Source organism: Miniopterus natalensis, chromosome 12, assembly GCF_054644295.1.
Source record: "Miniopterus natalensis isolate mMinNat1 chromosome 12, mMinNat1.hap1, whole genome shotgun sequence".
NCBI lineage: Eukaryota > Metazoa > Chordata > Mammalia > Chiroptera > Miniopteridae > Miniopterus > Miniopterus natalensis.
The window spans coordinates 29379862-29451950 of record NC_142092.1 but is presented as its reverse complement, the minus strand read 5'-3'; the positions used below and the strand labels follow the sequence as shown (position 1 = coordinate 29451950).

Here is a 72089-nt window from a genome sequence, read left to right as displayed (position 1 = left end):
CTCTATTCTATTCCATTGTTCTATAGGTCTGTCTTTATGCCAGTACAATATTATTTTGACTACTGTGCTTTGTAGTAAGTTTTGAAATTAGGAAGTGTGCATCCTTCAATTTTGTTCTTTTTAAAGATTATTTTGGCTATTCTGAGTCCTTTGCAATTATGCATAAGTTTTAGAATCAGTTTGTCAATTTCTACAAAGAAGCTAGCTGGAATTCTGAGAGGGACTGTGTTGAATCTGTAGATCAATTTGAGGAGTATTGCTATCTTTAACAATATTAAACCCTTTAATTCATGAACATTGAATGTCTTTCCATTCATTTAGGTCTTTAATTTCTTTCAGCATTTTGTAGTTTTCAGTGTACAATTCTTACATCTCATTTAATCAAATTTATTCCTAAGTATTTTATTCTTTATAACATTATTGTAAATACAATTGTTCTCTCTTTTGTATGTACAATTCATTTTCATAATATATTTCTTTAACCCAACATATTCAAATATTATATTTCAACATGTAATCAATACAAAACTTATTGATGATGTAATTTGCATCCTTTTTTGTGCTAAGTTTTAAAAATCTGATGCATATTTTACACTTACAGCACATTTCAATTTGAACTAGCCACACTTCAAGTGCTCAATAGCTGCCATATTGGACAGTGCATGTATAGGTTTGTTTAAGAAATGTGTTCTTTTACATAGCCACTACCTAGTAGAAATAAGATATATGCTTTCAATTTTTTTATTACAGTTTACATTCAATATAACTTTATATTAGTTTTAGGTGTACAGCATAATGGTTAGACAATCATGCACTTTACAAGGTATTCCCCCTGAAGGGCAATATTTTGCGTTTAAATACTGAATGTTAAAACTAAATGGAACAGGCAATGTTAATATGGTTTCTGACTTTCCTCCATATATATTATTTTGATATATACAAATCAAGTGGGATATAATTTTTAAACTTAGTTTAGGTTTCTACTGATGGGTACTAGACAACTAGAAAGATAACTTTTTGACCTTAAAATAACTAATCAGGGTGGTTTCCTGAGGATAAATATTTCTTATTGTTTGCTGGTTAGACAGGATGTCCTCTTTAAGTTTTTATTTTATCTTTATTGTTGAAAGTATTACAGATGTCCCCTCCACCCCCTCACTAACCCCCTCTGCTTGGCTCCCACCCCATCCCCAGGCCTTCCTCCCACTATTATCTGTCCATGGGCTATGCATATATGCATATAAGTTCATTGGTTAATCTATTCCCACCCCACCTCTTCCCTCTGAAATACATCAGTCTGTTGCATGCTTCCATGTCTCTGGATCATTTTTTTGTCAGTTTATTTTGTTCATTAGATTCCACATATAAGTGAGATGATGTGATACTTGTCTTTCTCTGATTGGCTTATTTTACTTAGCACAATAATTTCCAGGTCCCTCAATGCTGTATCAAAGGGTAAGAGATCCTTCTTTTTCACAGCCGCATAGTATTCCACGGTGTAAATGTACAACAGTTTTTTAATCCATTCATGTAGTGATTGGCACTTGGGCTATTTCCAGATCTCAGCTATTATAAACTGCACTGCTATGAATACAGAGGTGCATATATTCTTTCTGATTGGTGTTTCAGGCTTCTTAGGATATATTCCTAGAAGTGGGATCACTAGGTCAAATGGTAGTTCCATTTTGAATTTTTTGAGGAAACTCTATATTGTTTTCCATAGTGGTTGTATCAGTCTGCATTCCCACCAGCAGTGTACTAGGGTTCCCTTTCCTCTACATCCTCACCAGCACTTGTTTGTTGATTTATTAATGATAGCCATTCTGGCAGGTGTGAGGTGATACCACATTGTCATTTTAATTTGCATCTCTCTGATAATTAGTGAAATTAAGCATGTTTTCATATGTCTCTTGGCCACTTGCATGTCCTCTTTAGCAAAGTGTCTATTTAGGTCCTCTGCCCATTTTTTAATTGGGTCATTTGTCTTCTTTTTGTTGAGTTGTATGAGAACTTTATATATTTTGGAAATTAATCTCTTATCAAATGTATCACTGGCAAATATGTTCTCCCATACAGTGAGTTCCCTTTTCATTTTGATGCTGATTTCTTTTGCTGTGCAGAAGCTTTTTATTTTGATGTCCCATTTGTTTATTTTTTCCTTTGTTTCTCTTGCCCTAGGTTATATCAGTGAAAATTCTGCTATATGAGATGTCTGATATTTTGCTGCCTACATTTTCTCCCAGGATTTTTATGGTTTCATGTCTTACATTTAAGTCTTTTATCTATTTTTAGTTTATTCTTGTGTATGGCGTAAGTTGGTGGTCTAGTTTCACTTTTTTGCATGTACCTATCCAATTTTCCCAGCACCATTTATTGAAGAGACTGTCTTTACTCCATTGTATGCTCTTGCCTCCTTTGTCAGATATTAATTGAGCATAATGTTTTGGGTCAATTTCAGGGTTTTCTGTTCTGTTCCACTGATCTATATGTCTGTTATTGTGCTAGAACCAGGCTGTTTTGATTACAGTGCTTTGTAGTATAACTTGATATCTGGTATTATGATCCCTCCAACTTTGTTCTTCCTTCTCAAGATTGCTGTAGCTATTCAGGGTCTTTTTTGGTTCCATGTAAGTTTTTAGAATATTTGTTCTAGATCTGTGAAATATGCTATTGCTATTTTGATAGGGATTGCATTGAATCTATATATTGCTTTGGGTATTATGGATATTTTAATGATATTAATTCTACCAATCCATGAACACAGTATATTCTTCCACTTGTTTATATCTTCCTCTATCTCTTTTTTCAATGTTCTGTAGTTTTCCAAGTACAGGTCTTTTACCTCCTTGGCTAAGTTTACTCCTAAGTATCTTAATTTTTTTGTTACAGTGGTAAATGGTATTTTTTTTTTAGTTTCTCTTTCTGAGAGTTCATTATTGGTGTAAAAAATGCCATCAATTTCTGGGTGTTAATTTTGTATCCTGCTACACTGCTGAATTCATTTATTAAGTCTAGTAGTCTTTTGGTGGAATCTTTAGGGTTTTGTATGTACAATATCATGTTATCTGCAAGTAATGACAGTATTACTTCCTCCTTTCCAATTTGGATGCCTTTTCTTTTTTCTTTTTATCTGATCCCTGTGGCTAGGGCTTCCAGTGAAAGCAGACAACCCTGTCTTGTTCCTGTTCTTAAGGCAAACACTTGTTTTCTTATTCTCTATTTTATTGGTCTCAGCTCTTATTTTCATTATTTCCTTTCTTTTACTAGCTTTGAGTTAGCTCTTCTTTTTCTAGTTTAAGGTTTAAATTATTGGTTTGGGGTCTTCTTTTTTTCCATAGGAATTCACAGCTATAAACTTTCCTCTGAGCACTGCTTTCACTGTATCCCATAATTTCTGGTATGTTGCATTTTCATTTTCATTCATTTCCAATTATTTTCTAATTTCACTTGTAATTTCTTTTTTGACTCATTAGTTGTGTAAGATGTGTTCATTTCCTCATATTTGTGAATTTTTCAGTTTTCCTTCTGTTAATTGATTCCTAGTTTTATTCCACTGTGCTTAGAGAAAAAACTTTGGGTGGTTTTAATCTTTTTAAATTCATTAAGACTTGTTTCGTGGACTACTATGTGTCTCTCCTGGAGAATGTTCCATGTACACTTGAGAAAAAAGTGTATTCTGCTGTTGTTGCAGTGTTCTACAGATGTCTGTTAACTCTAGTTGCTCTATAGTGTTGTTCAAGCCCTGTATTTCCTTCTCCACCTGACTTTTTGTTGTACTCATTATTGAAAATGGGGTGTTGAAGTCTCCAACTATTGCTGTTGAATTGTCTGTTTTTCCCTTTAATTCTGTCAGTTTTTGCTTCACATACTTTTAGGCTCGGTTGTTTGGTATGTATATGTTTGTAATTGTTAATTTTCTTGATGAATTGACCCTTTAATTAATATATAATATCCTTAGTCTCTGTTACAAGTTTTGTTTTTAGATTTTTTTTCCAGGTGTGCATTTATTGAAATCTGTGTAAAGGATTCCCAAGTGATACAGCATCCTTCCCCACCCCTACATTCGCTCTCACTTTAACTTTCAGTGACAAAAAAGGCAAGAAGTGATACATGTCAATGGTTATAAAAATTTACGTTCTGTAATAATTAAGAAAACCTTCTTCTCGATGTGTCAGTGGTTTCTGAAGGACTCCAGTGCCCAGCAGTCTACTAGCATGCCCATGGGAACTGACACAGTCACAGTTAACTTTGGAGCACTGAGAGTCTGCAGATTCACCTGCCCCCCCAGCTTCCACCCAGAGAGACAAAGGCATGGCGTGGAGAAAATAATCAAAGATGAGCCACTCAGCCCTCCAAAGCCAGAGCCGCACCAGAATACCCATTGGTTCATCTCCAGCAGTTCAATACCTTCAAAATCCAGACCCCAAATGTCCCATAATTTCTTTCATTGTGTGTTTTTTAAGGATTAGGAAATCGGAATTTTCTTGCAAGAATACATAAACAGTTTCTTGTTACAATTTCTGTCTTAAAGTCTACTTTGTCTGATATTAGCACAGCCACACCAGCTCTCTTTTGATTACTATTTGCATGGAATGCTTTTTACCATCCTTTTGCTTTCAACTTATTTTAAAGCAAGTTGCTTTTAGACAGTATATAGTTGAACTGTGTTTTTAATCCATTCTGCCAATTTCTGCCTTTACATTAGAAAATTTAATACATTTACATAAAGGAACTACTCATAAGGACTTACTTCTGCCATTTTACTATTTTTTTCTATATGTCTTATATATATTTTGTTCCTCACTTCCTCCAATACTGCCTCCTTTTTTGATTATTTTTTTTCTTTTACCATGTTGATTCCCCTTATATCTTTTTTGCATATTTTTGTTTTTTTCTTACTGGTTACCCTAGGATTACAATACATCTTCACTTTATAATAATTTAAATTAATACCAACTTATTTTCAATAGTATATAAAAACTTCTTTATAATTTCATTTTCCTCCTTTCTAATGTTTTTGGCACAAATTACATGTTTTTAAATTGTGTGGCCATCAACATAGATGTATAATTATTCTTTCATGCATTTTCTTGTTTTTGTAAGGGCTTTTTTCTTTTTTTTCGATTTTAGAGAGAGAAAGGAAGTGAGGAGAGGAAGAGAGAGAAACATCCATCAGCTGCCTCCTTCATGCTCCCTACTGAGGATTGAGCCCACAACCCAAGCATGTGCCCTGACCGGGAATTGAACCAGTGACCTCTCGGTGCACAGGACGATGCTCAACCAACTAAGCCATACTGGCCAGGGCCAATTTGGCTACCTTTTCATATGGTTTTAACTTACTGTCTAGTGTCCTTTCATTTCAGAATAAAAGACTCATTCTTGCAGAGTTATTCTACTAGTAATGAATTTCTTGTTTTTGTACATCTGAGAATGTCTTAATTTCTTCTTCATTTTTGCCACATATGAAAATTTTGATTGACAGTGTTTTTCTTTCATCACTTTAGATATGTCATCCCATTGCTTTCTGGACTCCATGGTTTCTGAAGAAAAACTGTTGCTGTTATTAAGAATAGCTGATACATGATGAGAAATTTTTTTCTTGCTGCTTTCAAGATTTTCTCTTTGTCTTTCCTTATCTTTTGACAGTTTGGCTATAATGTGTCTAGTGTGAATCTTTGAGTTTATCCTGCTTGGATTTCATTGAGTACCTTGAACATATAGATGCTTATCTTTCACCAAACTTACAATGTTTTTAACCATTATTTTTTCAAATATTCTTTCTCTTTCTCTCTCGTCTATCCTTCTGGGGCTCCTTATTATACATATGTTAATATCCTTGATGGTGTAACACAGATCTCTTAATCTCTGATCATTATTCTTTATTCTTTTCTCTTTCTGTTCCTGTGACTGGATAATCTCAATTGACCTATCACTGATTCTTCTCACTGTTCAAATTTGCTATTAAACTTCTCTAATGAATGACTTTTTCATTTCAGTTATTTTACATTTCAACTCCAGAATTTCTACTTGGTTCCTTTTAATAATTTTTTTCTCTTTATTGATAATCTCTATTTGGTGAGACATCATTGACCTGGTTTCCTATAGCTATTTAAACATATTTAAGATTTAAAGTCTTTGTCTAGTAAGCCCTACACCTGATTTTCCTCAAGGATGGTTTCTGTCAACTTCTTTTAATCCTATGAATGGATCATACTTTATTTTTTTTTGCATGCTTTATAATTTTATGTTTAAAACACATGGGCATGTTGAATATTATACATGGTAGCACTGGAAATTAAATTCTCCCCATTCCTAGGGTTTGCTGCTCCTATTTGTTGTGGGTTATTATTGTCTCTTTAGTGACTCTAAAGTATTTTCCTGCTGTCAGTATTCTTGGTTGTGTGTAGTCAGCTAGTGCTATGACAATGAGTTCCTTAAACAACTATAGCCAAGAAAAGAAAACTAACTATAGCTTGGAAAAGAAAAAACAAAATTACTGTCCTACCCTGGTTGGTGTGGCTCGGTTGGTTAGAGCATTGTCCCATACATGGAAAGCTCGTGGGTTCGGCTCCCAGTCAGGGCCCATACCCAGGTTTGGGGTTTGATCCCCAGTTGGGGCACCTGTGGGAGACACACAAACAATGTTTTACTCTCACATCTATGTTCCTCCCCCCCCCTCTCTCTCTCAAATCAATAAAGGAATGCCCTTGGGTGAGGATTTTTTAAAAAAATTACTGTCCCAATTTTTGCAGATTGGCTCTGCGTTGAGCATGCTTACAATGCTTAGCTAGGTCTTTTACAACTATACAATAGTCTTGACTCCATGTTAGGTTGGAGCCTAAAGGTCAGTCAGAAGTGAAAGTGCAGAGTCCTCAAAGGTCAGTCAGAAGTGAAAGTGCAGAGTCGTCTTAGGCATGCTCTGAACATGTGTCCAGCCTTGGGTGTGAGCATTACCCAGTATAAATGAAATTTTTATGTCTTTACTCTCCCATGTATCTCCTTTCTCAACCTCTTCCTTCCTAGGATTAAACAAACAAACAAAAAAGTGTCTGTTGCTTATTCTGATTGTTTTTATCCCTTGCCCAGACTGCTGCAACAAATACTTTTGTTTCTAAATGCTTTTGCAAAATGCTGCCTTAGAAGCCACTCCAGTGCTGGAGACACTTCAAATCAGATAAAACAAAGGCAAGCTTTTCCACTAGTCCTTTCGGGTGCCCCTAGACAGCTTAAAAAAACTCAACTACAGTTCACTGAATATAAGGTTCATCTTGCTCTCTCTGGCACCAGCACCTGCATCAGGTATGTAGGCTGCCATCTTCATGGCTGCCATTAACTTGGGAGATAAGGAGTGGCAAGTGGAGAATTTAAAAATATTACAGCACTCTCCCACTGAAATGCATCAGTTTCTTTCTTTATTAAGCTTTCCATGGTTGTTGTAAGTTTTCACTAGATTGCAGGGTTATGAGAAATTTATTCCAAAAATGTTTACCAGTTTATTAGTTGCTTTTGTGGAGGGATGGAATCCTGGAATTCCCTACTCTGGTATATTCAGTGATATAAATTGAAATAGTTCTGCAACTTACTTTATGAACAAGAATATGTTTAATTTTGTGAATGTTCTATGTGCACTTCAAAAGAGTATGTAATCTCCACTCTTAGATGAAGTACAATTTATATATCCATATGACCCAGTTAAAAATTAATGTTTTTTCTGCTTAACAATAATTGCTAAAATATATGGTTTTTGTTTCTCACTAGAATGATAGATATATGTATTTCCCCCCTCTAATTCTGTTCATTTTTGTTTTATACACTTTAGACTGTGTTAATAGGTGTCTGTTGGTTTAGATATATTTCTTCCCAGTGAACTGACTGTTTTGTCATTATTCAGTAACCGCCTTTATCTTTAGGTGTACTTTTAATCTTACAGTATAACATGAATGAAGCAATATCAGCTTTCTATTGATTAGGATTTGCCAGTATATATTTTTCTATCTTTTAATTTTAATTTATAGATTTGTATATGTCTCTTAAAAACAGCATATAAATGAGTCTTTTCTTTTCCAGTCTAATATAAGTTCTTTGATTGGAGCATTTAATTCATGTAATGTAACTGTTGATATATTTGGGTTAAATCTATTATATTTTATATTTTCTTTTTGTTTTGCACTTCCTTTGTTTTATTCTCTCTCTTGATTTCTATTTTATAGATTTTTTTCTCATTCTATTTTTCTCTTCCAATAGTCTGGAAATTAGTTATGTGCTCAATACTTATTATTTTGAAAATTCTCCTGGAAAATGTAATAGGCAAGCTTAATGTATCAGAGCCTAAAATTCAGTAATATTTTTATTCTCTTCCTGACCAACACACGATCTTTGGGAACTCTCATTCCTATCATCACGTTTCCAGACTTATGGGCTACTTTTGTCATGTAGTTAGTTTAAGCTTATTTTTCTTAATATTACAAGATATTATTAGCATTATTTGCAGTTAATATTTGTTTAGCATTACCTTTATATTTATCATACTCTGCTCTTCAATTCCACTTGCATCTCAGACTTACCATTTGGGGTCAAATTCCTCTGCTTGAAATACATCCTTTACAATTTCATGTTTTAAAGTTTGTTGGGAGCAAACCCTGAGTTTTAGCTTTCTTTCTTTCTTTTTTTTTTTTTAGGAACAAAATAGCATCACCAGGTGTATATGTGGGTTAGCAAACTTTCAAATTTCACCTGTATACCTTTGATCTACACTAAAAGGAGGCAGTTGGCAGGGCAGATTTGGTATTTGAGAATGAACCAGTAGAAGAGAAAGAACTATATAAAAGTCATAACCTAACTGAAGTGACCATATCTCCGTGTTCACCCATTTTTTTTGGACCTTATTATTATTAACATTCTTCATTCTCAAAAGTTTTATAGTTTGGATAATAAATTCTGTGGTCACTTGAATTAAACCCAAATGATTTCTAGTCCTCTTGGCTTTTGGAGCCATGCTTTCATTTGTATTTAATTCAAATAGCTAGGGACTTTCATTTCTGATGAAATGGAAAAATTGGGGCAGTCTAGTGTTTTCACTTGAGAATAAGCAGAATAAGCACATAAAATACAAAAAACTGAAATAGAAAAAACATTAAAGGTTTACCACAAGGCTAAAACCATGTGCGAAGATTCCAAGGAAAGATGAGCTGGCAGTTACAACTGCTTTTCCAGAGGTATTTGCTAATTCTGTGTGTGTAGCCAGAAGCAGGAATCTAAATTTTGTCTAGGAAGAAGGCTGCTGCTAGGTAACCAAAATAAGCAAAACCTGTTTGTCTTGTGGGGCTAAAAAGACAAAATGGAGGCTTGAAGGACCAAGAATTCAGTAAAAAGAGAGGGCTGGAGAGCTGAGCCTGACATACAAAGAGTTTTCTCCTTAAAACATTTGCGAAATTATGCAGCTGCATGAGGCAAAGGCAAAAATAAATAAATGAAATGAAATAAAATCATAAAGCCTCTCAGTGTTCCTCATTTCTTCGATTGTTTTTTGCCAAAGGAATTCTAATGACTTTCTCAACTCTCAAAAGCAGGGTTGAAGTTTGAACAGTTTGTGGTTTTGTTTTGTTTTGTTTTCCAGTCTTACTCTACTGAGGAGACAGTAGTTATAGTGCTTGATTGCTAGGGGAAAATGTCATAATTTTCAAAACTGGTTAACCCAGAAGATGCAAGAAAAGGAAGAAAACAAGGCATAAACCAGGGTGGGGAATAGAAGGAGAAAAACAGCAAGAAAGTAGAAATAAATCCAAATATCTCAATAATTACAATAAATATAAATAGACTATTCCAGTTCAAAGATGAATGGTAGTCAAACTGGTTTTTAAGAAACCAACCAACCATACACTGATTATAAGAGACAGTTCTTAAATAAATAATGAGGGATATTTTATAATAATGAAGAGTTCAGCAGACATGATAAAGCCACACTATCTATGCCCTGTAACCTCAGAACTGTAAGAATTCACAGAGGAGAGTATGCTGACATTCCCTTGGCTGTTGCTTATAACCTTTCCCGCCCATTTACCTCACACAGTTCAGTTTCCTCTCAGCACTGGTCATCTTGGCTTCCTGCCCGCTTGCCTTCTGTCTTCACTGCTTTATCCCAAGAGTGGACACATCCCTCTTCCTTCATTCCTGACAAACACAACACTACGGCTTGTAGCAGAAGGTTTGGATCACAAAAGGACTTTATTACACAGAACAGAAAATGCTTTAAAATTAATAATGACTTCAGTGTTCCTCATTTCTTCGATTGTTTTTTGCCAAAGGAATTCTAATGAGTTTCTCAACTCCTGTTGCTGTCTCATCTCTACTTTCCCTTGGATTCCAGAACTTTAGGAACTTTACTCTGCCAAGAGTAAAACTAAAATATTCCTGTTATTTAATGTTACAGAAAAATTTTCTGCCCCTTTGTTTCAAATTCATCCTTCTAAACTTGTGGATTGGATGGTTGTGTGGGCTTGCTAAGCCTGTGTGTATTTAACAGACAGCTCCATCACAGTATCTTTCTAAGCACAACAGCAGTCTGTCTTCTGATGTGTGATCTTAGAATGCAGAAACAGCTCAAGTTTTTAAAAAGCATTTCTTCACCCCTTTGTTTCCTGCTATGGCTATATTACAGATGCCAAAAGAGAGGGAGAAGGGGCATGTAGAAGAAAAATTTCTCATGAGGTAAGAAGAGCTGGAATCTACAATTCAGTATTTGCTTTTGCAACAAAAAGCAGTATCTTCTGTGAGATTTTTGGGATGAATGGAAATGGGGAGCAGAGAGGCAGGTCAGATATGTTAAGATGCATGGAGTATCTGAGAACTTTTATTTGCAGATGAGCTGCATATTACTAATATGCATTTGAAGGTGACTCTATCCATAAAGGAGTTTGGAAGAATAAACTGACCTCTTAGTGCAGGTTGCAAATGAAGAAGCCAATTGCCAAAGTGAAAATATAAATGGCAAAGAGTTTCAAAATAAACAGCACTGAAGATGAAGTTGTAAAGTTTAACTCTGACGGGAGACAAGTTGAAATTTGTGCGGGCAGAGGAAGATTGTGAGTTGGATATGGGGTGAGGGTTGCATATGAGATTATTCTGATGTGAGTTGAAAGTTAAAAACAACCAAACAAAAACACAGAACACAGAAAAGCAAGTATCACACGATCTCACTCATATGTGGAATCTAATGAACAAAACAGATCCAGAGATATAGAAGCATGGAACAGACTGATGAAACTCAGGGGGAAGGCAGGGGTGGGGGGTGGGTGGGGAGAGGTTAATCAAAAAGCTTACATGCATATATGCATAACCCATAGACACAGACAATAGTGTGGAGAGGCCTGTGGGGGGGGGGGTTAGATGTCGGGTGGAGGGGATCAATGGGAGGGTGAAGGGGAAACCTGTAATACTTTCAACAATAAAGATAAATTAAAAAACAAAAACACAGAACATAAAATCCGTAAGTGCTGGATTAATTTTAAGATGAAGATGGTGCGAAAGCAGTGAATCTTAGATGTTGACAGGGTTGATCACTCTATTGGCTCTTTAAATGTAATTCAAAACCTTAACTCACACCCACTCAGATTTCCTCTCTGCAGCAGTTTGGTCTCTGCCAAACGCTGGGTAATAAATAGAGTCTGCAAGCTCTCTGAACACAGAGCTGCAGCTTTTCATAGGAGAAATCAAAACAAGATCACGAGGTAAGAATGAAACCACTATTTTGAAAGATTTTTGTCAGGTTTTGCAAAATAAGGTCTTGGGAACCATGAAGAACTGTTTTATATTTATATAAAATAAATGAGGCTGATTTGCTATTATTATTGTAAATAGCAGTATAAGTTGATGATAGTTGCTGCCAACTTATAATTTCATTTTAATTTCCTTTGGGTGATTTGGAAAATTAACTAATTGCTAAAATAAGATTGTAATAATCTTTATAGTATATGTTCCCCTCCCCCGCCACAAAACTTCACAAAGAATGTTAATAATTCTATTTCATACTGCTAATGCTTATCCAAGACAAACTTACAATTGTTTAGGTGCCATCTCCTCAAAATCATCTGCTAAAAAATAAACCATTTGTGAAAAAAATAAGAAATTAATATCCTAACAAGGTAAATACAAAAGCTCATTAGTTTTGCTACTTTTCTTCATTTAAATTTTCCTTTAAAGTTTGTTTTGTTCTCTTTATTTCTTGCTGTCTGTCTCATGGCATTTTTTTCCTCCTTTCCTTTTCTCTGCCTTACCTTTCCATGCATGAATATATGCCTCCAGACTATTTTAATAATGAGGCAAAGCAAGGCAGAAGCAGTCACTACGAGTAACTGTTACTAATCACTGAACATGTACTAAATGTGAGACATTTCCCACATTATCCCATTTGATGCTTTTGGCACCTCTGTGACATAAATATTGTCTTTTCTATTTATAAAATTAAACAAGCGAGATTTGGAAAGATTGTACTAACCCAGAATGACATAATCAGTAAATTTTAGACCAGAGATTAAAACCCAGATGTAAGACCCGTGAAGGAGAAAGAACCATGAAGGAAGCTGTATTCCAAGCAACTTCATTTAGTGCATCTCTAATCCTCTTTGAGTAGCCATCATCTATTCAGTTTTCATCATTCTCAAGCTTAAAAATATTAGTGAGATGACATTAAAACCCAACACCTATTTTCTTTAGGGCTACATTCATTGCCATCTGAATGAAATGTCAGCCACCATGCTCATATGTAAGTGTCATTTGCCATTTCCATTGGTATTGCTGGAACCCAGAGGAGTCCACCTACAAAATTGGCTGGGTGCTTCACTTTTAATCAGCACACTAATCTACATCTAATTCCCCTTCACCTTATAAATTGGATGATCGTCACAATTTTCTCTAGTGCATCTGAGCTCTTTTGCAATTGTATGAATATTTTGCTCATTATGTCTCTTGGATTTCCTAGCAAAGATTTAATATTTTCTTTCTTTCTTTTTTTAATCCTCACCAAGAACATGCTTAGATTTGGGGGAGGGGGGGGCGGACGTCACTGTGAGAACATTGATTGGTTGCCCTCTGTAAGCGCCCCGACTGAGATTGAACCTAGAACCTTTTGGTGCACAGAACGACACTCAACCAGCTGAGCCACTCCAACCAGGCTCAATATTGTCTTCAAGAGTTTGACAGAACTTTATAGTTTTTCATGTCTGCTGTGTTCAAATCTAAACCACTCTAACTTCTTAGCCTGCTGGCTCTGTCAATAGGCAGTTGTTTAAGAAATGCTATAAAGAGGAGATTATATGCCTTTTCCCATCTACATAAGAATGCCCAAACCTGTAAATAATTTTTTATTGATTTGAGAGAGAGAGAAGAAAGAAACACCAATTTGTTGTTCCACTTATTTGTGCATTCATTGGTTGATTCTTGTTATTTGCCCTGACCCCAGTAAAGAATTTTTAGAAGAATTTATTTGAGCATGAAAACAATGCTGGGAAGCAAGATCTCAAATGCTCTTAAGAATGAGTTTTGCAATTTCCTTTATGCTTTTGGAATTAAGGAGGGAACATAAGGAAGATTACAGGAAGGTGGAAGAAAGCAAGTGGGGATTGAATTACAGGATAGTTAACAAGATTATGTGCTCTCCAGTAGTTAAGCTTCGAGAGGGGTATTACTTCTGGCATTTCAAAGGTGTGTTAACCTAGATGCACAAGAACTATGGACAAGGCTAGTTTAAAACCTTTCACTAAAGTTACAGGCCTTCCCAGCAGGGCATGGCTCAGCGGTTGAGCATCGACCTAGGATTCAGGAAATCAAGGTTCGATTCCCGGTCAGGGCACATGCCCGGGTTGTGGGCTCAGTCCTCAGTCGTGGGCGTGCAGGAGGCAGCTGAGCAATGACTCATCATTGATGTTCCTATCTTTCTCTCTCTCCCTCTCCCTTCCTCTCTCTGAAATCAATAAAGATATATTTATTTAAAAAAAATAAAAGAAGAAGAAGAAGAAGTTATAGAACTGGGTTGAGACTACCCACTATGACCTGCCCAGTTTGGAATTTATAATCACATCGCCCCATGAGGTTACTTTCGGTTACATTTATTATAGCTCCTTTTTTTTTGTCCACATCCCTGTGTTCTTTCATTTGGGGGCTTATTACACCCAAACATGAATTTTTTCTCTAACCTGAACTTATCAGTTCTAGTTTTCCCTCCTGAGTTTTTACTTTTTTCTATTATCTTTTATACATATATTGTATGTATTATTTGTCCACATTCTTTGGCAATCCTGTTTAAACAATACTTTATCAGTAGTCAACATGATTACTTCATAGCAGTAAATTGGTAGTAGTAGTATTGTTAGTTTCCTTGAGTGATATTTTTTTCTAATCTTTTTTAAAAAGCTTCAGTCACAGACATATGTGCCAACATTCATTCCAATGTAATCTGGTGGCTATCTTCAGCTTCCTCTTTTAAAAAATTTACTATGACTTGTATAAGATCCATAGTACCTGAATGTGTATGTAGCATTACTTTATCAAAAAGGGTGAGTATTTTTCTTCACTCTTCTCAAGTGCCATATGATTTGTGAAACCATAATTGCAATTGTCATTATGTGGTGGTTGTTTAATAGAATAAAGTAGATGTCATTAACTCAAAGGAGCATAAGTTGTTTTACTAAGAAATTTTGGAGGGTTCTATGCCTAGGATATGATGTGTAATGCTTACATCTGGCTGCCCAATTATTATTACCATTTATTTTGTCAAGTGGAAGGATTTCTCCTGAGTGCTATGAAGTCCATGAGATCAGGCTCAGTATTTAGAAGCATTAAAGTCATTTGCATTGAGATGTGCCAGTGGGGAGAAAATATTGTTCATAAATCCTTATATCTCTTAATTCATTATAGTATAAAAATTAGATAGAATTCCATTTCTTAGTAGCACACACACACACCCCTTTTTTTCTGGTTATTTGTGGCAAATGCTCCTAAAAGAGCACCTGTGTTTAGACTCATTTGTTCTCCCTACTATCTATCTAGGCAGGCACAACCTTGCAGTTACTACTATAACCTCTAGGGTTGCAGTTCATTGTTATTTCCAGATAACTTTTATACCTGTACTATGCAAGGCCTCTTAGCAAATGAAGGGACATGAGTTACATTCTTTTGCTCTGCATTGTTGGGTGTACTCACAAAGAGTAGAAAGCTTCCAAACTTAAATGTCTTCCATTTTTAAATGTCTTCTAAAAGTCAAATTCAATATTACCTAGTGCACGATGCAGTGTATTACTGGGTGGTGATCACATTTTTGGCTGTGAAAAAAAAATCTCATGGTCCATCCAGGGTTGTTCAAAATGTTTAATAGCTGGTATGGCATGAACATAGATAAATGAAAAAGGACCCAGTCGCATGGAACATGTGTCTATTTCCTGTCTGACCATTTTCTAGTCAATTTGAATCCAGTCACCTCAATTAATTCTTTTTTAAAAATATTTTAAAATTTTTTCAATTACAGTTGGTGTGCAATATTATATGTTTCAGGTGTACATCCCAGTAATTAGACATTTATATAACTTACGAAGTGATGACCCTGATAAATCTAGTACCCATCTGACACCATACGCAGTTATTACAATATTATTGACTATATTTCTTATGCTATACTTTATATCCCCATGATTAATCCATAACTGCCAATTTGTACTTCTTAATCTCTTTACCTTTTTCATCCATCCCCCAAGCCTCCTCCCATCTGAAAATGGCCAAGTTGCTCTCTGTATCTGTGAGTCTGTTTTTGTTCTGCTGGTTCGAATATTTAGTTTTTCAGAATCCACAAATAAGTGAAATCATATGGCATCTGTCTTTCCCTGTATGACTTATTTCACTCAGCACAATACCCTCTAGGTCCATGCATGTTGTTGGAGATGGCAAGATTTCATTCTTTTCTTCTTTTTTTTTATGGCTAAGCCATATTTATTGTATATATGCACCACTTCTTCATCCATTCACATATTGGTGAACACTTAGCTTCTTAGCTTGCTTCCATATCTTGGCTATTGTAAAGAATGCTGCAATGAATGTATATATGGATGCATATGTCCTTCCAATTTAGTGTTTTGGGTTTCCTCAGATAAATATCCTGAACTGGAATTGCTGGGTCCTTATTTGTCTCTTGTTATAGCCTTTGTTTTAAATTCTATTTGTCTGGTCTAAATATTGCCACCCCAGCTATTTTTGTTGTTGTTTTCATTTTCATTAAATATATTTTCCATTTCTTTACTTTCAATTTATGTGTGTCTTTCGATATGAAGTGAGTCTCTTGGTAGACTGCGTATGTTATGAATCTTATTTTCTTATACGTTCATCCACCTTTTTGATTGGAGCATTTAATCCATTTGCATTTAAAGTAATTATTGATATGTATTTATTGTCATTTTATTATTCATAGTTTATATTTTATTTTTCTTCTTCTTAAAGAAAATCCTTTAATATTTCTTATAATACTGGTTTGGTGGTGATTAACTCCTTTAGCTTTTTCTTGTCTGGGAAGCCCTTTATCTGTCCTTAGATTCTAAATGATAGCTTTCCTGGGTAGAGTAATCTTGGTTGTAGGATCTTGCTTTTCATCACTTTGAATATTTTGTGCTAATCCCTTTTGGCCTGGAAAGTTTCTGTTGAGAAGTCAACTGACAGTCTTCTGGGAGCTTCCTTGTAGGTAATTAACTGCCTTTCTCTTGCTGCTCTTAAGATTCTTCTTTGTCTTTAACATTTAGCATTTTATTTATGATGTGTCTTGGTGTGGGCCTCTTTAGGTTCACCTTGTTTGGGACTCTCTGTTTCCTGCACTTGTGCATCTATTTCCTTCACCAAGTTAGGGATGTTTTCTGTCATTATTTTTTCAAATAGGTTTTCAATTCCTTGCTCTTTCTCTTCTTCTTCCGTGACCCACATGAAGCAAATGTTAGTATGCTTGATGTTGTCCCAGAGGTCCCTTAAACTATTCTCATTTTTTCGATTTTTTTTTTCTTTTCTGATTGGGTTGCTACCTTATCTTCCAAATTGCTGATTCAATCTGTTACTTCATCTAAACTACTGTTGATTCCTTCGAATGTATTTTTCAGTTATTATATTCTTCATTTCTGACTGGTTCTTTTTTATATTTTCTATCTCCACTTTTATGTTTCCTATCTCTTTGTCAAAGTTCTCACTGAGTTCATTTACTCTTCCCCTAAGTTCATTGAGTATCCTTATAACCAGTATTTTGAATTCTGCATCTGGTAGATTGCTTATCACCATTTCATTTAGCTCTTTTTCTGGGGTATTGTCCTATTCTTTTATTTGGGACATGTTTCTTTGTCTGCTCATTTTGGCTGCCTCCTTGTGTTAGTATTAGGTAGAGCTGCTACATTGCCTAGTCCTGGTAGAGTGGTCTTATGTAGTAGGTGTCCTGTAGGGCCCAGCGGTGCAGCTTTCCCAGTCACCTGAGCTGGGCACTGCAGGTACAATCCCATTCTCCCTCTCCCACATGTGGGCTGTGTCCAGGCTCCTGTCATAGTTGAGCCTTGATTGCTGTTGGCATGTCAATGGGAGGGATTGACCCCCTTGGTTGATCAGCTGTGAAGACCAGCCGAGACTACAGCAGAGGACCTGCCATGCAGGGACCACCTTTGTGGAGCAGGACTCACTTCAGCGGGGCTCTGGTGCCCAATGAGTCTGCCCCTTGAGTGTATAACTCACGGAGGTGGTTGGGTGGTGTTCCAGTGTGTTCTGAAGTTGACTACCTAGTGTGCTGGTTTTGGGTCCTCCCAAGAGGTGGAAGCCAAGATTAGACACCACCTATGCTCTGCTTGGGGCCACCTGGGATGAGCTACAAAATGATCTGCAGATAGCTGCTACTTATCCTGGGTTTGAAGGTGCCCAGGAGAGGCTAAGCTGTGAACTAAGGCCGGCTGCTGCTAAAGCCAGGCCTAGGGCTACTTAGCAAGAGGTATGGAATACACAGAGGCCAGTGAGGCATGAGCCAAGGCAGGCTATCTGTATGAAAAAGCTACTGGAAGAGACTTGGGTGAGCCCACAGTTTGGGGTGTGGGACATCTCAGAGAATCATCAGGGTAGGCAAACAGTGTTAGCCAGGTTGATGGAGACTAAGATATGGTGACCACCTTCAGGAGGAGGGCTCAGAAAAGAAACAATGGCTTCAGTTCTTCTGGAAGAAAGACACCCCTCCAGCCCTTGTTCCAAAGCTAGACAATTCAGTTCCTCCTGTATGTCCCTGGTGCCTTTTGAGCTTCTGTCTGAGCACTGGAGCTCAGAGTGAGTGAGTCCAAATCAATCTGTGTGCTGGTCCTTTATGAGGAACTTCCTGGGACCCCAGAAGCCCTCTGTCTCACTCAGCCATAATCCCCTCTGGTTTTCACAGCCAGAAGTTATGGGGATTTCTGTTTCTGGTACTGGGACCCTGGGCTGAGGGGCCTGGTGTGGGGCTGGAACCCCCTCACTCTTCAGAGGGGAACCTCCACAGCTGATATATCCCTCCTGTTCCGCGTATCCACCCCTCGTGGCTTCTTTTGTATGTCCTTAGTTACAGGACTTCTGTTCTGCTAGATTTCAGGTGGTTCTAAATGTTGGTTGTTCTATGGTTTAATTGTAATTTTGATGTGGTCATGGGAGGATGTGATTACCACATTTACCTTCTTTGCCATCTTGAACTACAATCTCAACTCATTCTTTTTTTTAAAAAATTGATTTTTGGAGAGAGGAAGGAAGAAAGAAAAAACATCAATGTGGGAGAGAAATATGGATCAACTGCCTCCCACATTTGCCCCTACCGGGGATCAAACCTGCACTATGTGCCCGACTGGGAATTGAACCCTCGACTCTCCAACAAACTGAGCCACGCTGGCTAGGGCTCAATTTATTCTTAAACACAGATGTTGATGCTCCTTTAATTACTTTAACCATGAAATAGAGTACTTATTTAATTCTGTTAATGAGTCTCCTTGACCACCAACTTGAGAATGTGGACTCCATATATTTTAGAATCCACTGACAGTCTCTCTTTCCTTTAACTTAAATTTCATTAACATATAAATATAACATACATAAAATTGCACAAATCATGACTGCACAACTTAATGAACTCACAAAATGAGCAAACCTAAGTACTTGTATAGAAAAATAGAAGAGTACAGAATTCCAGAAGCCTCTTCATGCTACTCTCTACCTCAAGAATAGCCATTATTACGTATTCTAATATTATATATTCAATTTGCTGGTGTTGTTTCTGAACTATTTATAAATGAATTCATACATTATATACCCTTTTGTGTCTTGCCTCTTTCATTCAACATTACGTTTGTGAGTTTCATCTGTGTTGTTGCAGATGTAACTTGTTTATTCTCATTGCTGGTTAGAATTCCTCTAAATAAATGTGCCACAATTTATTTATTATACTGTAGATGGACATTTGTATTGTTTCCAGCTTAGAGTTATGTGACTAAGATGCTATAAACATTCCCTGACATGTCTTTTGGAGACATTTTTATGCCTTTCTATTGGGTATATAACTTCAAGTAGAATTGTTGAGCAAAAGGCGTGCATATGTTCAGCTTTCGTGGATACTACCAAATTAGTTTCCAAAATGGTTGTAGCAATTTATACTCTCATTAGCCATGTATATAAATTCCAGTTGTCCTGAATCCTTACAAATACCTGGTATTTTCTGTCTTCCTCATTTTAGCCATTCTGATAGCTGGGCATTGTGGTTCTCTTCAACTTTAATGCATACATTTTTATATTTTGACCTTTCCTAGATATATGTCATGTCAGATTGGGGCAACTAGTATTGTTTCCCCAGACTTGAGCTAGCTAGCAAATACACTTTAGAAAGAGAAAATATTTTCTGGGATTGTCATTTTGGAGGTGAGGCACTCCTCTGTTGTGTCCCAATTGCAAGGCAACACAAATTAGAGAAGAAAATAAGCCATCATATTGCATTTGGGTTTCAAAAAAATAGTCAGGAATCACTTTTTCAAAAATGTTATACTATAGTAGAAAAACAAAGGATTATTCTCTTAATCCCATGGTCACAAATTGAGTTTCTTTAGACTCTGACTACAACATACATTAAGAATTAAGTCAAGTTATTGTTGAATAATTATGAGCTAATAACAATCCACCCTCTTTCATTTTCTTAATTAAAGCATTGTTCAAATAACATAAATTAGCAAAGTATCTGCTTTATGTGATGTATCACAAGCATTTGATAAACTTGATCATCTAGGGGTTCTACATGTGACATCAAAGTACTAAATTCTGCCTTAGCCCATTTTGCTCAGTGGTTAGAGCGCCAGCCCTGGGACTAAAGGGTCTCAGGTTTGATTCCAGTCAAGGGCACATACCTTGGTTGCAGGTTCCATCCCTGGCCCTGGTCAGGGAGCATGCGGGAGGCAACCAATCAATGTGTCTCTCACATCAATGTTTCTCTCTCTTTCCCAATCTCTCTGAAAAAGCAATGGCAAAAAGAAAATATCCTCGGGTGAGGATTAAAAAAAATTTTTTTTACAAAAGTACTTAATGCTGATTAGTTGACTGGTTTTTGTTCTTTTTTAGCACAAAGAATATTCTTGTCATCTGGTTGGGTGTCAGAAGCCTTAAAATAGAAGTTCAGGCAAAGCAAAGTGTGTTTTTGAAATTCATCTTTAGTCTTCATAGTATAACTAGCAAGCAATTTACAAACCAGTAGTTCACTCTCATTCTTAAGGAGAAAACATTTTTAAAAATGTTTTTCTTGCCTGGTCAGGCGTGGCTCAGCAGTTGAGCATCGATCTGGGATCCAGGCGGTCGGGGGCTCAGGGTACATGCCGGGGTTGCAGGCTCCATCCCTGGTCGGGAGCGAGCAGGAGGCAGCCAATCAATGACTACTCTCTCATCACTGATGTTTCTGTCTCTCTTCCTCTCCTCTCCTCTCTCTGAAATCAATAAAGATATATTTTTAAAAATTAAAAATAAAAATGTTTTTATTTTTAAAACTGGTACATTTATCTTCCACCAGTGCAAAGTTTTGCTACCTCAATTGGTACTTTAGGCTCCCTTTTCTTGGTCCTAGATTTTAGAGACTAGAGTCCTTCATTTCCTATTTCCATAAACATCTGGCTCATTCTTTTATAAACTCCTCTTGTTATTTCTTCATTTTCCAAAGCTGCCTTCAGGTGAAACCTACTAGTTCCCAGGATCTACTCCAGAAGTATCTAGTAGCATCCCTACACACTGGGAATGGAGATTAGGTATACTTTCACTGGCTTTAAACATATATATATATATGTGAAATCTGAAATAAATTTCTTCTTATCAATGTTTTATGTGGTTGAAAAATATACCCAAATCAGCCTTTTTTTACAAATAATCCAATTTTAAGTTATATATATCACTCTATCCTGAAGACAATCTTCAAAATCTAAAGACGTGTTTATCTAAAAAGCTCATTTCTCACTTAATAAACTAATGGACAGAAATTATTCAATGACATGGAAGCATGGATCAGACCAACAAATCTCAGAGGGATGGAGCTGAGTGGGTGGGTGGAGGGAGAGAGATTAACCAAAGAATTTATATGCATATATGCATAACCCAAGGACACAGACAATAATGTGGTGAGGGGCTGGGGAAGGGGGTGGGGCAGGGTGGTATGGGTCAATGGGGAGAAAAAGGAACGTCTGTAATATTTTGAACAAAAATTTTTAAAAAGTAAAAATAAATTAATTAAAATAAATTTAAAAAAATTAAAATCTCATTCCTCTTAAAAAATAGCAAGTCACCTGATAGAATCTAAGGTAGGTAATGCCTCAAAAACTATGTATTTGTTAGCATTTGAAATTGTGCAAATATTAAATCATTTTAAGCTTTGGAATCTGGGCACTATTCCCAGAGTCAAAGCTGACAGTAACGGGCACGTTCTGATCCTCAGCTAAGCAGTCTGTTTAGATTGTATTGTTGCCAATTTCAGATGTTCTCACACTTGGCCTGTATTTGCAGAGAATTAGGAGAGATCCAGAAATAATTCTCTCTCTCTCTCTCTCTCTCTCTCTCACACTTTCTCTCTCTCTCTCTCTCTCTCTCTCTCTCTCTCTCTCTCTCTCTCTCTCGCGAGCGCGCGCGCGCGCGCGCACACACACACATACACAGTTGTAATTACTATCTTTTCATGAGTAAACAGAGATGATACATTTTGATATATATATATCAGCATTGTCTACCCTTGCAAGTTGTCTTCTTTTGTGGATCTAGGTATAAACAGAGAGCAAATCAAGCTATGTCTAAAGCAGTGAACTGAATTAAAGTAGATTAGATTTTATCTCGTTTTGCGTGCTGATTTATGACCCATGACTCAGATATACGCACATGCTGTGTGGCACCTGCTTTTTCCTTGTCTATTTCTCAGCAAAGCCTTTGTCCAGTCTGAGATTTTGCCCCCACCCTTTGTTCCCTTGCCACCTGTGGCAGAATGCTGTGCCAGAACTATTTGCTGTGACTCAGTTTTAATCACATCTTCTAAAGTCTTTCTCTACTCTCATGTTGTCTTACAAGCTAGAAGGAAACAAATCAAGGCTACATCTCCTAACCCCATCCAAAATAGTAAGCAGTTTCATTGGTTCCTAGAGATGGGATACTGCACTGTAAGAATGTGTTCAAATAGTTATTAAATTCCATACATGATACATGAGGACAATACCAAAAAGCTTCCTGATAAACGAATTGTTCACTGTACTTTCTTCACATTTTGTTTCTCTTTGCTTTTGTTGGTTAGTATTTTAAAGAAGCAGCAGCAAGATACAGAGGAAAAAGCAGTCACAGCTACCACTCTGTGAGTTGGGAGACCTGAGTTCTGGTCCTGTACCCACTCACTAATGTGTGACTTTGAGTAAGACCTGCTCTGAATGTCACTTTCCCATCTGTAAAATAAGGTGTTTCAAGCCAGCTCTGCAGGGTTTTTTTTTAAAACGTTTTTTAAAATTCTCACTCGAGGATATATTTTTTGATTTTAGAGAGGGAGAAAGGGAGAGGGAGAAATATCGATGTGAGAGAGAAACATCAATTGATTGCCTCCTGCACATGCCCCAACTGGGGACTGAACCCCTAACCTAAGTATGTGCCCAGTAATCGAACATGACACCTTTTGGTATACAGGACAACGCTCCAACCAACTGAGCCACACCAGCCAGGGTCAGCTCTGCGGTTTTTGATGGTACTCAGTGGATTAAAAAGGTGCTTTACAGGTTTTGCAAATAACTGATGTTAATTTCACAGGTTCTGGGGCTCCTGTAAGACTTAAACATCCATCCAAGGGCCCAATCAAAATTTCCTTTTTGCTTATCCAAATAGTTCCATTGTCCTTGGTGAATGACACTATGATTTTCTCTCTTTTTTAAAAATGGTCTACAATTTCAGCATGGCCAGAGTGGCTCAGTTGGTTGGGTGTTGTCCCATGCACCAAAAGGTTTCCAGTTCAATTCCCGATCAGGGCACATGCCTGGTTGTGAGTTTATCCCCAGCAGGGGTTCAATGTCTGTCTGTCTCTCTCTCCCCCCCCGCTTCCTGTCTCTAAGCATGTCCTCAGATGAGGATTAAAGTTTTAAAAATAATAATAAAAAAAAAATGTTCTGAAATTTTAATTAATATACCCAAAATGTGGATTTCTTTTGATTTCCCTCCCTCCCTCCCTCCCTCCCTCCCTCCCTCCCTCCCTCCCTCCCTCCCTCCCTCCCTCCCTCCCTTCCTCTCCCCTCTTTCTCTCTTTCTCTCTTTCTCTCTTTCTCTTTTCTTTCTTTTTTAACCTGCTTGGGATTCACTGGGATTCTTAGATCTGAGGATTGGGGTCTTTTAATAATTTTGGAAAGTTCTCAGCCTTTATATCTTCAAATATTGTTTTGTCCCTATTCTATCATGTCCTTCTAAAATTCCAAATAGATACACATTAGACTCATTCTGTCCTCCAAGTCTCTACCCTTCTTTTATATATTTTCCACTTGTATGTGTCTCTGGATTGTATTCCAAACAATACCCTCAGATATATTTTCTAGCTTACCGACTCTTCATCTGTGTCTAATCTGTTGTTTAATCAGCCCATGGAGCTTTAATTTCAACAATATATATTTCATTTCTAAATAATCTATTTGAATCTTTTTCAAATCCATTTTTTCTCTGTTCATATTTTCAATCTTTTTAGAACTCTACCCAAACATATTAAAATCAGTTGATTTATATGTCATTTCTGATTATTCTAATAAACGAAGCTTTTGCAGATTGGTTTCTGCTGTCTATTTCTTCCGTGGGCTCTCACCATGGTGCTTAGTATTTTCATTTGCTTTATAAACCTTGACTAAAAACTACTCATTTGGCCGGTAAGTTTTTCGGTGTAAATACTTTGTGGCTTGAGCTACAGTTGAATTCCTCAAGATAAGATTTGTGTTTGCCCTTCCCGTTTGTCTTGGAACACTACCAACCTAAAACCATTTTATATTAAATTCTCTATTTCATGTTTTTGGAAGCACACAGGTAGTGTGATTTCAGATTGCAACCCTATGTGGGGGCTTTTTCATGAGGAGATAAATTCTCAGAGGAAGAATTCTCTTTCCACCTAGAGCCAAACAGTTGAGACTAACAAGCTTCCTAGATGTCCCCTTCGTTTATTTATCTCAATGATCCTTACACTGTGAGTTTAATTCTTTGGGCATCCGGGTTTAGGCAACAGTTTCCTTTTAGAATCCCCATCTTACGTGTATCCTGGGCTTTATCTCCTGGCACTTCACGTAGTTTTCTGCCCTGTCTCTAGCACTTGGCAAATAACTTTAGGAAAAAGCCAAACTTGCTTGCCTCCCAGTGTTTTGGACACTATATATTCTTTTTTTTTTAATCCTCACCAGAGGATATTTTTTTCATTGCTTTTCAGAGAGAGTGGGGCGGAAGGGAAGAGAGAGATGTGAGAGATACACATTGATTGGTTGCCTCCCCCCATGTGCCCCAACTGGGCCAGGGATCGAGCCTGCAACCGAGGTATGTGCCCTTGGCAACAGTCGAATCCGGGACCCTTCAGTCCGCAGGCCAACGTTCTAACCACTGAGTGAAACAGGCTAGGGTGACACTATATATTCTTTACTTTCATGTCAGCTCAACAGTAAGTTTGGAAAGATTTTTCAAGATATTTTTCAAAATATAAAATAAATAATTAAATCAATCAATTAATTAATTAAATATTTTTTCAGCATTTTAGTTATTTTTCTCAAGAGGGTTGGTCCTGGCAACTAACCTACTATTATGATGGAAACAAACGTCTCCAATTAATTAACTTTATGATAAGCAAATATTATAAATTTAAACAAGTAAACCATATTAATAAATTAATTTTTTTAATCTCTTGGGGTTTTATGTAATATTTCTTTTTCAGAAAAGGATTCCATTTCTTTAAAAGTTTTGAAAATTCCTTCTTCCAACCAGGAAGTTTAATGATTTCTCCTTTTAATGCTGCTAAGTCTACTCACTAGCTGGACCCACCACTGATGGTGTATGAACTGGGCCGCCACTATACTTTCCCTTACAGGGTCATATAATCCAGGTGGCATGAACCCATGTCATATTTTCAAGTTTTTAATTTTGTTTTCTTAGTAACAAAATCTTTCTGACCTCAAAAATTTTAAGCAAAAGTCCACTATGGATAAGGGGTTTCTGCTCTGGGTGTGGGGGGGTAGGAAGGAAGGTCTGAAACCCGACAGGTATGGATTCCCTCACCACTTTCCAGGAGCACCTCATGAATTCTGAAAATGTCTGCTTAAAGTTTTAGCTATGGGACCATGGAAAATTACTTGATCTCTATGTGCCTCAGTTCCCTCATCTGTAAAATAACAAAAATGAGAGTGCCCCTGACAAAGTTGTTATGACAACTGAATGAGTTAAATATATAAAGCAGGTAGTACAGTACTTGGCACATAGTCAACACCAGATAAGGGTTAATTTTTACAAAACACAGGAGACCTTTTAGCTCTGCACACTCCTGTTGATTTTTCCATCCTCTGATATATGTCCTTTTTACACAATTCATCATCTGTCCAGTTTTACTTAGAAAGAATTTTAAAAGTAAAAGAAAAAATTATCCTCCACCTAAAACATGACTCCACGTTACTTTTTTAAAAAATTAAATTTATTGGGGTGATAATATTTGGAAACAATAGCTCCAACAAAGGCTTAATATCCAAAATATATAAAGAACTCATAAAACTCAACACCAAACAAACAACCCAGTTAAAAAATGCGCAGAGGACCTGAACAGACACCTCTCCCAAGAAGACATACAAACAGCCATCAGATACATGAAAAGATGTTCAACCTCATTAGCAATTAGGGAAATGCAAATCCAAGTTACTTAATTCCACCCATATTCACCTGTCTCATTCTGTCTGCTGTAAGGTTCGTGAAATGAGAGAACACAGAGCTGAGGCAAAGCTCTTGCATTTCTCCAAGGATGGCACCTTTTGGGTGGGCAAGAGGCAGGTGCAGCTGCTTGTACAGAAGAGGCCCAGGGAGAAGGGAAAGAAAAGGCTGAATTGGTAGCCTGTACAGGAGCACAGGAAAGAGAGTCAAGGGATAGGAAGACTCTGGCTTTCATGCACCCTCTTCATTTCTGAGATAAGAGACTGAGACCTGCAGAGATCCTGGGTCTAAGCTTGGGAATGTGGGGGTTGGTCATTCTACCTCTGCTTCTTCAAAACCACTAAAGACTTGGTTCAACACATGGCTGAGTCTCCAAAGTATGTGAGGCATGAGGAGGGGCGCTGTGGGGGAATAAAACAACACATTGAAATGAATAATTAAAATGTTTTAATTCAAAATGTTTAGTCACACTAAAACTATAGGGCCATAGGCCAAATGTGAGGTCAGTTTCTTTAAATGTTTTAGAATGAGCGTTGAACCAAGATTGAAAAGACCTGGGTTCTATTGGGCTGATTTATATAAAACTGTAATTTTTTTATGCCAAAATGAAGAAATGGGAATTATATAGTCCAGCCCCAACACTCTGTAGATCTTTGGGATTTGGACAGGCTCTCCACATCCATCCAGTGATGCCAGCCTTATCTGGTTTGCAGGGTTTGGGGAAGAACTGATCCAAATTATACAACATTTATTGAGTGCCTGCTATGGATAATTGCCTGGGAAACAAAGATGACTAAGGTACAAGTTGTTCCCAAGTTGCTAGTAGTCCAAAAGAGGAGGTAGAGAAACGAACACAGTTGGATATTATAAGCAGCTGAGAGAGAAAGCAATAAAATCTGCTTGATTGCTAGTGGTTAGAGACAAAGGTATTTGAATTAGGCTCCAAAGGTTTTAGCTAGCAGCTTTTTAGGCAAAGGAGAAGAGGTATCTATAACAAGAGGAATAGCTTGAAACAAAGTTATGAAGATATGAAAGTATGTGATGAATTGAGGAACAGTAAGTAAGCAGTCCACTGGGTCTAAAATGTACAGGGCGTAGAGGGAGGGGCTGTGCGAGGCTAGAAAGGCTGAAGCTGCAGGTGTACCAGTGTATAAACATGATTGGATAAGACTGCATCCAGGAAATCTGTGGAAAAGCATAGAAGTGCTTTACAAATGCTAAGTGTCTTTCACCTTGGAGATGTAAAAGGAATTTCCCGAAAAATTCATACTATCTCTTCCTTCCTCTCACAAGAGATTTGGCTTGCGTCATAGGTTGACTCACCAGATTTCTTTGTTCAGTGTTTCCTCTCTCTAGGACAGGGACCTTTCTGCTAAGGGCCATTTGGATATTTATAACATCATTCGTGGGCCTTACAAAACTGTCAACTTAAAACCTAGCTATGAAAAAAGTTCCTAGATTTATTGAATTTTGAGTCCTGCCTGCGGTTGCCTTAGCAGGGCCAGACCAAATGATTTCCCGCAAGCCAGACATCCCCCACCCCTGCTCTAGGAGAATTACCTGGGTCCAGGTAAGTGACAGATAGGAACTTTCAGAGTGGTGAAGAGTAGGGGGACAGGAAGTGATTCAGTTTGGGTAAGGAGAGTGCTATCTCACTTCCCCAAACGTCAACCTTTGCTTTTTCCACGTCACTTACTCTGATCTGCCCCAAGAAAGAAGTGAATCTACTACATCAAGGGAGCAAAGGGTCAGTGCGAGCACCCTCCCCTCTCGCCCTCTCCTTTCTGCTCCCCTGCCAAATCTCCGAGAATGAAGTCATATAGTATTGCCAAGCTTAGTCATACACCCATTTCCTCTCCTTCCTACCAGCCAGACCAATTTTGGGGTGCTGTCTTCTTCCAGTGAATTTTTAAAAAATATATATCTTTATTGATTTCAGAGGGAGAAAGGGAGAGGGAAAGGGAGAGGGAGAGGGAGAGTTGAAACATCAGTGATGAGAGAGTCATCATTGATCGGCTGCCTCCTGCACTCCCCCGACTGGGGATCAAGCCCGCAACCCGGGCATGTGCCCTGACCAGGAATTGAACCGCAGTCTCCTGGATCCTAGGTTGATGCTCAATTGCTGAGCCACGCCTGGCCAGGCTTCCAAAAAATTTTTAGTACCCACACACTGGGTTTGTATGATCTTACCATACCCTGTGAGGACAGATCCTCTGCCCATGTAAGAGCATCCAAACTTGACAAGATGGTGAATGGATTTTAAGGCCCAGGAATTCAATCCCACTTCATTCTTCCAGCAGCTCCCATGGAGTAAAAGAACCAGATGGTCTTGATTTCAGACTCTGGCTTTGCTACTTATTAGCTATGTGGTCTTTTGCAAGACAGTTAATCTCACCTTGAAAATGGAGACAATCAGCCCTGGTCAGTGTGGCTGGTTGGAGCGTCATCCTGTACACTGAAAGGTAGTGGGTTTAATTTCCAGTCAGGGCATGTACTCAGGTTGCAGGTTCAATTCTCAGTGAGGATACATGCAGGAGACAGCCTATTGATGTTTCTTTCTCCCTCCCTCCCTCCCTCCCTCCCTCCCTCCCTCCCTCCCTCCCTCCCTCCCTCCCTCCCTCCCTCCCTCCCTCCCTCCCTCCCTCCCTTCCTCTCTCTCTCTCTCTCCTTCTCTTCCTCTAAGATCAATTTAAAAAAAAAAAAAGTAGATAGAACAGTTTTAAAAAAAGAAAATGGAGACACTCATACTCAAATACCAGGGGCATGGTGACAATTAGAAATAATGTATATAAAGCATCTGGCCTGCAGGGAAGGCCTAAGACACTGTAATTGCTATCTCCATTATCATTATCACCAACAACACCGTTATTTAGAACTTGAATTAATGTAGACTCGATGGTTCCATGCCTTCCTGCTTACTATCCTCCATCTATCACTCACATGGCAGCCAGAGCACTCTTTTAAAAATCTCCCATATTACTTAAAACCCTTCTTTGGAGTCCCATTGCACTTTGAATAAAATCCAAGCTCCTTCTCCTGGTCTCCAGTATGCAGACTTCCCCACTTTTCCTTTCATCTCCACCTTCATTACATTATACTCTCCCCGTTGCCCACTCTGTTCCAGCCACACTGGCCTCTCAGTTCGCTAAGCATTACAACTTCTGTCAGGTCCTTTGCCCCTGAGGTTTTCTCTGGCCAGAAGTCACCCTTTGCCCCCTCCATTCCATATGTTCTTCATACCCTTTGGGTACAGCTTAAATGCAACCTTCTGTGACCACACTATCTTAGTACCATTCTACTCCTTTCTTTATCAGCCTAATTCTTATTTATCATTGTTCACAAATGATTTACTTGTATGATTATTTGCTTAATATCTATCTCCCCCAAAGAGAATAAATTCCAGGAGGACAGGAAAGAGTTAGCTATGTAATCCTAGCACCTAGCCCAGCATAAGACAAGTGTTTGAGTTATTTTTGTTGTTACTACAGGCAGCACTCTCTGCCCTGGTACAAACAAATACAAATCCAGCATCATTTGTGACCCCAGGACCTCTGGGAGGTTAAGGTTTCTTTACAATGATTACAAGTCATGTTTCTTTTCAAAGCACTTAACTATTTACTAGGGCAGCAATTTTCAACCTTTTTCATCTCATGGCACACATAAACTAATTACTAAAATTCTGCAGCACACCAAAAAATATTACATTTTTTTGCTGATCTGACCAAAAAAAGGTATAATTTTTATTTATTCACACCATACAGCTGTTGTGTTGGCTGTTGTCATTTTTTTTTTAATCCTCACCTGAGGATATGTTTGCATTGATTTTAGTGAGAGAGGAAGGGAGAGAGAGAAAAATAAATCAATATGAGAGAAAAACATCCAACGGGTTGCCTCCCATATATACCCCAACCAGGGATCTAACCCAAAACCTAGGTATGTGCTCTGGCAGGGAATCGAACCCACAACTTGTTTTGGTGCATAGGATGATGTTTCAACCAACTGAGCCACCCAACCAGGGCTGTTGTCATTTTTTCATTTGACAATGTAAGGGAAAACAGGTCAGTGTCTCTGACTAAACAGTTAGGTATTGCATGTTTTAAAAATTCTTGCGGCACCCCGGTTGAAAATTGCTGTACTAGAGCATTAAAGGTTGAACTTTCAATTTTCTGTATTATCCAAATTTTCCATAAGAACATGTATTTTTAATAAAAATATCTTGTAAAGTCTGTATTTTAACAAGACTCCTCACAGGAAATCAATCTGATTAAATGAATGTTTTAAAAGTAAAATTCACAGTAAGGAAAGAAAAACCAACAATCAACTTAACATTCTTATGGGTATCAGTATTTTAAAGAGGGAAACTGCTAGTCAAAGGACATTGTCAGACATATAAGAGAAGGTTAGTGATTCAATAAATGATTTTCCAGTTGGTCAAATGTAGATAATATGACAAAGTGAAATGAAAATTTTCATAGTGTCCCATGCGTTAATGCTGATGGCATACATAATTCCTGGCAAATATTGAGCACTCAATATTTGTTGAATGTAAGTTTCTGGAAGCCTTTTCCAGTCAAAGAGGCAATAACACAGATTGCAACTTTGGAGAGGAATATACCCCCAAACATTTTTCTTGTTGTTGCTCAGAGGTGCATTACCAATTATTGAATTTCTATTCAAAGTACTAGGGTTTTTTTTAATTAAAAAATGTTTTAATGTTGACATTATTGCAAGAGTCCCCCTTCCTGCCCCCGTTTGCCTACCTCTACCCTCCCCAACCTCCCTCTTCCTTGGCCTTTACCAAATTACTGTCAGTGTCCATGGGGTATGCATATATGTTCTTTAGCTATTTCTTTCACCTTCTTTATCCAGTCACCTCCAACGCCTTCCCCTTGGGTACTGGCCAGTCTGTTCCATGTATTCATATTTCTGGTTCCATTTTGTTCTTCAGTTTATTTTGTTCATTAGATTCCAAAAATCTTTCAAGTTTTTAAAAAAATAATTTAAACATATATCATTTCCTCTGGAATGTACCCCTCCCATAGACATGCACATTCCTTACCCTCTCCCTCCTTTTTTCTTAAAAAGCCCCTATTTCCTATTATCTAAAATGTGGCTTTCCCCTGGTGACACCATTATTCTCAAAACCTACTCCCTTTCCTTGTGTGCTCATCTCCCAGAGCCAATACAGAAAGTGACACACTTCTCATTTTCCACTGCCCTTGCTAACCCCAGCCCTGGACCCTATGACTTATGTTCATTTCTTTCTATTCTAGTCACCAGGGACCCTGATGTTCCTTTCTATTCCATGTTGCATCTGCTGTCATCACCCTTGATCACTTGAATGCCTGTTTTGATGACTCTTTAATACTTTTCCACAACTCACCCACAAAAGCTCATCCTGACTATCATTACCATCAGAACATCTCTACCTCCAGGATAGGGAGCATTGGAATCTCTTGTTTACAAACACCTGACCCCCACCCCCATCTTTCTATTTCTCTCACTCCCATTTTTTAAAATTCTTTTAAAAATAAATTTCAAAATTGTGGTAAAATATACATTAAAAATTTACCATTCTAACCATTTTTTTTAAGTGCACAGTGCAGTGACAGGAAGTACTTTCACATTGTTGAGCAACCATCTCCAAAACGTTTTTCACCAAACTAAACTGAAACTCAACACCCATGAAGAGTAAGTAGCTCCCCATTTCTTAGTTAATCTTTATATATGTTCTCTAAGAAGCTGTTTCAGGTTTTTCCCACCTATCCTCAAAAACTCAAACTCAGGTATATTTCTCTTAATCTCTATAACTCTTCTTACAATCTACTTTATCAAGAAGATTCAGGCCATTTACAAGATCCTCAAGTTCATGTTCCTAGACCTTAAAATTTCACATCTCTCATTCGCTCTCTTTTCCTCCACAAAAAAGTATGCCTCCTCCTTTTCAGAGCTGACCCTCCCACTAGAGTTATTCCCCTCTCTCTTCTCTATCTTCTCTAAGACTTTATTATATTAGTTTTCTCCTTTTCATTGGCTCCTTTCTCTCTGTATCAAAGCATTCACAAGAGTCCCATATCGCAGTGAAGTACCTCAATACCAACAATAATAGTATGTATTAATTTCTTGCTATGTGCCAGCTACTGTGCTAAGTGCTCAAAATATACCTTCTCATGTAATTCTCACAAACCCAGTGAGTTCAAATTATGAGGAAAATCATTGTTATGAAGAAACTGAGTCTCTAGAGACTAATTTGCCCAAGATCACCTAGCTGCTAAGCAACATCTTCTCTTCTACATGTACTCTATTAAGATACCCTTCTCTCTTTCTTGAAAAAGTCTGACTTCCTTCTTCTTCAGACTGTGCAGTCCACTGCGGTTTCTTGGAGAGCCCACCATGCTTAAAGAACTCTCTCCAAGGTCTCTAATCTCCAGCTGGGTCTCTCGAGTGCTCATTACCAAATGTTCCTTTTTGAGAAGATCTTCTCTCTTAGCCTCTATAATATGACCTCTTCTTTTTTTCTGCTTTACTTTCCGTTTTTCTTTGCTAACTCTTTTATTTTCTTACCCCTTAAATGTAAGATTCCCCATAGTTCCATCTAGACAAAGCTTTCTCTTCCTGTTCCACACTCAGTTGAGACAATCTCGTTTATTCCCACACCATCATAAACTCTTATGCTTTCACAAATTAAGAGCAAATCCACATGGCTAATTCTGACCTCCCCCACCCATAACTTAGTTTCAGCTCCCTGCTGAAATGTCCATATAATTGTTCTTCAAGAATCTCAAATGCCACCTGCCCCACATCACACTCATTACCTGTCCCTGCCAATGAACCCCACACCTGAGTTTCCTACCCTGAACCTCTGGCACCACTTTCACTTCCCTTCATCTCCCGTCTCCCCCAGTCCAGAGCTGATACACCCAACATCCAAAAAGGGCTGTGGAGGCTCTGTGGCAGACACAACCCTGAACTGGGAGTGAAACTTAGGTTGTAACCTTACTTAGCCACTAGGGACTGTGTGATTTAGTGAAGCTGGAACAGAGATCTCTGGGACCCTTTCTCAAGCTAATTTCTAGTGAGAGGCTAGTAAACCAGGACAAGTTGAATAGGGAAACTGAGACAGAAAGTTAAATGGCCAAGCAGTTTACAGCCATCTAGTAAATGGAAAATCCTATCTTCCCTAATCAAGGACACTTAAGAGTAAATGTTTTACATTTCTCTTCCTCAACCAGAGGGTAAACAGTTTAAATTACCCTACTCAGGGCAACAGCAGAAATCCAATCAGTACCATTTGCCAATCACACCCAAGGATGGATGAAGTTCATGGAATAAATCTCATTTTGGCACATCAGCATAAAGCTGATGAACATTCTATTGAGATCCTCCTCTAAGAGCTCCCCTAAACTCCCATCCTTTAAAACCCTCAAGACCAAGGACCCAAAGTGCACTCTTTCTCCCAGGAGCACTCTCTTGCCTTTTCCTTCTTCTTCTTCTTTCCCCACAGATGTGCACCTCCTAAACTCTAAGGGACGCCATGAGACTTGCAACCAGAGGAGTAAGGGGCAGCGGCAGCTTGTCTTGGGCTAACTCCCTGAACCTGTTTCCCCGGTCCACCTTTCTCTGACTTTCCAGTGAGCTTACAGCAGCCCCACCTAGGTTCACTTCTTTCACTGTGACTTTTATTTCTCAGTGAGCCAAAGCAGCCCCACCTAGGCTCCCTCCTGTTTCTCCTTCTGTCCTAAGCCCTTCCTCGTTTCACTGTCCCCAACTTTAGTAAACATACTCTCAAAATCACCTGGACTTGTGCTATGAAATATTTCTTGCACAAGTCAAGAACCCACACACTACTGGTTGGCCCAAGGCAGACCTGCCCCGGGCCTGGTTCCTGTCCAGTAACACTAAGACTGTATAAAATGCCTGCAGCACTCATCACCTTTATTCCCTCCTTACTAGTCTCACTAACACTGCCCTAGCCCTGTTCTCATTGCTTTTTGCCATGCTATTTTAATTGGCTTCCTAACTGGCTTCTTTCTTCTCTCTCCCTTCTTTCCTTCCTTCAGATGGTCCTTCACATAACCGTAAGATTACATTCACATAACACATTTTTGAAATATATTTCACTTGCTTTAAAAACCTTCAAAAGATTCCTGTTGGCTACAAGATAAAATTCAAAGTTCATACTGTTGCGTTCACAGCCCACTGCTTGCTGGTCCCTATATAACATGGAACTTGGCTGTGTCTAAATTGGATTACATATGTGATTGGGATAAGCACTTTAGGGGGTAGAAAATTTCTAACTTAATCTTTATACTAAAGGTAATAGTGAAACAAACATTTAAGTATTAAATAGTAAACTAAAAGTTTTAGAAAATGGCATAATTTATTTTATAATCTTGGAAGAGGGGAGGGAGTTCTTTAGAAGCAGGACACAAAATCCAGAATTTCTAAAAGAAAATATTGATTAGATTTTAGCACAGAATATTTGAAAACTTATGTATGAAAAAGAAATACCATTAACAAAGTCTAAAGACAAATGGTAGTGGGACTGCATCAAAAGAAAAAGCTTCTACACAGCAAAAGAAACCATCAACAAAACAAAAAGGGAGCCCACTGTATAGGAGAACATATTTGCCAATGATACATGAGATAAAGGATTAATATCCAAAATATATAAGGAACTCATACAACTTAACAAAAGAAAGACAAACAATCCAATTAAAAATGGGCAAAGGACCTAAATAGATACTTCTCCAATGAGGACATACAAATGGCTAAGAGACAGATGAAAAAATGCTCAATATCACTAATCATCAGAGAGATGCAAATTAAAACCACAATGAGGTATCACTTCACACCTGTAAGAATGGCTCCATCAACAAATCAACGAACTACAAGTGCTGGCAAGGGTGTGGAGAAAAGGGCACCCTAGTACACTGCTGGTGGGAATGCAAACTGGTACAGCCACTATGGAAAGCAGTATGGAGTTTCCTCAAAAGATTAAAAATTGACCTGTCATTTGACCCAGTGATCCCACTTCTAGGAATATATCCTAAGGAACCCGAAACATTAATCACAAGAACTTAGGCACCCCTATGCTCGTAGAAGCACAATTTACAACAGCTAAGATCTAGAGACAGCCCAAGTGCCCATCGGTAGATGAGTGGGTAAAAAAGCTGTGGCACATTTACACCATGGAATACTATGCAGCTGTAAAAAAGAAGGATCTTTTATCCTTTGGCACAGCATGGAGGGAACTAGAAAGTATTATGCTAAGTGAAATAAGCCAGTCAGAGAAAAACAAATACCACATGATCTCTCTGATATGTGGAATATAATAAACAAAATAAACTGATGAAGAAAATGGATCCAGAGACATAGAAGCATGGAACAGACTGAGGGATCTCAGAGGGAAGGTGCGGAGGGGGTGGGGGTGGGGAGAGATTGATCAAAGAACTTACATGTTTATAAGCATAACACATGGACACAGACATTGATATGGGGAAAGCCTGAGGGTGGGATGAATGCGGGGTGGAGGGGATCAATGGGGATAAAAAGGGGACATCTGTAATATTTTCAACAATAAAGATAAAGAAACTTAAAAAAAAGACAAACATCGATGGGTTGCCTCCCTTACACACCCCAGCCCGGAATTGAACCTGAAACCTGGGTATGTGCCCTGCCCAGGAATTGAACCCATAACCTTTTAAGGTATAGGATGGGACGATGCGCCAACCAACTGAGCCACACTAGCCAGGACTATGTTTTTATATTTAAAATGAGTTTCTCTTCAACAGCATATAGTAAGGTCTTGCGTTTTTATCCAGTTTGGCAATTTTTTTCCACTAAATTGGCATATTTAGATAATTTCAATTTAATATAATTATTGATATGACTGGATTTAAATCTATCAACTTGCTAGTTGTTTTCTATTAGTCCTATATTTTTTGTCCCTTTTTCTTCTTTTCTTACCTTCTTTTGGATTAAGTATTTATTATTTATTTATTTTGAAAAAGAAGATAAAGACAAAAAGACATTTTCTGGAGCTAGTTTAATTTGGAAAGCAAAACCAAACCAATTTCAGTTGCAAAATCCTAAATAAACTGGTAAATAAAATCCAGCAATACAGTAAAATACTATTAACAGATCATGGTTAAGCAGGTTTTATACAGAGTGCAAGAACAGGTCTGTTTCTAAAAAGTTATTAATTTAGTTACAGTTATCAATGAATTATATATCTTCTCAAAAATGCAAAAAATATTCAATAAATTATAACTAAAAAGAGAGATAAACGGTAGTGGTGAAAAATTTTCAACACATATCACAGGCAAGAGTTTTATTTCTTAATTTATAAAGAGTTCATATAAATCAATGATTTACAGAAATTGGCACAAATATGTTTTTTTAAAAAATGCTCAATCTCACTAAATAATAAAAAAAAATTTGAAACTCTTAAGTATTGTCCACTCTTTAGAAAGACAAACATTTTAAAGGTGATGACACCCATCACTGCTAAGGCAATAGAGAAAAAGGCATGAACCTGGATTGTTGAAACAATTATAAATCAATACAAACTACTGGAAGTCAACTGGGTAATATCTATTAAAATAGAAGATGCACGTACCCTTTGACCCAGCAATTCCACTGCTAGGAATTTATGCTACCAATGAACTTACAAAGATTTACCAACAATCACAAAGCATGTGTGCATGTGCACCCACACATATACACACACTCACACACACAGCTGTCAGTTGCAACACTGATGATATTAGAAAAAAGGAAAAGGGTATGGAGGGGATAGGAAGAGATTAACCAAAGAACATATATGCATATATGCATAACCCATGGACACAGACAATAGTGTAGGGAAGGCCTGGGGTGAGATGGGGACTGGGAAGAAGGGGGAAAAAGTGGGGAAAATAGGGGAAAACTGTAATATTGTAAACAATAAATTTTTTTTAAAAAGAAAAGAAAAACTGGAAACAGCCAGTGTTAATCAATAAAAGATTAGTTTTGGCATATTTATATGATTGAATATTGTTTACAATGCTTCCTGTAAAAGAATATTTCTGACATCTCAAGTGTTCATGATATAGTGTTAACTGGAAAATGAAAAAAGGCGGCTTACAAAATATTTGCAGTGTGATTTTACATTTTTATAAAAAATAGATATGCATAGTATTTTTACATTGAAAAATGTCACGATCTATAGCATATATGCTTTCCTGTCAATTACACATTTTCTAAGTGCATATACATCATTTTTATAAACAGAAAGAAATACTTTAAAAAGTTTTCAGCTTTGTAGAAAAGAGAAAGGCAATTAAACAATCTGTGCCCTTAAATGTTATATACTGAGCAATAAACACTAACTAGAGTCCATATCACAGACGTTTGATAAAAATTAATGATTAACTGAGAGTCTAACACATTGAAAGTACTACAGCTAAAATAATGTAAAAGCTCCATTTAAGATTTGGCTGTGGGAATGAGATATGTTCCCATTCATTCTAACCTACTCAACTGGCTCTATTTGCATTGCCTCATTCATCAAATGCTGTCACTCAATGTTGCTTAATCCATGTGTGTGTATATAAGTAGAGTTGGATTGTAATTGCATCAAATACTACCAAGTGTTAACGACAAGAAACCTCATCATTTGAAACCAGCCCTTCGTGTTTATAATTTAGGTGAGTATCATAACCAGTGTGCAAAAATATTTGCCATAAGTTATTGGAAAAGCAACACAAAAAAACCAATGATGTTTATATTGTGATATAGTCTGAAATATTGATTTAAAAGTAGGAGAGTAAAGAGTAAACTTTAAGTCTGAAAAAATAGTGAAAGGAGTGATCATATTTTTTAAAGTAAAAGATTTGTACGTTATTTAAAGAGAATGCTTTGATTTTTAGAATAGGATTTGGAACTATTTCCTGACTATGCTTTTGACTTATGTGATTCTTAAAAACAGCCAACTTTCTCTATGTCTATGACTTCATCATAAATGTGATATTTCAGTTTCTTATCTACCTTACTTAACTCTGCAAGCTAATGGCTTAGAGCAGAGTTCCTCCAAGTGTGTTCTCTTAAACTAGTCCCTCGGGGTATTAATAGAGAGAGTTGGGGAGTTTACAAGATCAAATAATTACTGAAAATAATTAATTAAACAAAGGTACCCATGATTCTTCAATAAAGGACTGTCAACAACTTTTCTATGGTAATATAAGTTCTGACTTTCCAAGAGATGGAATATAGATTGAATCATTTCCCATATTTATTTGAAAATGCAACGTTTTTTGTTTGGTTGGTTGTTTGGTTGTTTGCTTTTTAATGTGCATCCAGGAGACTTTTTTTCTAGGACATAAGGATCCTTGAATAAAAGAGAAAATAAACAAAACCAGCAATGCAATTGTCATGTTATCAGTCAAGTATTATACTTGATCACCTACTATGTGCAGGGTACTATTTGACTTATTTTCTGTACAATTTAGAATTTAACTACAATAAGGTTACTAACCTGCCCTATTCCACATTATGATTAAAAATTAACTACCACATTCAGAAATTTATTATTTTAAAGAAGTTGGACAACCAGCTAAGCATTTGAAGTTGAATTCTCAGTTCTGATTATTTTCTTCCTACGTTTGGATGGGAGAGAAGAGGAGACAGGGTAGGGAAGCTCTGGCATAACAGATAGAAGTCAGGAGACTAGATTCTGGTCCCAGTTCTGCTTTTGTGATCCTGAGCAAGGCACTTAATTTTTCAGTCTTACTTAGTCCACTCATCTATAAAGTTAGGAGCTCAGTAAAATGATGTCTAAGGCTCTTTACTTCTAAGCGTTCTTGATTAGTAAAGGTGAGAGAATCAGAGAAAGAAGATAAGGACTGATGTGAAACCCTCAAGCTCTGTGAGGATAATATTCACTCTCAGGAACAGAAGAGAAAGTCTTCAACTGCCTTACCTTTGAAGGATTTTGCTCATGAAACTGGCTGAACATAGGATGGCTGCATGGAAGATTCTAGTTCCATCCAGATAAGAAAATTTTAGCCTATTTGGGGTTGCCCAGGGACAAAAATAAAGTTGCATGAAGTTTATTTTCCAATGAGTCCTTTGAACCAGGAACTCAAGGCTGCGTCCTTACCCTGCTAGAATAGCTGACCAATATAAAGTTTACAAGAGATTTGAATGGTAACCACTCCTGGGATAATTTGGATTTTATTTTGTTTAATCTAGAAAAAAGAGGACAATGCTTAATAAAAGAAGCAATGACTACTAGAATTCAGCAACATCAGAGAGATTTTAAGACTAGAGAAGTACTGCTTCCCCCACAGACCACAGCATCACTGACTTATCTTGATGATGAAGCCAGGTTGCAGTACTCTACTGAAAGAATATGGAGCTTTCTGCAATTTATGACAGAGAAATCCACAGTCCTTCAGTAGAGTACTGCATCCCAGCTTGATAATCAAGGTATAACATCCATTGATGACCCTTGCCTGAATCAAGTATTAAATTGGGGACTGTAAGATGGTGATTTTTCTAATTTTATCATTCCTTCTGTAATAAATAAATTCCTCATTCATTCTTTCTTGAGAAATGCTATGGACTTGTGGGTTTCTTTTTTCATCAAATGCTTTATAGTCAATTATCATCATTATTCTTTTTGATACTCAAATTGTGCCAAATTTGGCCAGCAGGAGAACCTTCACGTGTCCTTTTGAAGCAACCTCACTAGTTTTTGAATGACTCACTGCTTTCTGGCACAACAGGATATTCCATGTTCACTTCTATTTTCCCAGCCCACATCTAGAGTTCCAGTTCCCTTTAGTGAAAAAAGTACTTAGAAACTAAGATATAGGCATATCAACATTGCTGATTCAAACTTAACATCACAGGAATTTCTCCTTGGATTCTTTTATTTTATATTTGTATCTCTTTTCCCCTTTAGTGAAAATCCTATAATATTAATACATCTACTTATTTGCTGTATCCTATAGTATAGCAAATGCTCTCAGAATTGCAATACCAATATTACCATTAAAAACAAAACCGCTAAGTAAAGTTTAATATTTATCTGCAGCTCTTTTTGTCCTATATTCCAGCAAGATATATATTCAGAATACTATGTTCAAATTTTACTGAAATAATTATTTTCTCTTGGTAGTTAGTTATGTTATCAATTTTATATTGAGTTAGCCACAGTTGTTTGTTTTCAAGTTGAGAAAACTGAACTAATACTATATTTAATCCAACAGAAGCCTGAAAACCAAAGCCTGAAATGAAGTGTTCAACCACCAAAGTTTCCCCAGCAAATGTAAACAACTCAGCAAGAAAAGCCCTGGTAAAATCTTCCAGGTTGAGAAGTAAGGACTTAAGCATTTCTGATTATTTTACATGCTATTTTTTTAATCTGTTATCAAATGTTTATTATCCAATGTTCATACATACTACCTTACCAAAAGTTACTAATAATACAAGAGTTGAAATTGAAAGAGATAGCTCATAAGTGTACAATACAGCAGCATCTGGTTTTAAACAGACTACATACAGCCAACTTTTGCTTATTTGATGCATCACAGGACAGGGATGGCTCAGATAATTTAAACCTGCTACTGCTGATAATCATAATTCTAGCCCTTCATATTAATCCCTTCTTTCCATCCACACCTACTGCCTCCAAATCCCAAAAACTTTTTCCCAGATTAACAAAATTTAAACTGATCCACTTTCATTCAACAAACATTTATTACGACCTTTGGTGTATCAAGCTTATGATTTTAACTTGCAATTTCTGATAAAGAAGAGAATACAAGTGAATATATTTGAATAATCCAGGCCCCAAATAAAGCAGATTTGACCAAATGATGCTCAAGTCTATCCAGTTACAAACGCAAAAGGTTTGGAATAAGTTGAAGAGTAAAAAGAATCAGGTAGAAGCCATAGCTTTAAGATGAAAGGGCTATATACTTCTTTGATCCTTATATTACCTATCCTAGGCAATAATTAAACAAACGTATACTCATGTTTTTCATACAGGGGCAGTTATACAAAAGAGTTAACAGAGCCCTGGTGGACTAGAGCAAAAACAGAGGATGAGGAGTGATGGTGGGGACTGCATATACTGGTCCTTTGCGCTCCTCTCCATTTCCCTGAACATCTTAAGACTGGAAGAGAAAGCAGTGCTGAAGTACATCATTTCTGTCCTCCCTAAAGCTCTGGCCCACCCATGGTGTTCTTTGGTAACCATGGAAAACTCTATTTTGACTGTGATTTCTAAATGGCCAGGAAATCACAATTAAGTTAGTCTTTTTTATTTGAGTCTGATAATGCTCTGTGCAGAAACAGTAACTCAGTGGAAGTGACTCTGCACCCCCAATTCCCACTTAATAAAGAATGTATTGTCTTTATCTCAGGAGATGTGGGTTCTTTAAGATACTGGAATAAGGGAGTAGGCTGGAGTTTACACCAGTTACTGGCATTGATGCAAAAATTAAAATGTAACTTTCCCTTTAAAGGAGCAATGACTTATTTATACCATTTAGAAAAACAGTGATAAAGATATCCCTCAAATCACTTATATTAAAATCACATTATTTTAATTATCCCTTAGCAGATCTCCCTTTCCAATAATATTGGCTCAGTTTAATATTAATATTATTATTATTTAAACACTCCTGGCCAAAATCTAGACAGCTGTAAGGTGTGTGACAGGTATGAACCACTTCTCAAAACTCAAGGTGCAAGAAATATCACATTTTTCTAAAGAAAGTGCTCTGAGCCCCCAAGCAAGAAAACAAGAAAGCTCAAATTCCTTTTCCTCCCTTGGGCTAGCCAGATCTGACACAATCCACAGCTCACAAAGCCACAAAACTCATTATCTAACCACTACAGGCATCCATACAGTCAGGCCCTCTAGGAATTCTGGTCACCACTAGGCCATTTCATTTTTAGTGCCAACAGGATGCTGGAGGACTTCATGAGCTGGAGGAAGGCCCTCCTGAAAATCATCCCATTCCAACTTTCCAGGAAGCTACTCCCCAGGGTCAGTCTATTCTCTTCTGCTACTTCCTCTCCCCTATCCCTCAATTCTTTCCCTTCTCTGACAATCTAGCTTTCTTATGCATATAGCCAGAGGTCACAATCTAGGAGACTTGAGACAGATCCACCCAGCAGAAGTATTTTATTTGGCCTGAACACCATTATTGATGTTGTTTTCTAATTGAGGCAATAATTAAAAATAAGAAGATTTTGCATAAAAAAATCTGAATGTGTGGTTTTTCTCAAAAAAATCTAAAGATCTAGTAACACTGGCTCATATTCCTACACGGCAACAGTTGGGGACAGAATTGAGTAGAGATCACACACTTTAGTTTGAGTCTGTCCATGGAAAATCTTCTGTTACAGTTAAGAAGTTTGTGGACAGTAGAGAATCATTGAAAATGTTTAATTGGGGGGTATTACAAGATATTTTCATTTTACAAAAATCACACTGGTGATGGTGTGAAGAGAGAGCGAGGGGGCAAGCGCAGAAACTAAAGTTTGTCAGAAGTCTACTACATTTATCTAGGGACCAACCTAAGACAACAGAAAAGAAAGAAAGGACTAAATTTCACATACATTCATAAGGTGAAATCATGAAGATTTAAAGACAGATAGACTAAACTGAGGGATGGAGAAAGAGGGGAAAATGGATGATTCTCAACTTTCTGATTTAAGAATTGGGCAGACAATAGTAGATAGTGATACTGTTTTTCAAGATAGAGAATTCAGGAAGAATATATTGGGTGTAGTAAAAGGTAAATTTTTTTTTATTATGAGCATATTTGAATTTGGAGGAGGTATAGGCTATCTAGGTAGAGATGTCCAGAATTCAGGAGGCTCTACATAGATAGGGATAGAGATGCCTTAGGGTAGCTGAAGTCAGAATACCCTGTGGAGAGAAAGCAGCAGATACAAAGCTCAGGAGAGCAGGGACTAAAGGTAGAGTTACAGTTTGAGGAGTTATCAGCATATAAAAAGATGACTGAAGTCATTGGAGCAAGCAAGATTTCTCAGAAAGAAAGTCTAGAGTGAGAGGAAAAGGCAAAGAACAAAATCTTGAGGAACACCAACGTTTTAGGAGCAGGTAAAGGAGGAAGAACTGAGAAAGAAGGAGAGAGAGAGAGAGGGAGGGAGAGAAAGAGAAAGGGGGGGAGAGGGAGAGAGAGGATGATCAGAGAGAAACATGGAAAACCTATGGAGACTGGTGACATGACAATAAGGGAAGAAGGGATCAAAGAAGGATGTGGTCCCCAAATCAAATGCCACAGACACGTAAAAGGTAGTAAGCATTAAGACACTTCAGTGAAAAAATGTTTGGGGAAGAAATGAAAGATGAAGTGATTCGCTTCTGTAGTTCCTTGTCAGCCACAGTCTGGCTCTCCAAGTGTCAAAACTACAGGCAGATTTCCAGGCCCCCTCCCTTTTACTCACCATAAATGCCTGAGGGATTGCAACATGCTGTTCTTATTGTGAAATTAGTTATGAGAAATTTGTTATTTTCTTAAAAGCTGTAGTCAGACAATGTCCTCACACAGCAAATACGGTGGAAGCTTAGGAAATGGCAACAGCCCTTACATAGGCTTGACCTGGCCCTCCGGCCCCAATGGAGCACTGTCTCCTACACAGTTCTCATGGCCATGCCAGCTTTGTGCTTTCCGCCTGAGAACACAACCCTCACACCACACTGCCAGCTGCCCTGAGCACCAAAGTGTACCTTCCTTCAAATACTCCCAATGTAAAGTACCTTTAATACTTCAGCTGTCATCACCCCCAAAGAATTACAGCCAGTGTTTGTCCCACTAGATGCTAACCTATACATCCATAGCTTTAGTTTCTCTTCTTGGACATCCACAATACTTCCTCAATATCATGACCCTCACTTCTAACTACCCAAGACCCATATCCCGCTCCCTCACTTCTAACTACCCAAGACCCATATCCCGCTCCCTCACTTCTAACTACCCAAGACCCATATCCCGCTCCCTCACTTCTAACTACCCAAGACCCATATCCCGCTCCCAAGAGAGTCCACTCTTAATATTAGATATGCCTGTCATGTCTGTATGGGATACTGATAAGCATATAAGGAATGAGCATTCCTGTAGTATCATCTTATACCTTTTAGCTCTGAAGAGAGAATGTGATACAGTAAATAAAGTGTTGTATTAAATTAGTTGTCAGGAGACCAAGTTCAATTCTAGCTCTGGCACAGCTTTGTAAATTATCTTTGTAAATTATCTAAAAACACTATATAAATGTGAGATACCATGGTTGATATTTCTGAATTTGGAAGTAATGTTAGGGAGTTCCAGGTTGGGTGTGAATATAATTAAGCAATCTTGCCTTGTTCAGACAGTTGCAGGTACTTAAAGGTAAATACCCATCTAAATTGGAGGCAAGATATAGATAATTCAAAATAGTAGCTTACAAATGTTTATTCCACTTGACTTTGAAAAGCATACCAGGAAGGCAAATCTTCTAGAAAATAAAAAAAGATCATAGAATGGATCCCAAAGTCACAAGTAATTCTTTTTATCTTTTGAAATTGCTAGATAATTCATTTACTATAATGTTGAAAGTTGAGATCCTATGACTCAAGTGTTACAACTTTCTTTTTTATTTGACACTGAAAGTCTTTTTATGATTTTCAAGTAGCAAATTTAATTTTTTATTTGAGACTTTAATTTTCCTTTGGCTAATTAAATTAAATTCTAAAGAATTCGAATAACTGAAATTTTTTTTTTTTACTTCAACTGATTTGAGTTTGTATTTTGTCAGTCCCTAAAATTGCACTGTAGTATTTTCTTAGATGGAGGTAGATGGAAAGAGTAGCTTTGATATTAGGCACACTTGAGTCACAACTTCTCACCAGACCTATAACCTTGGGCAAGTGTCATGACTGCTAGGTCATCATCTTTAAAGTGAGGAGGATGATACCTGCCTTGCTATATCATCATTGAGAATTAAATGTCACAGTATGTAAAATTATTAACACAGTGGCTGTTCCACTGCCAACACTTAGTAAATGACAGCTATTTTTAAAATCAATAACCTTTACAGACTACAGTCATGCCTCCAAAATTATTAAAAGTATATCTAGATAAGTAGAAAATATTACAGACTTCATATGACTACAGGAGTTCCCCCTCAGTTAGGCAAAGGTTGATATATGTTGGATGTAGGTCCACACTCCCTTATATGAAATTCTGAAAAACAATTTTTTTCTAAAGACTTAAAGTTTTTCATAACTCATTTGGCAGCAAAATATGATCTGAACTCACTTGACAGTTTAAGCCTGACCTGAACCACCATGAGGTCTTTATTCCACCTTATATAAAATTTCCTATGTATTACTACAACATTCTTAATTTTTAAATTTGGGATACTGCCTTAGTCCCTGCTGGGAGTGCTAAATATATACCATGTATGTTCTACATGACAATTCTGAAATCTAAAAAACTCTGAATCTTGAAACATAACTGGCCCCAAAGTTTCTGATAAAATACCATGGCTCTTCAGTTGCTTTCTTCGTCTGCTACACTCAGGGTTTGTAAAAGGATGAAAATGAATGGAATGAAACAGTACCACAATTTTTTCATTTGTTTAGAATCCCAAAAGAAGGCCAAAGAAATTTGCCAGATGTACTTTATGCAGCTACGCTCAGGCCTTACCATAAAAAAGGCCTGTTACTTTAGGGAAAAAACCACCAAAAGGAGTTCACCAAAAACAGGTAAGGGAAAACTACACTTCCTGGTAATTCTTCAATATAATGATGAGCATCTATTTGCCTTTAGTTACTATATCTAGGTATATAATTTTTTTTCCTCACTCGAATTTTCCTTCTGGAAAAGAGTAAAGATGATAAATCATTTTTAAGCCTTTTTTTAAAAGGTATGTAAATAATTTTTAATATAATGGGAGAAACGGTTATGTCATAATGTTAAGTGAAAACAGAGGATATAAAATTGCATATACAGGCATACCTCGGAAATGTGAGAGTTTGGTTCCAGACCACCACAATAAAGCAAGTATCACAATCAAGTGAGTCATAATCTTTTGCTGGTAGAGGGTCTTGCCTTCAATTTGTAAGAAATGCAACATTTGTAAAACACAATAAATCAAAGTGCAACAAAATGAGGTATGCCCGCATATTACAATATCTTTTAAGTGATTTTTTTTCATTTAAAGGAAGTACCATAAACTAAAATGTTCATAGTGGCTGCCTTTCAGGTGTTGACACATGTGTGACTAGTTTTTTTCCACCTGGACTCCAACAGGTGTGCCCTTCTGAGGTGTAAGTGTGCCAGGAGGTATTGATCCCTTCCAACCATGAGGTGGCCAAAGTCCTGGGGCGAGTCACCACTGTCGGCAAGCAGTCCTGATTGTGACTCTTCAAAGTGGGATGGAGGGGTGGGGAGGGGATCTGGGCAGAGTGGGCACTGACAGTCCACTCCTAACTCCACCCGTCTTGCAGCTGGAGATTACAAAAAGCTGGTCTTCACTGCCTATCAGAATGGCCTGGAAGACCTTGGACCATCTGCAGCCTTCACCTTTACTGGAACAATCAACGGTTCAAGTATCCTAGGTGTGACTGATCACAAGGGTGGTGTGAGGGTGAGGAGTGGGATAAGACACAGGACCCTGGCAAGTGCTGCTCTAGGAAGCAGCCCCAAGTCTATGTCTCCATGTATATTAGAAACTTCTGTCCATTTTCTGCTGATGTGTCCATTTAGTGGTATCAAAATAGGTCCAGGGCAGCTGCTCTAACAATGCATGCACATTCTATAATTAGCACTCCATCATTATTTTGAAATGTTTGCTATGGACTGGAATCCCATATACATTATTCCTGGGGAAAATATATTATCCTTTTCAGAAGAAAAAAAAGCCAATATATTATCCCCTCAAATTTCAACATTTTGACAATAGAAAAGGAAGTGGTATTATATTTTTTAAGTTTAATTTTGATTCAAACATTTTAAGTAGCTGTTAAAATGGTTTTAAATTGCATCATCTACTTGAGCAAATGAAGTCCAAGTTGATGGTGACTATCAAGAAGTGAAGAGATCATTAAGCAACTTGACTGGGAATTGCATGTTGCCCTTTCAAGCATTATTCCTGACATAAATGTCCTAAATTCACAGAAGCATATTGATATTTCTGATTAAGTATTTTTAAATCCTTTTACTTTAGAAGTTTATATACAAATTCAACATTTAACATTATCCTTAATATTTTGTATATTTTCTTAGCATAATTCTATAATGTAAATAAAATATAATAATATTTTTCTCCAGGACCCATATAGATAGTTCTTAAATCTATTTTTGTTTACCCCAGCATGCCATTGAAATGTCATGTGTGTTGGAACATTAAGAAGAGTTGGGAGTACCACTCTAAGTGTCTCTGTTATTTAGCCAGAGGTCAGAATGGGGATCACACCTGTATTCTCCAGGGCTGTTAGAAGTCTCAGAGTAACTCCACACCTTACAGATGGGTATTTATTTATCCATGTCTATTTAAATATTGTCCCTTCTTGCCCACAATTCCCTAGTCTCTGGGGAGCCAGGAAGCAGAGGTTTCCTCAGGCAATGTCTGCTACTTTTTCAGCTTCTTTCTCCCCACCAAAACCTCCAATAAACATACTAGCATGGCCTCCCATGGCATTCATGCAGTAAATTAGCATCTTTAATCCCATTTAAGTGGCACACTTCAGCTTTTGAGCTATGTTAAACTTGCACCAAATGTTTTCATCTATCCAACAGTGATGGACAAAGTACAGCTCAAGTAAAAAATTTTAAAAAGCCTTTTAGGAGGCATTTTTTAAATTGCTAAATGATTGTTTATGAATACACGTTTTTAAATTCTTAATGACAAGATTTTTCACTTGTTACAGAACGTTCTGTTTCCTTGAGCACATACAACGATCAATCCATTACTTTTGTTTTTGCGGATGGAGGTTATGAGATCTATGTTGAAGAATTGAGGAAAAAACAAGAGACAGGTAGAATATTTCCTTTTGTTTACAGTGATATAATGATTACTAATAAGTAAAAAATATATCTACCAAACCATAAACAATGAATTAACTCAGACATGGCAAACAGATTTTATGCTGTGTGCAAACTCCAATGCATTGGGAATGATGCCTGAGAAATCACTGTGTTGAGGAGGATTCAGAAACTTAGCCAGGGTTCATCAGGAAAGAACCCTGATATTGAGAAGTGGTATCTGTTGTAAAAGATGGAAGGAGGACCATATTTGATATCGCTAAATTACCTACTAGATCTTCCCAACCTTACAACTATCACCAAAGTAAAACCTCTAATGAAAGAGTATACCAGCCTTGGCCAGGTTGCTCAGTTGGTTAGAGCATCATCCTGTACACCAAAAAGCTGGGGGTTCAATTCCTGGTCAGGACACATACCTAGGTTGCAGATTTGATCCCGGTTGGGGCACATATGGGAGGCAACTGATAGATGTTTCTCTCTCACATCGATCTCTCTCTCGCCCTTCCTCTCTCTCTCAAATCAATAAACATATCCTTGGTGAGGATAAAAAAATATATACCAGTGCAATGAACAATATTTTAAATATTTTATGGAGAATTCATCAGAGCATAATACACATTTTGAGATCTTTCTCAAAACCACAAAAGTTTTGCTTTTGTTGATATACAACAAAAGAGGAGGATATTTTCTAATATTGTGTATATGTTGGAACTGAAACCTTTTGATAAATCACCAAAGGAATTTTATGCATTCTCTTTCAGACAAGGTGTTATTCCGTTACTATGATTCACAATCACCTGCAAGTGAAACAGGTAATTTGAAGGTCTGGGTAACTGTAATGGGTGAATTCTTAAATTTGGGTAAAGGTAAATCCAAAATTGCTCTATGTGGAAAGGCTGGTAGTCTCTGAAGGTTCTCTTCAGCCCAAACTCATAGTGAAATCTTAGATTCTTAGAGAATTTACTCCATTCTGTCCATTTTGCAGTTTAACAGGATAAATGTTTGGCTACATTTAACAGAGACCCAGACTAACAGTGGCCTAAGCTACACAAAACTTTATTTCTGTCTTAGCCGGGCTGGAATGGTAGGTCTGTTGAACAGGTTGTCCAGGGACCCAGCTCCTTCTCTCTTTGTGGTTCTGTCAGCATCTACATGTTTTAAGATTACTTGCCACCATGACAATGTCCAATTAGCAGGACAGAGGAAGATGGGTACATGAATTCTCTTTCCCTTTGTGGACACAACCTGGAAGTTGCACCTGACACTTCCACTCATCTCACCTTGGTCAGAACTTAGTCACATTGCTACATTTAACTACAAAAAAAGGCAGGCTGGGAAATGTTCTGTGATAACACAAGAAGAGGAGCTGAATGTTGAGGGACAACTATCTGTGGCTTTACATGCAGATGGGGAAGCTGACACCCAGAGAAATACTCATTAGAGTCCCAATTCTACAATTAGAAAGCATGTAAGAAAACTAACCTCTCTTCTTCAAGGGACTTAGAATTACCCCCAACTTGTCCAATGACTCTAGTTTCATTTGGGTGCAAATTTCTAAGAGACATGTTGCTGAATGAAGTAATTTTACATGACATAGTAAACTTGTTTCCTGGGTAAATGAATTACAGTTTTTAAGTTTATAATTAACATTTTTTTAAATTGTAAGGTGATAGTGTTGATGGTCAGAAATTAATGGTAAGCCTGAGTCCTACAAAAGACAAAGACTTCTTGCTGCATGCCAACAACAAGGAGGACTCTGTGGAGGTAACAGAAATATGCATTTAATTGTTATGATGGATACCACTCACTTGTGTGGATTTGGGTGTTTGCGGTATTTTGAAGGAGGACTTTTGTTTGTGCTACTGTACATAAAACACAATCAGTTACTACCAATAACTTGCTCCTGGAGTAGGAATGGGGGGGAAATGGCATGTATAGCCTTGCTACTGAAAGTTGTCTCTGCCAGCAGTACAGTATCACCTGGGAGCATATTAGAAATGGAGAATTTCAAGGTCCCTCACAATTGAATTAGAATCTGCATTTTAACAGATCTCTAGGAGACTCACATGCACATTAAAGTTGCAGAAGCACTGCTATATAGGATGATCTCAAGTCCTTCCTATTTGGCTTTAGGAAGTACTATGTTCTTCTAGGAAGTGTTTCTTTGTAAAATGTCATTTTCTTAGGCAAATGTAAAAATAACTTTATACTCTAAGTCTGCTAAAGGGAAGGTCATAAACATTTCCATATTCCAAGATTTATAGATAACAACAATCTACATTCTATTCACAGGATTCACTGCATAGTCTTCTTCAGTTAGTAAATGGCAGTATTATATTGGTCATGATGGAGAACTATAAACATATAAAGGAACAAAGAAGCCAAAGGTGGAAACAAGGGAGAAAACATGAGAGTATAATATAGAAGATAAATTATATAAATACACAAAATTATAAAACTAATTCATACAGCCATGTAAGGTATTAACATGAACACTGGATGGTAACCAGCATCTCCCTTAACAAAACATTCCTAAATATATATAACAGTGTTTGGCATAAGTAGTTAATAATAAGAGCTGACCCATACTGAACTCTATACCAAGCATTATGCTAAATGTTTTACAAGTACTATCTCATTTAATTCTCACAGTAACTCTATGAGTTATTGTATTGGTCAGGTATTGCTGTGTAACAAACCATCCCCAACATTTAGTGGTTTAAATAATAATCATTTCTATCACTCACATGTCTTTGGGTAAGTTAGGGATTGACTGATCTGGAAAACTGGTTAGATAAAAAAATTGAGGCTTGAGAAGTAAAGCAATGTGCCCAGGTCTCAGACATAATATGTGTTAAATCAGGGGTACAAATACAAAACTGTTGTATCTAGATCCAGTCATTCTAAGCCCTATGCCTCTCAAAGTATACTATCAGTGAATCAAGTCAAATTCTCTCACTTTGACCCTCTACTTCTTCCCCCTTCCACCCCTCCTATCCCCTACTCAGTAAGCAGCTTTGCTAAAAATACCAAGTTATAAATAATTATTTCCCTTTAGTTTCTAACACAGGGATGTGAAGTTGACTCTGGACTTTCTACTCACATATTGGTTACTCTCTCTCTCTCTTGTTTCCTCAGCTACAAAAATGTGAAAACCCGTTGCCAGACCAGACTTTCTTTTTTCTTCATACAGAGCCTGGGCCCTCCACATGTGTTTCATTTGAATGTAAGAGCAATCCTGGAGTGTTTATTGGAGTAAAGGATAACCATCTTGCTCTAATTAAATTAAAGGACCAAACTGAGCATTCAAGAAGAGAGAATATCAAATTTAAGCTCTCTTAAACTTAATGTGTTAGAAAGCTGTGAATCCTGGGTTGAGTAGCCCAAATAGCTACCACTGAAGAGACTGTCAAAAAAAAAAAAAAAAAAGAGAGACAGATAACACTTAAGGAAAATAGAGAGTGCTTAGCATGCTGTGGAATGTTTTTTCTCATTATGCTAAAATTATATATTTTTTGTAATCCTCAGTTTTTTATTTCGCACTGTATCACTGCATATTCAATGCAAGTATTGGTATATTAAATAGGGTATTGGTAAAGCAACCTGCCAATATTCTGAAGACATACAGACCTTTACTTTTTTCTGCTTTCAGCCTAGAGAGAACTTTATATTTAGAGCTGAGACCTCTGGGGAGAAACAAGGGTCTTAGCCCAAGTCTCATTTTAGACAGAGATCCATTTTAAAGAACTACATAGGGACATATTTTCCCTGGTTCCAAACAGTGGACTCTAACACTAGAGCTGCTAGTAAAAGCCCAACCAGATGCTACATAGAGTGAATATTTCACAAACTCCAAGTTAGTAGATGCTCAAAACTTCCAATGACTACATGGCTAGATAAGTAATACACATATATTAGAAAGACAAAGATAGCCGGCAGGGCATGGCTCAGCAGTTGAGGATTGACCTAGGATCCAGGATATCACATTTCCATTCCCAGTCAGGGTACATGCCCGGGTTGTGAGCTCGATCCCCAGTAGGGGGGTGCAGGAGGCAGCCGATCAGTGATGACTCTCTCATCATTGATGTTTCTATATCTCTCTCTCCCTCTCCTTTCCTCTCTCTGAAATCAATAAAGATATATTTTTTTAAAAAGACAACGCCTTAGCCAGTTTGGCTCAATGGTTAGAGCATTGGCCTACAGACTGAAGGATCCAGGGTTTGATTCCAGCGAAGGGCATGTACCTCAGTTGCAGGCTTGATCCCCGGCCCCAGTTGGGGTGTGTGCGGAAGGCAACCAATCAATGTGTCTTTCTCACATTGATGTTTCTCTCTCTCTCTCCCCCACCCCTCTTCTACTCTCTCTGAAAAGCAATGAAAAAAATATCCTAGGGTGAGGATTAAACAAACAAAAAGCCAAAAATGATTTTAAAATTAAGAAAAATAAATCCAGTATTTGTAAAGTGAGTAATTTCACCTTTAATTTTTCATTTTAAAAATTCTGATTTTTATAGACTGAGTTAACTATAAAGAAAAGCATTCTTAAATTAGGAATTGAAATACATTTTAGTTCAGTAATAGCATTGGAAGCATTAGGAATATCTAACAAACTAAAACCTTTTTCAAAAAAAAAGCACTGAGCCACAACGTAGGTTAGGGCATCCAAGTACCATGGTGGGGCCAGAAGTCTAAAATGGAACACAAAATTAATATTACAATTTCAATAACTGGCTAACCCTCATGTTTGTGGCATACCACATCCTCTGACCCAGGCTTCTAGGGAATCAATGATTTTTTATAGACTTGTCACCTTGGATAAAATTTCTTCTAATCCTTTCTTCCTATGTGCACAAGTCTTTTTGTTGTCCAGCTTCCCAATGACCCTGCTTACTATGAAATATTCATTTGATTTCTGTTTTACCTTCATTTCTTTTGACCAATTGTGTTCTTGATATACCTTTGGCACCCCTGAGCTTCATTTCCAAATTACCTAATATCTGAATGCCAGCACCTTTATTCTGCTCTGTCTACCTGATGTAAAATTTTACATAAATCTATTGATAGCAATATTTTTTATTAAACATCTTTGTGTTTTACTGTTACTAAGGTAGTAAAATAATTTATACTCAACCATAATAACATTTTCAACTACTAATGGAATAATTTTTGCTTATCTTAAGGTCTTAACAATGTCTACTACAATTTTTCATAGGCTTAATACTGACAACAAATGATAAACATAATAACTGAATACTTATGAAATATACTTTTCTGAAACTATAGGCTGTTTTTACTTCTAATTTGTTGAGATCTATCAGATATAATTGCTGGTGGAACATAAGATAAAAGAAGCTGGGAATTACTGTATAGGGGCAAACAAGTGTAGAACAATATAACTTTGCTTCATTACTTTGCCAATAATTTTGCTATACAAAGAAAAATAAAAGCAGAATCTGTATCATCCCCTCTGAAAAACACTAATATTGACCATGTGCACCTGTATGATATAGTTAAAATGATTATTAACCAAATATATCCATTACATTGTTTATATTCTTGAATAAACTATATTTTTCAAAAGTTTGTAAAGCCATAATGATTTTATCATAAAATGTCTCAATATTCTGAAATTCTTACATGAATGTAAGCATATCACAATCCACCAATACTGGTATCTTGAGTAGATCATTTTTGGTGATTCAAAACTAAGTAAGATTTCCCAGAGTAGGAATTGTATATTTTTTTACCGTTGTACTCCCAGTGCCCATCATGGTGACCAACACATGACAGGTATTCAGTGACGTTAACCCAAGGTCAAATAGCCAGCATGTACCTGCATTAGAACTTTAACCTGAGACTTCTGACTACTTATTTAGATACCTTTCAACCTGGCTATCTTTATATACATACATATATGTGTGTGTGTACACACACACACACACACACACACACATATATATATATATAATTTTTTCCCACATCACTATAGTCATCACTATAGTCAGTGCTTTTTGATTAAAATATTCAGATGTGGCCTGGCCGGGCATGGCTCAGCGGTTGAATGTCGACCTGGGATCCAGGCAATCGGGGTTCGATTCCCGGTCAGGGCACTTGCCCAGGTTGTGGGCTCCATCAATGACTCTCTCATCATTGATGTTTCTGTCTCTCTCTCTCCCTCTCCTTTCCTCTCTCTGAAATCAATAAAGATATAGTTTTAAAAAAATAAAATAAAATAAAATATTCATATGTGTAGTGGCCTTATGTTTTTTGAAGGTCCATAACACACATTACTGGAAGGAGTCTATCCATTTTATTATTTCAGAAATGATAACTATGTCAAAACTTATTTCCCTTCATTTCATTTATATTCTTTGGATTTTTATGTATTTATTGAATACTTTGAACTATTGTCAAGAAACTTTTATTTGAATGAGTAAAGTTACTTGGAACTGGAAAAGAAAACTGAGAGTTGAAATTTGGGGAATTTGGGAAAAAATTGCTAATTTAATTAGAATGCAACAGCTTGATTAAAGTCTTAAAACATTGATTCATAACCTGCATGTCTGTAGCACAAAACAAGCCAAAGAAATAACAATTTCAACCTTTATGCCTCATGTTGAGAAATTACATGGTAGAGAAATCTTAAGCTGGGGTACTTCAGTGGGAGTTGCAAATGGTTTGTCCCAAAATTCATACTCCCCTCATACTATCGCCTACATAGCCCAGAAATCTCATTGTCCAGCAGTTAAGTACATGCCGTGTATACTGGACTCTGCTAGGCACCATGAAAACACAAAAGAAGCCTAAGCTATGCTCCTTTTCTACATGAAACTTAACACATGTACAATACATATTAAAACTCCAACTCTGCAGTACACAGTTACACAAAGATGAGAGGGATCAGTATGAGTTTCTCATTAGGGAAAGAAATAGGACTGAATTCTCTATCCCCAGACCCTAGTACCCACCTCAGATCTATTCATATAGCCATTCTCAAGGTCATGTCAAACAGGTTCCTTCTTCAGGTCTCAGGCAAAAGGGAGTAAATTTAATTGTTCCAAATATTAATAGTCAAGGTTGGGGCTAGGGCACTTAGGAATCTGACAAATGAATGCAAGAGATAAAAGTGAAAGCCAACTGATAGATAATCTATGAGCTATTTTCTGTTGAGGTGCCGAGATAATGAAACACTTGTCCGAGTCCAATTACAGTCCCTAGCTCAGAAGACACTCCCATAAAGAGAATACATGAATCACTAACCAGCATATTAAGAACATATGCTTGGTTTACTACTTATAGTCTATGCAACTTCAGCAAATTATGTAAGCTCTCTCAATCTCTGTTTATCTTCTGTAAAATGAGGAGGTACCCAAATGTTATGGTAGCTTACCTACTATCCATTACCACCAACCTTACTTCCTTACCAACAGAATCTCATTTTGTCCTAGGAAACAATATGCCCAACTAAAAACACACTCCTTCCCAGACTCCCATGCAACTGATATGGTAACCATTTGACATTGTTCTGGACAATAAAATATAGGCAAGATAATGGTTTAAGAAAAACTTTTTCAAAGGAGACATATTCAACTGGGATGCCCTTTTCCAGTCTTTCACCCTCTCCCCTTCTTTCCATCTAGACCACAGACATGAGGCTGAATGTACAATAGCCAACTTCTGACCATGAGGTGATAAGCATGGGGACAAAAGCCTACACATTAAAAACGGCAGGAGGGAAAGATGGAAAAACTCTGGTGTAGTGAACAATATTGGTATTCTGCCCAAATCCCCTTGGATGCCTTTATACTGGATTCTTTGATAATATTTCCATGTGTACACCACACACCTTCACCACCACCACCACTATCTTCTATGTGCTTTCAATATCCAGCACTTGCAGCTCCTCTTACAAGAACTGCTCTTATTTACTGATGCTTCTTTGCACTCTTATATAGAGAAGTAAAAGTTTCTGTGAGTCTGCATTCTTCCCATCAGCTTCATAAGGTTTTTGAAAGCCCAGCTCCCCTGTCTTGGGTGAAAAATTTCTGTCCTAAATTTCACTCAAAAATTACCCTCCAGAGTCCATGCTGAAGCTACCTTCTGCTATACTTCAGCATAAGATCACCTTCTTGCTTAGATTCCTATCCATTCTTACCAAGCCCAACTCCCTTAGCAGTCTTTCTTGGGAATGTTTCCTTAGTAAATCATATGCTCATAAATCTCTAACTCAGGGTCTGCTTCTAGGGAATGCAATGTAAGACACCACATCACATATGGCACTGTTTTGCTTTCATACTAGTCTTGCAGAATTAACTGCAGACTTTCTTTGTTGAGAGAGGAAAATAAGCCCATGTGTGCTTAAGTTAGTGTTGAATTTTCTGTTGGATGTGGCTTAAAGCAAACTTCACCCATAGAAGAGATAATAGTAACACCTGCTTATTTGGACACTGATAAGAATTGCCTTGCACATATCAAACACTCAGTGAATGTTAGCTTAGAAAGACAGACAAACCTGATTGATATTAAATGAGAAACGTTTTCTTAGGTACAATTAGAAGATAGAAAGACACAAGAAAATCCCTCCATGACTTTAAGAGAAGTTACCCTGTAAGAGATAAAGTGGAGGAAAAAATCAGGATAGATGAGATCTGACAGGTATAGAAGTAATCCGACAAGTTAAGAGGTGTTTATTTGATTATACTTATTAACCTATAAATAAGCTATACATATTTTTTCATATATATCAATATCACATTATAAATACTAAAAGGTTTACTCATAAAAACAAAAAATTATCTATGTTCCTTCAAAAGATCATTGGATATATAAAAACAGTCATGGGGATGTAAAGTACATCATAGGGAATATAGTCAATAATATTGTAATAACTATGTATGGTGCCACATGGGTACTAGACTTATTGGGGTGATCGCTTTGTAAGGTATATAAATGTCTAATCACTATTTTGAATACCAGAAACTAATATAATATAGTATATCAACTGTAATTGAAAAATAAATTTTGAAAAATTTTAGATCATTGGACAAAAATACAGATGTTCCAAGATATAGAAATGGGGTAACTAAAAAATTATGTAATAATTTATTATTATTCAATAGGTCAGAAAAACAATAGAGAAATCAATGAAACCAAAAGCTGAGTATTGGAGAAAACTCAACAAAATGGATAAACCTTTAGCCAGATTGATTAGGAAAAAAAGAGATGATACAAATTACCAATATTAATAATAAGAGAGTTGGTATCACTATAGATTCTAAAAACATTAAAATGATAAAAAGGGAATATTACGTATAATACTTTGGCAATTTTAATGAAAATAGACAAATTCCTTGAAAGATACAAAGTATCAAGAACTCATTCAAGAATAAACAGACAATATGAATAGACCTATATGCATTTTTTAAAGTCTAAATTTGTAGTTTAAAATTTTCTCAGAGAAAAAACCTATAGGATTTATTGGTGACTTCTTCCAAACATTTAAGGGAAAAAATGATATCAATTCTAAACAAATTCTATCAAAATATTAAAGAGGAGTGAATTCTATTGAACTCATTGTATGAGGCAAGCATTACACTGATATCAAAACCAAAGACATTACAAGAAAACTACAGACCAATATTTTTCATGAACATAGACACAAGAATTCTAAAAATTTCAGCAAATGAAACCCAACAATATAGAAAAAAGACACATGATATGTATAAGATATATATATTAAAAGGACATAAAAATACATCATCACCAAGTGGAGTTTATACCAGAAATACAAAGTTGATTTAATATTCAAAAAAATCAATATAATTTACCATTTTAACAAGATTATTATCTCAATAGGTGCAGAAAAAGTAGTTGACAAAATCTAACATCTAGCCCACCCAGTGTGGCTCAGCGGTTGAGCATCGACCTATGATCCAGGAGATCACGGTTCGATTCTGGGTCAGGGCACATGCCCAAGTTGCAGGCTCCATCCCCAGGTGGGGGGGTGGGTGCAGGAGGCAGCTGATCAATGACTCTCTCTCATCATTGATATTTCTCTCTCTTCTCCCTTTCTCTCTCTGAAATCAATAAAAATATATATATATTTTTAAATCTAACATCTATTCCTGATAAAAATACTCAACAAACTAGGACTAGAAGAAAACTTTCTAAACCTGATAGAGGGCATAGACTAAAGAAAATTTATAGATAACATCACAGTTAATAGTGAAATACTAACTAGAAAAAGACTGAATGAGATCAAGAACAATAAAAGAATGTCTACTCTCACCACTTCTGTTCAGTATTTTACTGGAGGTTCTAGTTGTTGCCATAAGGCAAGATAAAGAAGTACATAATCCAGATTGGAAAATAAGATGTAAACCTGCCTTTATTTCAAAACAATATGAACATCCATGTAGAAAATTTGATGGAATCTACAAAGAAGCTGATAGAACTAATAATTGAGTTTAGCAAGAATGCAGGATGCTACAAGATTAATGCACAAAAATCAATTATATTTCAGTATAGTAACAAATGGCAATTGGAAGTTAAAATTTTAAATACCATTTATGGTACAATTACAATTTTTGAAATATTGAGTGACAAATCTGACAAAAATGTGCAAGACTTATACAATGAAAACTATCACACACAACTTACAGAAATTAAAGGAGAACCAAATAAACAGAGACATACCTTGTTCATGAATCAGAAGACCCAATATGGTTAAGATATCCATATTCCCCAAGTTGATATATAGGTTTGGTGCAACCCCAATCAAAATTCCAAGCTGATTTGAAAACTTATATGGAGCCCTAGCAGGTTTGGCTCAGTGGTTAGAGTGTTGGCCCTCAGGCTGAAGGGTCTTGGGTTCGATTCTAGTCAAGGGCATGTATCTCAGTTGCAGGCTTGATCCCCTGGCTCTGGGGTGGGGGTGCAGGTGGCACGCACATGTGAGAGGCAACCAATCGTGTTTCTCTCAAATCAATGTTTCTCTGTCACTCTCCTTTCCACTCTCTCTGAAAAGCAATGGGAAAAAATATCCTTGGGTGAGGATTAAAAAAAAAAAGTTTATACAGAACTAAAGAAAGCCTAGGATAGCCAAAACAATTTTTTAAAAGAACAACACTAGCCGTCTCTATACTTGCTTTCAAGATTTACTATAAAGCTACATTTACGTAGACAGTATGGTATTTCCATAAAGACAGACAAATATATGAGTGGAACAACCTAGAGAGTTCAGAAATAGGCTCAATGACATATAGCAACTGATTATTTACAAAGTTGTAAAGGCAATTCAATAAAAAAAGAGTCTTTTCAACAAATGGTGATGAAACAATTGTATATATGCATGGAAAAAAGCAACTAAGCAAACAAGACTAAAAAAAATGAACTTCAAGTCATACCTTGCTCCCTATATAAAAATTAACTCAAGATGGATCACACATATAAAAAGTAAAACCTAAAACCATAAGTTTTCTAGATGTAAACATAGGAGAAAATCTTTGTGATCTTGGGTTGGGAAAATATTTTTTATATATGACATCAAAAACATGTCCACAAAAAAATCAATACATTGGAATTCATCAAAATTAAAAACTTCTGCTTTTAGAAGGACACTGTTTAAAAAGTAAAAAGACAAGCCACAGACTGAGAAAATACAGGGGTGGGCAAAAGTAGGTTTACAGTTTTTCATATGGGAAATAATACAATACTTAATAAATAATACAAGAATAAACTCTGTTTCATGTACTCATAACTGTAAACCTACCTTTGCCTACCCCTATATTTTCAAAACATATATCTGATGAAAGATTTATATGTATCCAGAAAGACTTTATGTATCCAGAATACATAAAGAACTCTCAAAACTCAATAATATAAAAAACAACCCAACTTTTTAAGTAGACCAAAATATTTGCATAGACACCTCATCAAAGAAGATATGTGGATGCTCATCTAAGTCATTAAGGAAATGTAAGTTAAAACCATAATGAGAAACTACTTCACACCTACTAGAATGTCTATAATCAAAAGACAAACAATAAGAGTAGGTAAGGATACAGAGGAACTAGAACTCTCATACATTGCTGGTGGGAATGTAAACTTGTACAACTACTTTGGAAAATAGTTTGGCAGTTCCTTTAAAAAGTTCCTTTAAAAGTTAAAAATAAATTCACCTTACAACCTAACAATTCTATTCGTAAGAATCTACCAAGAGAAATTAAACAAACAGCCACATAAAGACTTGCACACATGTGTTCATAGGGGCATTATTCATAATATCCAACTACTGGAAAACCCAAGTGTCCATCAACTGATGAGTGGATAAACAAAATGTGGTATATCCATACAATGAAATACTATTCAGCAATAAAAAGAAATAAAGTACTGATACATACTTCAACATGCATGAATCTCAAAAACATTATACAAAATGAAAGAAGCCAGACGCAAAACTTTACATATTGTATGATTCCATTGTAATAATGCTGCAATGAACATAGGGGTGCATATATTCTTTTAAATTAGTGTTTCAGGTTTATCTGAATTGGGATTGCACCAAATCTGTTCCCAGAAGTGGAATCGCTGCATCATAAGGCAGTGCCATTTTTAATTTTTTGAGGAAACTCCATACTGCTTTCCACAGTGGCTGCACCAATCTGCACTCCCATCAACAGTGCAAGTATTCCTCAATTTTTAAAAAAGGCACTGCTTAGAAGTAGTAAATTGCCTAGAATGGCATACTTGTATAAGTAATGGAGTAAGGGCTAAATGTTATAAATGTAAAAATTAAGGCTAAGGGGGATTAAATATTGAGTCTAGTCCCTTCAGAGCTGGTTTGGTCACTAAAAATAAAAACCTTCTCAAAACTGTTCAACAAAAAAGATGGTATTGGTTCACATTTACGAGAAGGAATCAGATTGGCCCAGCAAATCTACCTATCAAGCTGTTCTTGACTGCTGGTCCAGTCTGTTGTGGTCATGGGGTCAAACAGCGTAAATATGAACACTTCCAATCAGGGGCTACCAGTGGGAATAGCAGAGTAGGTTGTAGGCATCCCAGACATCCCAGAATACATCTCATACACTGTACCAGGCCCCACAGCCAGTGAGTGGTAAAGCCAGGGAATCTAATGAGAAGGAAAAATCAGCAGAATACATCTACCTTGTGCCAGGCCCCATAGTCAGTGAGTGGTAGAGCCAGGGAATCTAATGAGGAGGGAAAATCAGCAGAATACATCTCCTACCTTATGCCAGTCCCCACAGCCAGTGAGTGGTAGAGCCAGGGAATCTAATGAGAAGGAAAAATCAACAGAACACATCTTACCTTGTGCCAGGCCCCAGAGTCAGTGAGTGACAGAGCCAGGGAATCTAATGAGGAAGAAAAAGCAACAGACTTGATGCCTGAGGACTCTAGATTAACTCTTAGATTTTGAGCCTGAGAGACTGGGAAAATGCTGCTGTCAGGAAAAAAAATGAGGTAGGAAACAGGAATTAGTGGGACGGAAGAGAATGCATTTGTTGGGACAGGCTGAGTGAGATCTGACTAGGGAATCTTGATATGAAAATACAGCTAGAAATGTAACTGGTACAGTCCATAGTTGGTGATCAAAACATTAGTTGTCTTCTGTCATCCCTTATTCAACTTCTCTGTCTTATACTTTTCTACTCATTCTTAAGTAATAAACAGTACTACTGTCATATTAAGTTGCAAATACAGTCTCAATTCAATAAATCAGTTCCATAAAATAGTCAAATCTCTGAGTTTAATTTAGCATCAAACCTTCTCCCCACCCCCATATTTCCTACCCCCACCACCTAGTCCTGCTTCAGGCTGGAATCCTGAAGTGAGGAAGGGGGGTGGGGCTTTTTGCTCACACTCTCCTGCATTTGCTCTCTGAAGATTTGCTCCCCCTTAGGGATTGAAGTTAAGTGGGGAAGGGGGAGCACAAGGAATTAGGGATAAAACAGTCTGGGTGGCTTGAAGCTTGCCAGACTTGGCAAGCAATTAAAATTGATAACCCTGTAGGTCCTGGCAGTTCATTAAAGTAGATGCTTTATCTCAAGGGGCCCTTTAAAGATCCCCTGCTGGGCTCTTCTCTCCTGCTATTCTCTGGTAGAGGCAGGGGCAGGGGCAGGGGCAGAGCAGAAGGGTTAGAAAGGTTGAAAACAAACTATAGTTTCTTCCTCAGCCTCTTGTCATTAGCTGATACACCTCTATCCTCTTTCCAAGGAGGTCTCCTTGCCCTCTCACAAATGTCCCCTTGATGGCTTTCTTTCCTGCATTGCCCCTTCTGGTCCACAGGAAACACTCGGACTTTTATTATGGACCTTTTCAGACATATCACAAGTTAGAGAAAATAGTCTAGTAATAGAATAGAGAGGTCCATCAGATAGCTCCAATAATTATCAAGATTACTTTGTTCTTGTTTCATTTTTCCCCAATTCAACTTCATTAATTTTTGTTGTTTTTGTTGTTGCTGGAGTATTTAAAGGACATAACTTCTCCCCTAAATACTTCAGTATCCATTCCCTCTGAACTCACTACTACATGACTTCATCTATTTTTCCTATCCCTACTCTTGCCCTTTCCCTACACATATCTATACACACACACTCACACACACATTATATCAAAGCTGTTGTTGCAAGGTAGCATGAATACCTTCTAAATGACAAATCCAATACTCACTTTTCAGTCTGTTTCTTCTGGAGCTCCCAGCTGCATGTGTCCTTCTCAATCACACCATTCTTACTGGCTAGCTCTTTTACTTTGGTTTCCATGAGACAACTTCCCTGCTTCTCCTTCAACTTTTATCACTCTTCTTGGCTGCCTATACAAGGTGGGGCAAAAGCAGGTTTACAGTTGTTTGTATGGAAATAATACAATAATAAATAATAGTACAAGAATAAACTGTGTTTCATGTACTCACAACTGTAAACCTACTTTTGCCCCACTCTTTATTGTGCAAGATCGTTACAGAAACTATAAAACTAATCAATAAAAATAGCCATAGACTGTGTGTTACTTTTGTGTCAAACCCCGATATTAATGGAAGCATGACAGACAGCAAAGAGCATGAATTTTGGTACTTCCTTCATCTCTAGAGAGATCCTGATTCTAATATTAATTTATGCTGGGTACAGGACCTCATACTACTCTGTATCTAGGTCTCACTGCCTGTAAAATGGGGCTAATACATATCCCAGATTGAGCTCTTGAGAAGATGGAATAAGAAAATGACTGTAAACATCTAGTGTAGTGCCTGGTCTATATTAGGATCAACCAAAATTAATCCTATTTCTTTCCCTTCATATGCATTTCTAATTTGATACCTAACAGAACTTTTTATTTTTCCTCAATGGGAGCCTACTTCTCAAAGAACTACACTCAAGGAAAACAAACAAGAATGGCTAAATTAGTCTTGCCTAGATTCAAAGGACCAGGCAAATGCTTCTTCAGGTCAAAACACTGCAGCTGAATGGAATCTTCAAACAAGCATTCTGCCAAGTTAAACACAAGGAAGAGAAAAACTAATCTTGCTGCTAATAACATAACATACTTCCTTTCACGATATTAGCTTCTGTTTTTATTTAAAGAGTGATTACTCTGCAATGTTTCCTAAGTAAACACTTAGGAATTTGGGAGTAAGCTTCAGCTGACACACCACCTAAAACGTCTTTTCTCAGTAAGAAGTCTTAAGTAATTATAGTAAAGAATATGAAGTAGAACAGTATGAACTAATTTAGCAAGTACAACTTATTTAACAGGATTTTTCCTATTTTCTCCAAAATTGTCACCAAGGTTCCATTGCTGGAAACAAAAACAGTAATTACCCAATATATGAAATACAGCTATTTGAGCAAGCCATCTCACTCACAACATGCCTCTCCTCTTCATTGCAAAAGAGGATTAGGAGGTGATGGAAAAGTCATCTTTTTTTAGGAATGCTAAGCTTATGAAGAGAATCGATCCTCTTCTGTCATCTCTTGGAGACCAAAAGTGAACATTTTCCTTCTTTGGAGGTCAGCCAAAGAAGGAGACGTATTTGATTGGCTGATGCCTGATTTACTACAGGCCCTGCCTTGGTATTACTGAGCCAGGGAAGCACACTTGGGAAAGAAGAATGGCCACAATCACAGTTGGAAACTTTAAGTTGACTATTTACAGAATGCTCCACCCAACAACAGCAGATTATACATTATCTTCAAGGCATATAGAACATTCACTGATAAGGAAATACAAAAGGATTGAAATAATACAAGTATATTCTCTCACCACATTGGAATTAAATTAAAATCAACAAGAGAGAAATACAATCCCCAAATATTTGGAAATTAATTAAACACTTTTAAATAACTATAGTTCAAATAAGAAATTAATTAGAAAATATTTTATTTGAATAAAAATGAAAACAATATATCAAAATTAGTGGGACATGGCCAAAACAATGTTTAGAGGAAAATTTACAACATTAAATACTTATTTTTTAAAAGTTTCAAATCAATGCTTTAAGTCTCTACCTTAAAAACAAGTTAAACAGGAGAAAATTAAACCCAAAGCAAGCAAAAGGAAAGATATAATAATGGGGCAAAACAGGAAACAGGAAAAAATTTTTAAAAATAAAAACTGGTTCTTGGAGTAGCTCAGTAAAACTGATAAACCTGCCACCAGACTGATCAATAAAAGAATATACAAACTATCAATATCAGGAATGAAGAAGGGGCATTACTATAGATCCTATAGGATAAGATATTTTTATAGCTTAGGTGAACATATAGAACATCTGATAACTTAGATGAAATTGACACATTTCTTGAAATAACATAATTACCAAGGGTCACTAAAAAACAAAAAGATAACCTGAATATCCATCTATCTATTTTTTAAAAAAAGAAATTGAATTTACGGTCAAAAACACTGCCACAAAAAAATTCCTGGCCCAGATGGCTTCACTAGCGAATTCTACCAAATAATTAAGAAACAAAAGATACCAATTTTACAGATTCTTCCAGAGGAGGTAATACTTAGCACCTAATTTTATGATAACATTACCCTTCGTAGCAAAACCAGACAAAGCCATTACAAGAAAAAAATATATACCAACCAGTATCCCTCCTTGACCTCAACTTAGAAATTTTTAATAAAATACTGGTAAATTGAAATCAATAATATATAAAAGCATAATACATAATGAAGGGGATTTATCCCAGGTATGCAATGTAAGTTCTACATTTGAAAATCAATCGTTATAACTTACCATATGAACAGAATAAAAAAGAAAATCATATCATAATCTCAACAGATAGAGAGAAGCATTTGCAAAATTCAACCTCCATTCAGGATTTAAAACTCTCAGAAAACTAGAAATAGAAGGAAACTTTCTCAACACTTTTTGTGTAGATAAAAAGTACACAAAACATAGATTTAACCTCATTTTTAATTAATTTTAAAGATTTAATGCTTTCCCTCTAAGATCAGGAATAAGCTCAGCAAGGACATCTGTTCTCACTACCTCTATTTAACACCGTACTAAAGATAGTAACTAGCACAATAAGGCAATAAAAATGATGCTTGAACAGTAGGGTATTCATATATGGACAGAAAAAAGGAAGGAAAGGTCTGAGGGAGACAGGCAGGGAGGGAGGAAGGGAGGGGGGGAGGAAGGGAGGGAGGGAGGAAGGAAGGACCTCTGCCCCTATCTCACACTATATACAAAATTAATTTGAAAAGACCATAGAACTAAATGTAAGAGCTAAAAATACAAAACTTCTCTATGAAAACATGGGGGGGGAAATCTTTGTGAATTTGGGTTAGGTAAAGATTGCTTAAATAGAACACAAAAAGTACAAACCATGAAAGAAAAAAATTATTGTATATTATAAAAATTAAAAAAAACCTTTGTTCCTCAAAAGATACTAAGAAAATGAAAAGATAAGCCTCAGACCAGGAGAAATATTTATAAAACATCTATCTGATAAAGGACTTGCACTCAGAATAATATATAAAGAATTCTTATAGCACAACAACAATATAAATAACCCAATAAAAATGGAAAAATATTTCGACAGACACATTAGAAGATATACGGATAGCAACAAGAGCATGAAAAAATGCCCAATATCATCAGTTATCAGGGAAATGCAAATTAAAACCACACGAATATACAACTATACAACTACTATAATAGGTAAAATTTAAAACACCAGCATTATAAAATGCTGTCGAAGGCGAAGAGCAACTAACTAGAACTCTGTCACATAGCTAGGTGGAATACAAAATCATTCAGCCACTTTGAAAAGCAGTTTGGCAGTTTCTTATAAAATTAAACATACACTTATACAACCCAGGAACTCCAGTCCTAAGTATTTACCTAAGAGAAATGAAAATATATTTCCATATAAAGGCTGGCGTGTAAATGCTGATAGCTGCTTTATTCATAACAGCCAAAAAATGGAAACAACCAAAAAGTCTATTGACTGGCAAATGGACAAACAAAATGTGATATATCAATACAATAGAATATTACTCTGCAATAAACAGGAACAAACTGCTAATAGGTGGAATAACGTGGATGAAACTCAACATCATTATGCTAAATGAAAGAAGCAATACATATAAGAGCACATTCTGTATGATTCTATTTATATTACGTTCTGAAAAGTCAAATACAACATAGACATCAGATTTGTGGTTGCCTAGGGTAGAGACAGATTATAAAAGAGCACGGGGAAGTTTTTGCAGTGATAGAAATGTTCATATTTTGATCAAGGTGGTCATCATACTTTGACAAAACTCATCAAACTAGATACTCAATAAGGGTGAGTTTTACTCTATGAAAATTATCCCTCAAAAAAATCTGACTAAAAAAATAAAAAGTTCTCAGAGGGGAAAGCAGCTGAGAGGGATGACTAGGTGGAGCACAGCAGATTTTTTAGAGCAGTGAATATATTCTGTATGATACTGTAATAGTCCACAATGGGCAGCTGTCCCACTTATATGAGTGTCAAGATGGAGTCCTTATCTGAGTGTCCAAACTTGCAGTTTTGGACATTCTGGGCCCATACCAAGGGAGTTCCCATTACACTCCATTACTTTAGTCTTGGGCATATTGCCAATTGACTTAACTTTCATGGCTGACAGTGATTCCATACTGGATTCTCAAAGGGTGTCCAAAAAGTCCGCTCTGCTCTTGTTCTATACACATGCATTTATAAGAGCCCATAGTGCTGTGTAACACAAAGAGTGAATGCTAATAAGAGGAGAAGCTGTGGGAAACTGGGAAGAGTGTCTGGGAACTCTGTACTTTCCACTCAATTTTACTATGAATGTAAACCTTCTCTAACAAATAAAGCATATTAATTTAATCTTTTTTAAAAGAAAGAAAACATGGATGACAGACACAGACTACCTGACTTCAAATCCTGGCTCTGTCCCTTACATAGCTGTGTGAATTAAGCTAATGATTTATTCTCTGTTTTCTTGTCTATAACCTAGGGAGACTGTAATAACTATATCATAGGATTGTTTTGAGGATAAAATAAGTTAATATACAAAATTCCCTTAGAAACTTGCTACTAAAAGTATGGCTCTTAGACCAGCAGCATCCACACTCACCTGGGAGCAAGGTAGAAATAGAGAATTTCACATCTCATCTATAGAATCTGAAACTGCATTTTAATAAGATGCCCTGATTACTTATACATGTGTTAATGCACTATTTTATGTGAATGGTTCTCTCTAGGGTCAGGCAACACAGGTCCTCTGAGGAAAGCTTGATAAAACTGGCACTTCATTCTACTCTCCCAGAGATCTTTAAACTCTACTTCTCCCGGGGAAACTTTTGTTCTTGGACTCAGAAGATAAGGCAGAGGGCAAGTCAGGAAAGACATCTACCTAGTTTACCCGTTCCTCTCCTCTCTACCGCATATCCTTTTGCTCTCTACCCCAACCCTTCCTCTCTCAAAGAAAATCAATAAACATATCCTCGGGTAAGGAGTAAAAAAAAAAAAAAAAAAAAGTAGTTTTAAAAAAAGACTCAACTAGGAAGCCTCTTTGGCCATTACTTGCTACCCCTTCTCTCTCTCTCTCATTCCCCACCCCAGACAACAGTATAATGATTCCCAGAGGGAAAAGGGGGTGGGGGGAGTCAGAGGAGGGTAAAGAGGGGAAAATGGTGAAGGAGACTTAACTCTGCGTGGTGAACACAATACAAGATAAGGATGATGTATTATAGAATTGTACACCTGAAACCTATATAATTTTATTAACCAATGTCATCCCAATAAATTCAATAAAAAATTTAAAAAATAAAATAAAGCAAATAAAGTTTCAAATCCATGCACATTTACCATTAGTCTCTTTTCTTTGTCCATATTAAGTCTCAATAGGTGTTGTTGACTCACTTTGGCCAAACTTGCTATTTTTATAAAGAACAGGGAGGGTTTCAAGATGGCAGTGAAGGAGGTGGATCTTCCTGCCACCTACTCCCAGGGCCAGGCTGGAAATAAAACTAAATTGGGGAACATTCACCCAGAATTACCAACTGAGAAGCAGCTGAAGAGGAGACTTTTAACAACGAAAGGCTGAAACCCGAGAGACTGGTAGGGCGGCAGGGTCACAAGGGGCTGGCCCAGCTTCGCAGCCGGCAAGCTAAGGGCGGGGAGGGACGTCGCCGCCGCCGGGAGGGAGGCTCCCTGGGGGAGCGAGGCCCGACCCTAGGCTGGGCCGCCCAGCCCGCAGCATCGGAGCCAAGAACGGCGGCCCACGGAACAGCCAGCCATGAAAGGCAGCTGGGCTTCTGGCTCCCTGGGAGAGCTGCAGCCAGTTGGAAACAAAGCCACTTTTAAAAAAAGAAACAACAAAAAAAATCGCAGAGTGCAGGATTTTCGTTTGCGGCCCCTCCACCTGAGGCTTCAGCAGAGGGATGGCGGTGCAGGCTATAGTGGTCCGACTAGGGGCTGGCGGGGAGACATGGAAAAGTGGCAGCCAGGGGAAGTGAGACTGGTCACACACACACACACACACACACACACACACACACACACACACACACCCCCCACTACAGCCAGGGGAAGTGAGATTGGTCTCACACACACACACACACACACACACACACACACACACACACACACCCCACTACAGCCAGGGGAAGTGAGATTGGTCTCACACACACACACACACACACACACACACACACACACACCCCACTACAGCCAGGGGAAGTGAGATTGGTCTCACACACACACACACACACACACACACACACACCACTACAGCCAGGGGAAGTGAGATTGGTCACACACACACACACACACACACACACACCCCACTACAGCCAGGGGAAGTGAGATTGGTCACACACACACACACACACACACCCCCCACTACAGCAGCCCTTTTCCTAAGAGGTGCAGGCGCCTCCCAGCAGCAACAGCTTGGGAAAGACAAATATCCCACCATCGGGATACAGCTCGCCCCACCCGCAGGAATCCCACTTGCCCCCTCCCTGCTGTCCACATTTGGCTCTCATCCTGACCTCTGCGGAGGAGACAGCAGCAGAGGCCAAGCCCACAGATTTGAGCATCAGTGACTGGCTTTGGGGTGAAGCCATTTCCCTCCCTGTCTAGGGAGCCTGACTGGTGCTTCCCCCTCATAGGAGATCTGATAGAAACTCCCGGCTTCCAGCGGACCCCACTGGACTGCGTACAAGGGGCTCCCCGCTGTTGAGGTCAGGAAAATATTTCAGGAAAGTCTCAGACGAGTGGCTCTAGGACCAGGGAACACACCCACCATCTTCTCTGAAACCTGAAGGACACCTCTTCCTCATGGGACACCCGGAAGCCTCATACCCCCGAGTCCACCAAAAGCCCATTTAGAAATAGCCTTCTCAGTGACTAAATCTGACAGCTGGTTGGCAGGCGGAGGTGGGCGGAGGCAGAGCCTGAGGAGTCTTGGGACATTCACTGACCCATCTCTGGGCTCTTGCAGCCAGCAGGCGGGCCTGGAGTGAAGCTTGGTCCCTCCTGCAGGCAGCCATGCCCTGTGGAGGCTGCCGCACACGGACCGCTTGAAGCTCGGAACAGGCTCCTGAGAGCCAAGTGTGAAAAGCTTCAGACCGTGGCTGGCACCAAAGTACCTCCCGGAGGCCAAGGAACAGCAGACAAAACAGACAGCCTCAGTAAACATAAGAGCAGGATCCAAAGGGAGCTCTCAGGAATTCATCCCTGCAAAGATGAACTCCATTTCTTTCTTTCTTTTTTTGCATTATTTTCTTTTTCTTTTTTTGCTTCGTTATTTTTGTCTCTCTTTTTTCCTTCATCTCCCTTATTTTTCTCTTTTTCTTACTCTGTTTCTTCTTCTTTCTCCTTTCTCTTCTTTTTTCCCCTTTTCTTATTTTTTCTTTCTTCTCCTCTTTTTTCCTTTTTATCATTTTTTTCCTCCTCTTTTCTTTTATACCATTTTCTATTCCTATTCCTTATTCTTATTTTTTCTCTCCCTTCTGTTCTTTCATATTCTTTTTTCTTCCTCCTTTTTTCCTTCTCATATTTTTTCCTTTCATTTTCTTTTATTATTCTTGTTCTCTTTCCTCTTTTCTTTTATGGTTGTTTCTGTAGAGGTCTTTTGTATGTTTTTGTTGTTTGTTTTGTTTTCTTGTGTTTTGTTATATTTTTCTCTGTTAGCACCTGCACAACAGCTCGCATGACATGGTTAGGGTTGAGCCCGGTACTCAGCAAGCCTGAGGAAAGATTCCACTCACAAAAGGGAGAACAATAATCAAGACCCAATTACAACAGAAGAGCCCAAATAACCCACACAAGGGGCATTCCTGGAGCATCCAGCTCAGGAGGTCAAACAGACTGTACCACTGGGTCCCACAGGACACTTACTACAAAAGGCCACCCATGAAGACTGGGAAGCATAGAAATAAATACAAAGGGACAGCAAAAATGGGGAGACAAAGAAACAACCCCCAAATGAAAGAAATGGAGGACACTCCAGAAAAAGAGCTAAATGAAATGGAGGCAAGCTATTTATCAGACATAGAGTTCAAAGTAATGGTTATAAGGATGTTTAAGGAACTAAGGGAGAATTATAAAGAACTCAGTGGGAACTACAACAGCATGAAAAAGGAAATATAAACCATCAACAAGAACCAGTTGGAAATGAAGAATACCATACCTGACATTGAGAATACACTGGAAGGAATCAAAAGTAGACTGAATGAAGCAGAGGATCAAATCAGTGATTTAGAAGAAAGGAAAAACAAACAAACATTAGATCAGCAAAAAGAAAAAAATAATTAAAAAGCAGGAGGATAGTTTAAGGGAACTTTGGGACAACATAAAACATAACATCTGCCCCATAGACGTACCAGAATGAAAAGAATAGGAGCAAGGAATAGAGAACCTGTTTAAAGAAATAATGACAGAAAACTTCCCTAACCTGGTGAAGGAAAAAGTCACACAAGTTCGGGAAGCACAGAGAGTCCCAATCAAGATGAACCCAAAGAGACTCACTACAAGACACTTCATAATTAAAATGACAAATGGTAAAGACAAAGAAAGGATTTTAAAGGCAGCAAGAAAGATACAGAAAGTTATCTACAAGG

At 37.3% G+C, this 72089-nt stretch overlaps 1 protein-coding gene across 2 annotated transcripts; it reads left to right on the top strand.

Annotated features, from left to right (window-relative positions):
- Positions 1-11687: 11687 nt before the first annotated feature.
- Positions 11688-52963, top strand: IL33 (interleukin 33). Of its 2 annotated transcripts, XM_016214309.2 has the most exons (8): positions 11688-11726; positions 40680-40787; positions 46073-46195; positions 46940-47050; positions 48362-48469; positions 49238-49288; positions 50143-50240; positions 51615-52963. In XM_016214309.2, exons 2-8 carry the CDS (start codon positions 40703-40705, stop codon positions 51816-51818), a joined length of 780 nt encoding a protein of 259 aa, XP_016069795.2. In that variant the 5' UTR covers positions 11688-11726; positions 40680-40702; the 3' UTR covers positions 51819-52963. The 2 variants fall into 2 exon arrangements, with proteins under 2 accessions (XP_016069795.2, XP_016069796.2); XM_016214310.2 differs by lacking the exon at positions 46940-47050.
- Positions 52964-72089: the final 19126 nt, after the last annotated feature.

What these genes read in the sequence shown, in the direction of transcription:
- IL33 (XM_016214309.2), top strand. Translation starts at nt 40,703, where the DNA reads ATGAAGTGTTCAACCACCAAAGTTTCCCCAGCAAATGTAAACAACTCA. An exon ending in GAGGAAAAAACAAGAGACAG is followed by an intron (nt 48,470 to 49,237) that starts GTAGAATATTTC and finishes ATTCTCTTTCAG; the next exon opens with ACAAGGTGTTATTCCGTTAC. An exon ending in ACAAGGAGGACTCTGTGGAG is followed by an intron (nt 50,241 to 51,614) that starts GTAACAGAAATA and finishes TTGTTTCCTCAG; the next exon opens with CTACAAAAATGTGAAAACCC.